A 56,105-nucleotide genomic window follows, 5' to 3' on the forward strand; every position below is an offset into this window, starting at 1 on the left:
CTCCAAGCAGATGAGCGGGGCCAAAAACAGAATCAGTAAAATCGTGCCTGGAAACATCCAGAAATGCTGCATGTTTTCTCTGTGCTTCCTGTAAACACTCACTATGAGTGGTAACTTGCTCAGCCCTCACTGGCAGGCATGCAATTTTGATTTACATCTCTCATTGGGGATCATTTCTAAGGTAACATGTGTGCAATGTTCTGTTCATCATTGCCAAAGGTTACGCCGGTGATTTAAAAAGGTAGGTACAATAAACTAAAAGCAGCACTGATGATATTTCATCATCTGATGATATTTCATCAGTGCTGCTTTTGGTTTTATTGTCAGTATACCTCAAATACATATTTTCTTTTTATCTGGCGGCCTGATTTCCATTTATGAGATAAGTCATTTAATTAATAGTTCAACATCTTGATAAAAATGCTTATTTGCTTTCTTGCCAAGAGTTAGATGAGAAGATCGTAACCGTTAATTTCTATAAATGCTTATAGCTCCTTTCCATGGGCATATTTCATTACTGAACTCCCTGTTGCGTTTGTACTTACCAGCCTACCATCCACTGGAAGGGATTTCTTCAAGGATGATCGAGCCAGAGAGGTCTTAAATTGGACAAAAGAAGAAGAGAAACAAGAGTCACTTTTTCTTTCTTTCTTTCTTTCTTTCTTTCTTTCTTTCTTTCTTTCTTTCTTTCTTTCTTTCTTTCTTTCTTTCTTTCTTTCTTTCATAACAAGCATCACATCTACTCTTATATGAATTTAAAGCCCTATCATGCAATAATTGGTATTTTTTGCGACTTGACGCCCCTACAGTTTTGGAGTGCAATTCACTTTTACAACACTGTTGTAAATACAAATCTTGCAGTCTTGCAGCCTTTTGTTTCGCAAAGCTCTCGCCAACAACTAAAAGCCAGTGCGAGATTTACTCTTGTCCGGGCTCGTGCTCTCTTTATCTTCTTAGCTTCCTCCGTCAACGTTCTCTTCTGTCTCTTCGCCTCTGCCATGATGTCTATACTGAGAATACCACGCTAACTTCTTCTTATAGCTAGCTGAAGATAGTTGGTGGTGTGTGACATAGTGCTATAAACCGTTTAGCGAGATAGTACCTGCTCAACCCAAGTTACATAGTGCAAAAACAGGCGTTCAGTGCGCAGAGTGGGAATGAAAGAGGCACCATTCTCCCTATTGCAAGTCAGTGTCCCATCAAAATGATTTTGAAGGTGTTATTTTAAGATAAAGTAGTTTCATAATGTTGTTTTAAGGATCCAACATGTAGTACCTTTAAGCTAGCTAGTCAGAATAATGAGTTCCAGGCTGTTAAATTCAAATGACTGAAAACAGAGTCAGTGAAGTATGAAAGTATTCAAAGACAGTTGTCACAGTTTGGGAGAAAAAAGAAGTTGTTCTGTCTCCTGTGCTCCAAAACGGGATTCTTTGTTACTCCACCTTTTGTGCAGTGTATGTCACCTGTAAAATTCATTTGAATAATAATGCTTTACAGCTTTTGTTACATGTCCCAGGAGTCCCTCAGAGGAGAAAAAAAATGATCATTACTGCTTTTTTGTTCATGTCAAAGTGGTGGTGGTCAAAAAGACCCTTCAGTGTGCAGTAAAAGCAAACAGTTTTTTTTAAATAACATCATTGTTCCAACAAGAGGACATTAGTTAGAGTGTCGCCACAAAGAATTTTGAAATGAGAAAATGAAAATGATTTTGTACCATAACATATTCATTTATTCACATTCATATTCATCGTTCCAATTCATTACTCACTTGAAACTTGAACATATACAGGATGCTTAATGAGAAAGCAAGAATTTAGATTGTTCTGCATTTCATCTTAAAGCAGCAGGAGGTAGAAACTATCACCAGTCAACAAATATATTCATTGTGTGGTCTTGTCTGGTCAGTTTGTGTATCTTTCTTACAGTTGTGATTTGTGTTCCTGTAATGATTCCAGTATTCATAAGGTTTTTCACAATAAAATAGCTTTCTATTACTGTAAAATCCTTTCAGCGATGTTGTATGATGAGCCAGAAGTGGAAAGGTTGTTCCAAACATCTAGTACAATATACTACAATTTATTCCAGTTACTTTCTCATCCACAACACGTGATCCCAGAGCAGCTACTTAACATCAGGAACTAATTTCCAGCATAAGCTTAACCTTTCTAGTTGCATTTTTACTTCCCTTTGACAAAATGTCTGCTTCATAGGTATATATATATATATATATATATATATATATATGTATATATATAGTATATACATCTTGTGGCCACAGATTTTAGTTATCTTGTATCTAACACATGCTGTACATGCACACTGTATGATGTAACAGTAATATAATGCTTTCTATGGAGATATTACCTCATTGTTTCTTTGATTTATTTCCCCTGATTTTTCAACAGCTCTTCTTCCCACACCAGGGAAATCACCCGAAAGCCAACAACAATTAAATGTATAAGATTTATAAGCAGCACACCTAGTCATATTGTTGTTTCCTGAGTAATAAAACATCACTATGATAAAGACATTGTGGCAGTGTCCGCAGAGGATCTACTTTAGAGGTAAAAAAGGAAAGTCATTCAGTTCTGTGAAAAGAAATTTCCTCTGTTTGGTAACCTCACACGCACACACACACACCATACACAAGACTCTCCTTTCAAAGACAGTCTTGTGATTTGAAAGCTGCCTATGTGATTGACAGACAAGCTGACTTGCCAAAACTGGAACAAAAAAAATAACAATAATGAATAAAATATGTGAAATATGTACACATCCTATCCAGATTCTTTCCATTGTCATATTTGTTATTTTAAATCAAGAGGAATTGAAATAAAATGCAATTTTGCAAGTTTGATCATTTGGAAGCAGGTTAGGTATTAAACTTGACTCTGGAACAATACATTCAAATTGCGGTAAAACAGGCAATACTCAGACCTCTGAATGTTTTGATTCCAACATACTGCATACCAGCAGAACCACAAACACTGCCATTATAAACGGCTGTAAAAAATTGCTCTTATTAAGTTTTTTCTGCGTGGGGACTCGTTTTGACAGAAGTCCCTCAGGCTCAATGCTGTGGGCTTCTCTGCTACTGCATGAATGATGGCAGCATTAGTGCAGCAGAGGCATACAGTGCCACGGTGCTCTGAAACATCCCAATAAAGATAAAAAGTACCAAACCCATCTTTATTACCACAGAGACTCCACGGTGAATGTTGTTAAAGGGCAGGGAAAACAAGTTACACAGGGATGAATGGGCGGTGGAACAAGTTGAACCTTATGGAAGCTGGGATTTCCCCTATAGGGCCCTGTCTGATTTCTGTGCAGCAGATTCTACGTCAGTTGTTTGTAAAGTGGCGTTAAGTAATCTGTGGTATCTATTGACCTCTATTGGCAACCAAAGAGCTGTGACAACATCAGCATCAGTCTGGCACAGCTGACACTGTGGCATAAATAATAAAACCACATTTTCAGCAGAGCTTGTTTGCTAATTAGAGCAAAGATCCATCAGCAGAAGTGGATGTATATCACATTTGACGGTAGTGTCATTATAATGCTGTTTTGTCATTTGACATTTTTTTGGCTTGTGAATCAAATCTCTTGATCGTATCTCCATTCTCCATGGCTGCATCAGCAATGTATTACTCATTTTTGCCAGTGGGACAGTAAAACTCTCACTTGTTGACAAATCATTTCAGTTGACAATCTTCTGTATTGATATGATTGAAGTCCTAGGTGTGACCGTCCAAAGTCTCCCAAGCATCATTCATCACAGCTATTGTTGTTACAGACCTGCCCCCTCACAGCTGATTTAAACTGCCAGTTCTTGTTGGCTTTCTGTGTAAGAGCAGAACATGCTTCGAATATTGATCTTTTTAAAAGCGACATATGAAGATGTGTCTGTTACTGAGAGTGCCTGCGATGGTTTGAGAACAGTGATTATTATCCAGCTTTTTTTTCTCTGTGTTTCAAAACAACAAGCCAGAGTGAGAAATGCTACTCGTACTGTATCCCATCTATAGGATACAATTACTTCTCCACAATTCAGTGCTGTATTAACATCCAGTTCAATAACACACTAATTAATTGAAGTAATAATTGCTCTGTATTTCCCCAGTCCAATCTATAACTCATGACATTTATGAATAAGGGTTTGACTATAAAATACCTTTGGCATTGTGCTTCTGAGAGAAAGAAGTGAGCTTCAAATCATCATGATTGTAGTGATTACTGTGGCTAGAAATAGTGAACTAATTCATCAGCGGCTAACTGATGAGAATTTCTTTTTGTTGACTTCAGTGTCCTGATTGCTCTCGAAATAATACCATTAATCACTGTTGGGTATCTATTGAATAATTCTATTTTGGTACAATTTGCATGATTTCCATTTTAATATTTTATGCAATATCTAAATGTTTCTTATTAAAACACATTGCTGTAATATTCATGCACTCTGTCCTTAATACAGTCATCTCTATAATGCTATGATAATTTGTGTAGTCATGTGCAAAGAGTGTTGTCATAGGAAATTGCTTTGCCTGGTTAGAATAGAGAGACTTTTTAACATTTTAAACAGATTTTATTTATTTATTTATTTTATTCCATGCATGGAAAAAAAACACATGCATACCAGGACAGCATGTTAGCTGGAATTACGAAGCAACAGTGGGTTTTTTATTTGGTCATTTGAAATGTGTGTGTCTGAAATTTCTGTGGCACTAACCTCTAAAGAACAACTATGGAGCTGATATTACAGTAACTTTTTAACATGCTATCGTCTGTACGTGACACCTATAATGTGCATTTGAATTGCAAAACCAGCATACAAATAAATAAAACATGCTCATGTATTAAATGCATATATTAGTAGCTGCACTGATCTGTATATTTATAGCAGTTATGAAGTTCCTGTCAGTCGTTTCTTATATAATCAAATCCTCTCTGCTAATTTGTGTGGTGAGTCATTAAAACACTCATTAAACATCTTGATGAGGATTGACCCATGCAACTGCCGGAGCATATATCACACGTATACACTCCGGATATTGAACTTTGCAACAGCAGTGTTTCAACTGCAACACATAACAAATGAGACCACATGTTCTTCTAAAAGCCTGGTCTATTTATCTTGACTCATGACCATATCCAAGACTACAAAAGCTTTTTTTTTTATCTGATGTGTCTGGCCAGGGAAAATATTAGCTTTGATGTGGATGTGAATCTACAGCCTTATGTAAATGACAAGAAATATATGGAGCAGTAAAACTCTTTGAATAGTAGATTGCCTAAAATATGCCTATAATATATATTTTTCTTGAATAACAACTAAGTGTAAATGTATAAATTCATGCACTGTTATGAAAAAGGTTGTTTTTCTCTTTGCTGTCTCTCATTAAGAGTTTTTTTGTGACTGTATGTTATCTTTAGACATGATTATTTATTTTGTTAATGGTATGAGGACTTTTGAGTACCCCCTAACATTTTGAGCAAGATTTTGCAAACTATGTTGCTTGTGTCACCCATTCTCAAAACCTGCACTATTTCTTCTAACTATTCATCTGAACAATGGAGAAAGACTGCACAGAATGGATGGTCCTGCCCACCTAATCTTTATTGAACTGTGTGTTATTCGGCATCTGTGTGTGGAGTATAGCAAGGGCTTCTCTGGATGGAGTTCACAGTTCAGCAAAATCACAAATGAAAGGCATCGAGTATTTCTGTCCAATTTCTTTCTCTTTATCCCACCAGACTTGTGTCAAAACTCTTTTTTCTTTCCAGTTCAAATGGGCAGCTCAATTCAGAGCGAGCAGTCCGCCCACACCATCCATTCATCCGGATAGATGGATTGGGTGTGTGTGAGAGAGAGAGAGAGATGTTTTAGACCTTCAGATTATTATGCGAGGTCATTCTGTGATGTCTTTTGGCCCGTCCTTGCTTCTTAACAGGCTAGTTTATGGTTTGCAGTTTGATTTAAAGTTAAAGTCAGGATTAGGCTGGGGTTCATAATAAATTAAAGCTGTTATAATCAATACTTTTATATTAACAATGGATCAAATGTAAAAGGTCACTCATAATGACAAACCCACAGAGGAATTGTCACCCGACTGAGCTTTACAGCAGCTTTACGGAGCGTTTTGCGGTCTTTCAGCTCAATGTTTGGATTATATGGCCCACAATTTTATTGTTTTGGTTCAGTCTCGCCACACTTATCAACCTGTATGATCCCGCATCAGGCTGCTTTTTTTCAGTGAAAAACAACAAGGAAGTGCTCCGACTGTTATTTAGTCTTTTAACTTCCTGTCTACACCGGAAGTGGGGTTTCATGTTGTGTTGACATCTGCCGCTTGTGATAACCTTGCGCCTACATTTTAGCAAGTATCTGACCAGTTTTATAATATAATGTACAGCGTGAAGGACTGACAGAGCTGGAAAAAAATGAAAGACTTTCTTTGACAGCAGCCTAACAAACACCGAGAGCTATTTACATAGCAGTGCTGATTAGATCAGTTCTTCCACACCAGAATCAACAAGTCATCTTAGTGTTATAATAGTCATGGTGACTGATATATGGGTATATGTGTTTATAACAATATGATATCATAACAGAAGTTGTCTGAGAGGCCGTTCAAAACATGTGTTCATAATATTTCTTCATTCAAAACACAGAGTGCACAGTGGAGACTCAGGTTTGGTACACAGCCCAGTTTTCCATGACATGGGCTTATTATTGTGTAACAAGTTAATTATTCCAAATTATATTATCAATAAAATACATATTATATTACATAGTTGAGTGAAAAGATGTGTTTTAATGTCATGCTGATAAATCCAATTCCAGACCAACAAAGTAAAAAGTCTTTTATACTTTGAAAAGCAAATAAGATACCTTCCCAAAATGTTGAACTATTCCTTTAATGGTTCGGTTACATTTTAGGTAAGAGCGAGGAAAAGCAGCAATTGCTGTGTGAGTGTCTTGTGTTTGCAACAGTGTCATGTTTCTATTACTGCCCAGCATTGACCATAACTGTCTGACAACAACAAAGTCAAGTTTACTGATTTGTAGCTGTGACAGACAACAAAGACAAACAGCATCAAAAGAATGCAAATTCTACTCCACAAACTATTGTTAGTGTTTTGATGAAAATTGCCGTTACTCTATGAATCATTATGTTGCTTTCATGCATGGCCAAGCAAGTATGCGAATCCATTCAACTGGACTTCAGTTCTGCAGAAATAATTTCCTTTCTAAATGAATGTGGTTTTTTTATTGACTACAAGAGACAATAAACAACCAGTCTTTTTCCATAACACAGTCGGTGAACCAGGCTGTTATACCAAGAATATTTCTCTTAATTTATATATTTTTTTAAAGAGAGAAGTCAGCATTAAATTACATCATTATATCATAATTCCCCAATGTGTGTGGGAAATATGAGCTATCTCAGAAGCAGAGAGGGGGAGAGAGATCTGAAGTTCTTTTTCAGAGAACACAGTTTCTATCCCAATCCTGCGAGCGAAGCTTAGGGGACCCTACTCTCCATGGACTCTCTCTGTGTGCCAGACTTCACTGGGTTTAGCACAAGAAGCACAACTTATTGGATTATGGGGTCCACCGTCTATGCTCATATTGCTGGAGGGCGTGTGTGTATGTGTGGGGGTATATGTGGGTGGGCAGCTTGTGAACCGAGGGAGGGATGGAGTAGTAAATACACGATAAATTCCCATTTACTTTCCTATTTTATATGCAGAATTTCTCATAGAGCCCTGCCTTTTCATGTTCAGAGGTTAGAAGTTTAAGCAGGCCCGAGGAGCTGCCTACTGTAAATGAAGCAGGACCATCAAGGCTTTTCTTGTTTCACGTGGATTTAACTGCACCTGTCTAATTTCAGCTCTCAGGAAGTGTCTGCACGGACAGGATAAGGTTTTTGGCACACATTCTTAGATGGACTCTCTGCTGATGATATAATGCTCCATAATTGTCCATGTGGAGATAGAGATTCAAAGTGGAAGTGATTTACTGGAACAAAAACGCTCTCTATTTGTGTCCATGGTGCCTATTCGATGTAGTAACCCTGCTCACCCTTCACAGATTTCAGCATAGTGTGGGATGTTGTATTTTCAGGCTGAAGTTAATCTGTCTCTCTCTTTTTCTCTTTTGCCCTCATCCACTTGTATGTCCTCTTTCACTGCTGTAGATGTAAAAATAAAATCATGATAATACTGTCTCTAGCTGCACTAGTTTCAATATTGTTAATACTAGAGAATGAAAGCATAGTAGGCAGCCAATGGGATTTGGCCCTGCTGTGTCCAGCATCATTCAAGCATGCTTTAATGGTAGATGTGCCCTTTCCTTAGTGAGTTACTCACTGAGATAAAGAATCACAGAGGCTGGGAGGAATCCTTGCATTTGCCTCTTTATTATTTATTCTGCAGCATGGAAGGCATGCAGGGCAGGAGCAGCTGAAAATGCACTGTGCTTGGTCAGAGGAAGCAATCAAACCAGTTTCACGGTATAACAAGACAACAGATAGAACTGGATGATGACCGACAACGCTTGTAACGATGCTACCTCTGAACTCATTATTGCATGGTGTAACTGACACCAGCCAGGCTGCAGAGTATATGTTTATGATGGGAAGGACATTGGTGAATAACAACTGATTGTTGTAAAGGGATGAAAAAAGATCAATTGCACTGTCAGAGTGGACATTTAATTGCAGAGATTCAGGGGGTCATGAATATAGTGTGTGGCCCAGAATCTGCTGGCTGTATTCCACTCACGTAGCTCTTTGAGGGGCTGAGTGACTGCCTCCCTCTGCCAGAAGCGCCATGCTTGTCCCAGTGGTGTTCCACCTTAAAAAGATGAATATATGTGCCCAACTGGCTCCCTGACATTGACACACCGTGACTCACGCTGCCGTGCTATTTCAGTATGGCTGCTGGCAAGCCCAGCCTTTCTTGCCTCTCCCCTCCCTGCTTTGGTCATTTGTTTGTCTCCCCTGCTAGGCTGTTTACTTGTAATTTGGACATCTGTCAAGGTGGTTTGTTTGCTACCCTGTGGTGTGGTTAGTCTACCTTTGCCAAATCTGGGAAGATAGATGGGGTTATAGCAAGTCTTGGCTTTAAAGACCAGGCCGGAGTTTGGCTACTTCTCATCTACCAAGTTTAGTATAATTAAGATAACATTGGGTGACAAAAAGGGTGCTGTGTCACAGCGGTCACAAACGTATTCATCATGCTTGTTCACACACTCTCTCTCCTGCAGTCTTAATGGTGGTCTTGTGCAGCGTCCCAGTACCGTCTGTTTGGTCCCGCCTTGTCCTGTCACGCAGTCTGTTCAGCCTCCTCCTACAACAGGGGGTGGAGGGAGTGGGACAATTAACCACCTGCTGGTAAAACAGCCATACTGCATAGCCTCACAAACACCCAGACATTTGGAGGCTCACTCAAAATGCCCCACCCCCACCCCTTCATCCAACTGCATTGAAAATGTCTTTCTTTTAATTTTTGGATCATCAGCCACAGTGAGATTTAGCATATTAACACAGATGATAAAGATCACAATGACCACTCATCTGGAGCTGTTGACCTCCAAATCAAAACTCTCCATTTTGGTAAATCATTTCGCTGATAAGACACTGTGACACTGTGGGCTGGTTCAAATAGCTGATTACTGTGATAAGCTTAATCATCTGTTAAAGGCTTTATTTACAGCCTGAGCACTGCAGATGTTGCACTGCAGTTTGCAGAGCTGTCACTATCTATCTTGGCACTGAGGTACAAATCAACATACTTCTTATTGTTCGCCGTCTGTCTGTTAGCAACAACAATGAGTGTGTTTTCATAGGTGTGTCAGGAAGGTGTGTCGGGGAAGGGCTGGGGGAAATGCAGCAAATATTTGTTGGCCCATTCAAATTTAAAGGAGTTACATTGCTGTTCAAATACCCTAAAGAAGAAGTCCGTTCAAAAAAATTCATTATTTTGAGAAATCTATTTAATTACATCCAAACTACATTACAGCATACAGAAACCCTACTATATCGGAAGTTATACAGGACCTTCTGATATGCATTATTATGGAATGGCAGATGGTAGATATGTTGACCAGCATAAAAAGCAGCGCAGCAACATAGTTGTTGAACTACTGAACATAGGCAGGTAATCATTAACCTCTGTCATCAGCTACTGTACATCAGCCTGTGATTAGAAAACAAATACTGACAGTATGACTAACACAACTCTTTTTCTGAATTATGATTCATATTATTTTATGTTAAACACATTAACACATTTACAACCTATAACAATGAGTTTCCAAGAATAAAACCTATTTGAAGGAGGCTTGAAATGTTCCCAACTCTAGGAGTGGTCAACAGATGTACTATGGACAGAGAGGGTGTGGCTATAGTTACTGCTGCTGAGTTTCACCTGAGAACAAGCTTCACCAGTACTGAAACACTGCCGGGCCTCAAAGGACATACTTTTACTTTGGATTATTCTTTCACTTTAAGGTATGTCAGAGCTATTTTATTTTTCTCCATTTGATTTTCTTGGTAGTGTGTACTTGAATGAAACTGTTTGTCTCGCCTTTGCTTGTCTTACATTGATATTCACAGTCATTCTAGACCTCACTTGCTCTAAAAAAAAGAGGGAAGATATTAAGAGCAGTACAAGGTGCATGTTAGATTTAAGATAAACACCTGTGTTAGAGAGGTGGATGACAACCATACGGTAGACATCTTTTCATTTCCATGAAATTAAATTAGAAACAAAATACAAGCATTCAAAGAATGAAATTACATTCTCTGAATAATTTCTTCCCTTCATGTTGCTCTCAGGGTTTTAATGGAGCCTGTATTCACAAGTGTGAGGATAAAAGTGGCTGTGCTGTTTCTGATAACATTTCAGCTGAGGACAGGTGAGTCTGATTTTTTTTTTCTTTTTCTCAGGAGTGTGTTTTAGGTTTCGCGGCCAAAGCAAATACAACATTTAATATGTCTTTAAATGCCCCTTTATGTCCGCTGATGGCCCTTTGTACAAGAAGGCTTAAATATTTAGATCATAGAGAGTAGAGAATATGATCATTAACAGAACAGTTGGGGTTTTTTGGGTTGTACCAGTCTGATCTGTTATTCACACAGTAGATTGGCCAGTCTGATGATCTGACAGTAATACACTGGGTAAATTGCATTGCAGAAAATCAATGAACCATGTAAATATAATGTGGGTGGCTGGCAGGTACCCTACATTCAACATTCATAGATCTTTTCTCATACATACTCCTGTTGCTAAGGGTCAAACTGGTGTGTGCATTTTTAAAGGGAGACCCTGAGAGACTTTATCATCCCCAGTGGAGGTCTTGGGCCTCCATCCAAGCTGTCTATTTTAGATGATGAACAACACAAAAAAGAAGTAAAATCAAATCAATGCATGCAGCAGAGTGAAAGTAAACAGTGTACATATAAAACACATGCACAAGTTTTATCACGTCACACAAAAACCTCCCAGCCTATTGTCTGGGCCAAAAAAGAGGTGCACAGGATTTGAATAGTTGCAGCTCTTTGTGTGATTGCGCTCACTGGCAAGTTAGCTTAGCTGCATTCTCCACATGGAAAACACATCATCCTTAGATCACAGTATTTCGCCCAAGGGGGCTTTTGCAGCTTAAACATTTGACTGACTAATTTGAGCTTTTTTCAGACTCCCTTCATCTGCCGTTTACACGCTTTCATAAATACCCCTGACATACTTTGTTTTGTTGCAGTGGCACTGACGTGCTTTCAGAGTGCTTTAGTGGATTTAATGATGAGTGGTGTCAAAAGAGAGGCTGATCTGATTCATCAGCGTGGTCCATTAAGCTATTTAGTGAAGGTTAAACATCTAAATGTGGAAATGGTGAAAAGAAGTTTGCTCCAGATGTCTGAGAAGTCGAAGGACAACATTACCAAGACAAATAACTTAGATCTGTTGAAATGTGTTGCCACGTAATAATAATCAGCGCTGGGTTCTTTCTATAAACGTCAAGCTATTGGCAATAATTAAAATCCATGGCCATAAACAGTGAGTCAGCTGGGTGTGTGTCAACCCAGAAACAGCTTTTAACTGGCACTTGTCAAGAACATTTTTCATGTTTGCTCATCTATTCAGTTTTCATCATCATTTTCTAATATATTTCTGACAACTAATGAACCTCGAGAGTTTTAAATTAACATGTAACTAATTTTGACAAAAACTACCTCTTTTACTTCTATTCCAGCTCCAAACTCTCAAATCCTCCTTAGTTTGACTTAAGAGGCCAATTAGTCTCAGATCAGTACCAATCCACTCTGAGAATTGTTTACGAGCACAGGCCCAGAGCTTGAATGCCATTAAGTGGAAAAAATATTAATGCATTTGAGAGAGAAATTTTTTTCTGTTTGTCTTTTGGCCTGGGTAGATGATTATGAAAACTGGAGAGGGGAAGAAGTGTATATTATGAATTAGACAAATCTGACTAGAATTTTTCTGACCCATCAGATGTGACAGAGGCGATGCAGGTGACATCCACGGGGCCACAGACCATTCAAAAGGCCCAAGGGGAGACAGTCAACCTGGGATGCACCTACACCCCCGGCCCCCAAGACACAGGAGACCTGGACATTGAGTGGTCCAACGTCAGCCCGGACATGACGCAGAAAGACCAACTGGTAGGTGTACGTTTGAGGACAGAGAGGGATGTCGTTAGGAAACCTGTCACGGACAAATGCAAGATTCGGGGTTAACTTTTATCTTTGGGCTCTGTCAGTGGAAGAACCTGCTTTGAAGAAGTGTCATCACTCAACGCAAGCTTTGCATCTCAGATCTTGTCATACACAGGGGGTCAAATGCACCAATACGGCGACCCCAGCCTCTCCAAAAGGCTCAACTTCATAGGGAACCCCAAGCAGGGAGACGCTACCATCTCTGTCTCTGATGTGAGGCCCTCAGACACAGCCACCTACCAGTGTAAAGTCAAGATGGCGCCGGGTGTCGACATGCGAAAAGTCACTCTGGTGGTTATGGGTGAGGAGGAATTCTGTTTTACCTGTTTTACCTGTTTATTTTATCAGCCGTCTCCTTCTTTTAAATGTTGCACTCACTCACAGGGAATGTAGAGGCTCTTTCCACTTTCTGTCCCTGTCTCACTCAGTCATCACACCTTTCACTTTAGCCACACCTCACATTGTTCTCCTCTTTCACACCTTTAACCCTCCCATGATAAACTAAAGCTTTGAAGCATTTCTCTAAAAACCATGTGTTGTGCCATGTGTTTTATTTATTTTCTTTCACTAGTTCCCCCATCGGTGCCAAAGTGTTGGGTTGAAGGCGGCGAGGAGAAAGGTAGCCCAGTCTCCCTCCGCTGCAAATCCTCTCAGGGATCCACTCCTCTCAGTTACGTGTGGAGCAGAGAGAGTGGGGGTGCAATACCATCCACTGCAAAACAAAGTGAGAGGGACCTTGACAGACAAAAAGACTTTTCTCTAACACATTCATGATGCTGTATTTGTATAATATACTTACTTATATACATATATATATACTTATATACATATATATATGTATATAGACTGTATATAGACTGAATGTTGTCTTCTTTCATTAAGACCCACAGACTGGGGAGCTTTTGATAATGAACCATACAGACAGCAACGTTGGAAGTTACGTGTGTGAGGCAAAAAACGCTGTCGGCAAAGCACAGTGTAGATATGCACTGAATGCATACAACCGTAAGTCTATGATAGCATCGTCTGATTTTACTCTTAACTTTACTTAACACTCTTACATCCTAAAGGAACCTTTTTCTATTTTTAAATATTTGCTGTAGTCGGAAATGCAAGTCGTAAAATCACATGTAAGCCTCTTGTTAAAGCTGAAATTTATGACTGCAAAGAAAGAGAGCTGCACTTGCTTGATCTTAAAGCACCACGTCTTCTCTTCCAGCTACCAACAAAGTGGGTGTCATAGTTGGGGCAGTGATAGGTGCCCTCTTGCTGCTGCTCCTCCTCCTGCTTCTCATCTGGCTCCTGATCTGCTGCTGCCATAAGCGCCGCTATGAGAAAGAGGTCGCAAATGAAATAAGGTGTTGTATGAGAGCTGGAAACAATTTCCAAACATCCATGAAATAATTTAAAATCTGAGGATCATCTGATTGAGACCTGTGTGTCTTTCTTTCTTCAGGGAGGACACCCAGGCCCCAGAGAGCAGACCCACCAGCAGAAACTCCAGTTTCCGCTCAGTGTTGGGGTACCGCACCCACCCCGGGGTGCAGTACAGCTCTGTGAGGAACCACCTGCCCACTGTCAGTGAATCAGGCCACAGTGCTGTCCACACAAGCGGGAGTAACGGCACATCACAGCCAACCACTGCAGGGGGAAATCCTCCTCCCCTCAGATACGATCATCGATATGGATATCCTGTGTAACTACAATCCAGAGTCCCAGTCTTTTTTATTTTTAGTATGAAACTAAGCCTTCTGAAGAAAATACTTTTTACGTTAAAACATCTTGTAAAGAATATGCTATGTAAAGTATGTATATGACAAATGGTGCAATACAATATATTTAATTGGAGAATGATGGGAGTGCTGGTATACGACTACTGGGGACTCGTAAAATCTTACATCAGCCCTGGGACAAACATAAATGTACAACTGGCAGTTTTTCATAATGCACTGTGGCACATTATTACTATTGTAAACAACACAAATAGGTTCTCATAATCCAAGTCATTATTACACTGATTTGCTAAATCTGTATTTAAAATGTATATATCAAAAAACTTTTATTTTTATTGGTTCTTTTTTTCTATGACGCATATGTAGCTCAATCAAGTGACTTTTTTTAAAACGTGTACAATAAAACACTTTTGAGCTGACAAATCAATGAGGAGAGAGTACTATCTAAATCCCAGCCACTGAGCATTCAGATTGTTCAGATCGTTGTGCCATGGCTCCATCTTTTATTGCCTGATGATGATCTGCACTGACGAAACAATAGAATCACATTAGAAACACATCTCCCACTCCCAGGATGCAACTACTGTTATGCTCTGAAAAAGATAAAACTTAATTGAATGAGTTGTATTTTGGCATCATAATGACATTGGACGTTTTGTTTTGACATGCAAAATTAGGTATGATTATATAAAACCAGTCAAATTATCTATATGGTGGCAGGTTCAAATACAAGTTAATTAGAGGTTCATTATGTTTAGGAGCTTGGAGAGTGCATTAACTAGGTGTTAAGTTCTGATCTTAGAGCATAGACATGGTCAGGCAAACAATCTGTCTGTTTTCATAGCCCGCTGATGTGAGTCTGGCTATTTAGAGGGCTGTATAATATCATATAAATTCAAACTTTGAGCTGCTTATGAGTCAGAATATTGGGAGACATTTAAGTCAATTTTGCCCCTGATCCTCTTATGTGCATTTGCCCCCAGGAAAAATGTTTCATTTGTAGAGCTGCAGAAGTGCTGCGAAATTGCCTTGTTTGTGTTGTGTGTTTCTCCATTTTTTGCAAAGCAGCCAGTAAACCAGTTATTAGTCTAACAGCTACTAGTTGAGGCTCTAACCTGCAGCTGCCACTCTGAGAGTCCAGAGTCAGCACTATGCCCACGGCCCCTGGCTCTCGTCTTTATTGGCCTGATCCCATCTTCAAAAGGTGTATGTTGAATTAATAAGGGCTGCAAGAAGTGGTGAGGGTCGGTGGGCCCTTGGTAATAAATTCTGCCAAGGGCCTCCTTAAGGACAGGTGCTGCCGTGCACTAATCTGTGAAGGCTGGGCTATAACAGTGTTACTGTTTCAAATCATCAGAAATAAAATGCATCAAAATTAGACTTTGAATTTCAGACGCACTTCCCTCACTTTTAAATGAGCTTTTCTTGAAAATGTCACCAGCAGCACTTTAGTTTGCATTTGCCCCGCACAGCAAACACACACGCACACACATGTACTCACAAAACATGTTAACTATTTACCTCTGCAGTGTTTGACTTACTTACTTGTTTGCTTCACATGAAGACACATTGAAAATGGTCAACTTTTGTGTGCACATGCCTGTCTGTATCTTTTTGTTTGCTTAATTCAAATTAGTAAAGAAATGCACATCCATCAGAAGGACCAGTTCTCTGTGTACGAAAGCCTTTTTGTGTGCAAACACGAGTCTGTCCTTTGATCCACGCATGAACTGGGGAAATAGATACAATAATTAATTACAAATAATTTTCTGGCAACCTCACTTGGAAACCACATAATCTCCTCTGTTAATAATACGTTTCTCAGAGGGTAGAACTTCTAACAGGATTGGCATAGTAATTATTTCAAAAGAAGCAAAGGCGCCCACTGCAGAGTGTTCTTTCACATCTAGATTCAAAGAGCTTTTGCCTGAAAAAGAGCTTTTTTTTATGCCACTGTGCAAATGCAGAATCTGTCCTTGAAATCTGGCTTTGGATTGTTTTGGATTGTTTGGTATAAAATTAACTATTCATTACAATAATAAATAAAAAAGTTAAGGTGCTATTCATGAAGAAAAATATGGGTGAGGCCATATTAATTACTTATGTAATTAGTTTCCTGTTTGTTAGTTATATGTAAAATAAGCAAACAAAAACTCTAAATAGAATATTAACTAAAATATAATTTAAGTCAACATCTTGTTAAAAGTCTGTCTACAAAGTTATAGTGTCCTCCACAGCACAAACTACAGTGATAAGGTGTTGCATTAGCAAGGCTCCTGAAGGTGATTCAAAGGTGATTTGCTTTTCTTATCAGGTAAATAGGTGTGTATCTTGTGTGTGTGTGTGTGTGTGTGTGTGTGCATGTGTGTGTGTGTGTGTGTGTGTGTGTGTGCGTATGTGGTTTGGTGTTTGTAAATATGTGGCCAAGCTGCAGGAATAACTATTTGCATGTGGAGTCCAGTTGAGTGTGGTCTACGGATTGGCTGAGCTGTCATGCTGCACTGAGCGACACACAGTAAAGTCACCTGGATATTCATAATGAGCACATATCCTGCACACCCTGTGTCAATGCAAATACACCGTCACCACTACCTGTGGTCATAACTGATGCAAATCATACCCAATGCTTATATATAAACCCAGTCAAGGCACACTTAAATCCAAGGACTTCACCTTGCTGTGTGCATCCTGCAGACAGCTTCGAGCTAGGATTAATGCTTGAATAAACAAAACAAAACAAAACAAAGGATTCTTCAACTGCAGCCAAAGGTATTGAGTCAGAAAACGTATTGTGTCGACAGCAGGCAAAGAGAATGTCAGCGGAAACCTTGAGTAGGATTCAGAGTGATGAAAACCCTCATCCAACCCATGGGAGCTTCGTTTGAGGTAAAACTGGAGGATGTGTCTCACCCTAATTGCTCTAACCTTCTTACCTCAGCTACACTTTACTTCCTTTTGCATATGACCACCTAAATTGTAGATTTCACATATATTTTTAACCAAAATAGAAGATGTTTAATTGAGCCCATTTGGATATGTTTTATGTATTTCAAAAGCTAAATGTGTGAATCTTTTCCCCAGGCCCCACTGACAAACTGTGACTGATTCCATTGTGTGGCAGAAATGAAGAATTGTCTGGTTTGGAGTGTGTGTGCATAATTTTTTGCCTTCTTCTTCATCTCTTTGAGCACAGCTAAAACAAAACACTTCAGAGCCCCACATAGACTGCCAAGTGCTACAGAGAGGTATAAAGATCAAGTTATTCTCATAAAGGTTTACTCTGCAGATGTGTTCGGGGTAAAGATCGTCATTATGTTTGGGACATATAAATTGGCCCTCTGGGTAATGACAGGTCTGTTGGCCGTCACGACTGTCTTCTTTAATGTCTACATCTTCTTGATGAGTCTGTGGAACCACAAGCAGAAAAAGCAGTTGTGTCCCAGTGAAACCATCATCATGGCTCTGTCGGTGGCCAACGTGGCTCACCAGCTGGTCTGTTACTTCTGGATGACAATGGATGAGGTGGATAGTAAGTGTTACATCGCCCCGATGTTCTACACTGTCATGCTACTGTTAATGTACAGCCTCAAGTTCACCATCATGTGGGACACCAGCTTTCTCACTTTTTACTACAGCACCAAGCTGGTGATAACACCAAATCACTGCTACACACAGATCCAGGCCGCCATCCTCAAGCACGTGACCTTAGCTGTTTTTCTCATCCCTCTGTGCAGCCTGGGCACCTGCATGCCGATGCTCGGGGTGTTTCACCCTGACAACTACACCACAGCGAACAAAGACTGTAGGGCTTTAATGCCCGACACGAGCTTTGGCCAGGTCTATGAAGCCATGTACCTGCTCTTCGCTGATGTAGTGCCAGGGGTGCTCATGGTGAAATGCTGCATCTCCATCTCCGTCCACCTGGCCATCCATCTCCGCCACATGAAAGCAAGCACCAACGGAGCCCACTGCCCAAAGCTGGGCTCTCAGATGAGAGTGATTCAGATGGCTTTGTCTCAAGTGGCCGTCTTCATCCTCTTCCTTGTGATTGACCTGTACGTCCACTACCAGATAGTGGTGAACCACGAGAACGTCATTGCGCTCATGTTCTTATCCATGTCCATCTACACAACAGTCACCGCCATGGTGGTGATCTATGGGAAAAAGACTTTTTGGAAAGCTCTGATACATGAATTTAACGTCTGCCTGGATGAATATCCGTGTTTGTCTTGTCTGAAGGTGCCTGAACAAAAGACTAAACCCAGCACTCCTGTAAAAGTTAAAAACTGAGAAGCCAATTTGCTTCGCACTGAAAGTCTTTGTGCTGAAATCAATTGGTCATTGTCTGAACTTATTAAAAACTGGTCATTGTCTGAACTTATTAAAAACTTTGTGGTAACTTATTTCTTTTATCTTTTCTGCTAGCAATTTCAGTAATGATTCTAACGGTTCTGCTGTAAGTAACAGTTCTGCTGTATCGCCATTAATTACAATTTCTTACCTCAATAAGGTATTTTAGCTGTTAGCCAGTTGGAGCAGGGAGGGTAGAGCTGTTCGAGTGACGCACAGATCACACAGCCAGGTAACCAGCTTTCCAACCGCATCACAAGCGCATCAGACTGTACCTATGAATATGAATATTTCAGTAGAACAAATAATAGTCAGGCCTGTAAAATAGATCCCCAAGCATGGTTGCCTGGACATGATGTAACTCCATACCCATCTAAAAATGTTAAAAAATACATGTGACTGTGGTGAGAGTACAGAGCATATGAATAAAACAAGAAAGTACGCACAACCTGAAATCTTTTTTGTCTTTTTCATCACAGAGGTTTTAAGGATTTTTCTTCAGTCAGGTTGCAGATAGTTTAAGCTGCACATGGGGACCAACATCAGCCTGTTTGTAACTGGAAGGTTGCCTGTCCAAACTCCTGCACCAGTTTGGGGAGAAGAAAAAAAACTGATCACCACCTTCTCTTGTGTATCTGCTCATTGGTCCTCAACAGAAGTGTGCACGCCTGTCCTCAATAGCTCCCAAGTGTGATTGTGTGTAACTGCAACTGTGTGTGTGTGGGTGGGAAGCTGGGCGTTCCTGAAAAATGCACTCATGCCCAACAAACCTACCCTGAGTAAATAGAGCTTTTTAAAAAATGCTGCAGACCTTTTTGCAATGCTCCATTACTTCACACCCTCTGGCACCACCAAGTGAGGTTCAAAGTAGAGACACAATAGTGCAGCTAATCCCACTCCACACAGAGGCTCCGGATCCCTCCCAGCTAAATGGACAAAGTAAGAAAGGGCATATCTTCCTTTGATGCAGGGGAGTTCCACCCCTCCTGTCTTTCTCTCTCTGTTGGAGGGAGTTGGGTTTGGCATGTCAGGGGCAGAAACAGCTCCATATGATCACATACTGGCCAATATGTATTCAAATCCCAGGGGTCGTGAGATGATTCTAGTAAGAAGAAGTAAAAACAAAGTTCTGCTACACACACATTGTTATTCTCTTTTGAGGGATTTTTAAAAATATTTGAAATTTTGTTTTTGGTGAAATATTGGATCATTTTACTTCTTCAGGCCTCAAACAGTTATTTAAATGAAACCATCTGAGAAGTTTAGAGAGTAAATGTCTCTTTGGTGGAACAGCTAACAACTCAAAGACATCTCAAATGTAACAAGGAGCCCCAACCAGACATTGCTTTAGTGTAAGAAGTCACAAGCCAAAAGGGTTTGGAACCACTGGTTTAATATTTAACAATGCATTGTATTTTATCGTGTTTTTTATGTAAAATTTAAATCTGAAAAGTCACTATAGCTGTTGCTATAGCTGATAAATATTGTGGAGTAAAAAGTACAATATTACCTTCTGACTTGTAGTGAAGTAGAAGTATAAAGTAACATAAAGTACAAATACCTCAAAACTGCATTTGAGTACAGAACTTGAGTAAATGTACTTCTGCTTAGGAAAACCTTCCAGCTGCTTTCCATCAAGTGTTGTCTCAAGGTAATGGAAACTTGTGTGTGTGTGTGTGTGTGTGTGTGTGTGTGTGTGTGTGTGACCTAAGATTCTATAACAACTCAAAGTTAGACACAGATGGCGTATTGGCGTATTGTCAGTTGAGAGGAGGCTGGAAAGACATCTTCGATGTAAATGAAAGGAATGACTGTTGTGACTGATGTCCTCAGATTCTATACAGCATGAAGCTCTAAACATGTCTGTAGTATGGAGATTGTTTCCATGGAGATTTTCCTGAGTATCCAGCTAAACCTGGCAGTTGCAGTGCTGCTCTCCTTGCATGGGTGAACATCACTTCAAATAGTTTTTGCTCCTGAGATTTGCAGGGAGACTGATAACTTGTACCTCACTATCTGACAGGAAGGAACAGGCCATTAGCAATCCAGATTAGCAAGACCAGCACCCATCCTATAAACATCTCACAAACTCCTCCCATGATAAATTATCTTTAGCTTGTGCATCAGCATGAGCTACAGGGGTATCATTTTCCTACACCTGCTCTAATTGTATTTGAAAAACATAAATCACCAGCTTCATGCCAGTTTGTTAGATGTTTTGAGTTTGAATGGGCAATTTTTCACGCTATCAGCAGCGTCCGAATGAATGTCTGTGTGAGCACTGAGTCTCTAGTGAGGGCACATAGAGTAATCTGTATTCACTGTGTTGACAGGACTGTAGTAAAGAGATGGAGAAGATGCCTTTCTACAATTATCAATATCACCAAAGTTTGCTGGTCTTTCAACAAATCTTTATTTTTGTTCAGTCAACAGCTTGTTCATAAAAAAGATCATTATATATCTCTTGAGGCATTGTTTGTATAAAATTTCTTTGATTCTTGTTAGGAAATGTGTACTGTACAAAAAAGTGAATCCCTTGTAAAACAATTTAAAAATAAAAATAAGACATCTTAATTAATACTGACATCTTAATTATCGATTAAATTTGATCATTTTCAAAACAGCTTACATGCATAGATCTAGCACTCTGGAGGCACATAAATTGTATTGCTTCTTTTAAAAAATTTAAACAGCCACAGCTAAGCAGTATATTGAAATTAGATTCAATTTATGCTGCAAAAAATAAACCATCTCTGTACACACCGGGTGTGCAAAACAGTGGAAATATTAAAATTCAATGAATTGCAATAATTTAAATTTCAATAATGAACTGATAAAAAAGAAAATCTACCAACACCTGAAATATAAAACTAAAGTGAACTTCAAAGGCATTTATGCACGTACCATCCAGCGTTTAGGGTTCTTTAAAAGGACCAGTTCGAAATTTTGGGAAGTGCTCTTATTTACTTTCTTGGCAAGAGTTGAAAAGCTCGATACCACTCTCATGTCTGTAGGCCTACTGTAAATATGTAGCTGGAGCCAGCAGCCAGTTAGTTTAGCTTAGCATAAAGACTGGGAACAAGGGAAAACAGCTAGCCTGGCTCTGTGTGAAAGTAACAAAATCCACCTACCAGCACCTCCTTGTTTACAGAAGGTGTAAAAATTACAATTTGTGGTTTTATGGGGGGGTTGTGTGCTGGACTATTTCTTGGCTGGGAGCAGTAATTTTCTTGAGTCTTTGCAGGTTGCCTGGCAACCACACATAACCCCACAAATGTGAATTTTTACACTTGAGGTTTTTTTCCGTATAAGACACACAAGACATAAAATGTTAAATAGTGAGCTTCAGTGCTAGTAGGCGGACTTTGTTACATTTGAACAGAGCCAAGATAGCTGTCTTTGTGCTAAGCTAAGCTAACCGGCTGCTGGCTCCAGCTACATGTTTACCATACATACTTGAGAGTGCTGTCAATCTTCTAATCTGATTCTCGGCAAGAGAGCGCATTTTCCAAAAATGTCAACCCATTCTTTTAAGGAAAAACTTCCACTGAACACCAACATGATGTAGTTTGGAAGCATCAGTTACAGTATTTAGTTCATCATAAACATCAAAACAAATGCATAATCTGCAACACATTCATTAATGCCATCCAGTGTATCTAAAACATTGTGGTTTAAGAAAATGGGTTTAATCATAATATTACTGAACACCAACACGGACACAAAATAACTAAATTTCAAACAAACAGTTACATTCTGTACATTGTATTCCCTGCTCTTGATCAAGTGTGACATGTATCTAATGCAGCTTTTTTCTGTATGGGAATGCTGGTATGGAATGCCGGTAAACAGCTAGGGGGAAAATAAGTCATCCAGTGTCACCAACACATAAAAGCAAAATATTGCATTGCAGCATTGGTCGCTCCTTTTCCCTGCGAGTAATAGTCTGTACAACATACTGACTTTTCTTGAAGAAAAAAAAAGCATCCAATCACTGTTTCATTACCTCTAAAAAAGCATACCGAATCCAAGGCCGTAGTGACCTTATGTACCGAAAATCATTTTGCTCAGCAGTACCCTCTTACGACAATAAACCCACACATATTCTTCCTTGCAGCTTAAACAACAGCTAAAACTTGAGAACGAAGGACTGCTCGGAATTATTAGTGATTTGCATCAGAAAGAATTCTTTTCCAGCTGAAAATCTGGCATGCATCCCCCTACTGTGGCATTTCCACAATGCCGCATATGAAACTGCTTTCATCACAGCCAAATCAGAGAATTAGTGAAACTTTAAGGCCAGTGTGTAGGTGTAGCCTTAGTAGGGGGGTGTGCTCTTATGAAGGGAACATCGACTTCCTCGTTTTTGGAGGCGGCGGAGGAGGTTTGCTCTCAATTTTCATTGGTAGTGGAGGAGTGAACTGTGGGGAAAAAAGAGAAGAGAGTTAATGTTAGGACTTCAAAAAAAAAATAAAAACAGAATATTCTAACGTTTACACGTCATTAAATATGCATTAGTGAGGGGGTGCTATTTTCTCAGAGCAGACTTACATCTGAAGAGTACCCGTGGTTGTCAATCTCGTGCGGGTGTTTCTTCGGAGGCATGGGTGGGGGGGTCCCTGGGGTGTCAATGGTATTGGCATCATTGTCACTGAGAAGCGATGAATAACCTACCACAGGAGAGAGAAAATAAAAGCTTTTCAGACCGCATGCATCTGTAAATATGCGTCTCTATGTGTGTGACCTGATTAGGCCTGTAGACCTGAATGTGCTTACACAAGGTTAGTAGGCATGATATTCCTTATTGTCTTATGCAAGGCATATTTTTAAGAGAAAATAAAATGATGACATGCAGTGCGGTGTTTGTCAGTGCAGTAGTTTTTTGCTACATACTGGAGCTGCGTGGTGTGCGTGGTGTGTGTGGAGAGGCAGGTAGCGGGCTGAGAGGGTTAGACAGGCTGAGCTGGGATGAAACACCCTGGAACAGGGAGAGGGTAAGCCGTCGGTCTCCTAATTGTAAACTCTTGGGTCTCTGCTGCTTCTCTGGAGGAGTCTGGAATAAAAACCGGAAATCAACGATATTGGCTTTCATGTAAAACAGTCAAGCATAATGGATCTACTCTCAATTCACAACTGAATAACAAACTTAATATTAGGATGATATGGTCTTGTAAACAGCATTTATAATCACCTGAGTGAAAATATGTTGTACATTGAAATGAAAATGGCAGAACATGCATATAAAAATAGCACCTGAACATAAGGCCTTACCTCATCTGCATCCGACTGCCTCTCCAGTAGGACCTGGGATTTGCTCACACTCCACTCCTTCCTGTTCTTTCTAGCAATCCTGTTGTCCTCCTCCGAGCGGGACAAAACAGAGGCCCTGCGATTGCTGGGACGGGACAACAAGGAACTGCTTGTGAATAATCGGGGGCAGAGAAAGAGATGCAGAGAGATGTACAATCATAAAGACAAACGATGCTTTTTGATTTTCAGCAAATACAAAATCAGTGTTTGAAGAAAGCAGTCTCTGAAGGCAACACAATGTCAGACAAAACCAGGCAGGGGAAAGGTAGACAAAGGAAACAGGGAGAGGATGCAGGGACTGACTCTTGGGAGGAAATGCAGGAGGGTCCATCTGAGGATGCAGAGCCGCTGGAGAGGCCTGAGGAGGCGTTGGAGAGGGTTGAGACAGTGGACATGCGACGCAGGGTGGAGGACAGGATATAGGGCATCACCATCGAGCCTACGCGACTCTTCTTCCTCTCAGTGAGAGAGCAGGGCTGGGACACACAAATGGGATTAAGCATCATCGGGGAATCTTGGCAGGGGAGGAGCACAATGACAGGCCAAAATCGGGTTGCAACGGACTGGCTAAAGGAAGATTTATGGTCCTGCGCTAATATAATGTACACTGCTTTGAATGAGAAGCATTTGATAGGAAGGCAAGAGGGCCAATAGCTTAAGTTGGCACCCTCTTACATTAAATTGAGTTTGTGGTTGGCAACGCACCAAGGTTATGACGCCATAATGCTTCTCCACTTTCTCCCGAAGGTCTTGGAAGCAAGTAACCAGACGGTTGTGTAAGGGCTTCAGCTGCTCCGTCGTCTTCTCCCCGTGGATGCGAATCCCATCTGCCAAGAGAGGGATCTAGAGGAGAAGATGGGCAATTAAGTATTACAAAACGGGGCCTGCTTTGAGGCCGATGTCAATGACAATGATGGTGGAAGGATTTACCTGCAGGGCGATGAGGTGTTTAAGGACCTCAATGCGCTCGTGGTCTTCTGGGTGCTCTTGGATGTAGGGGTCTGTAAAGAATGCCTACAGAGGATGAAAACAGGATGAAAATTGGGCAGCTTTTTCAACACACTTAAAATATAGCTGCGAGCAACAATGAACAGGTTTCCACAGCATGACAAAGAGGCCACAGCGGTTCCCTTATGAATAAAACTTTGCAGCTCATAACAGGCTTGAGGCCAGCCAGAACTCATGTTAATGAAAAAAGGATTTACAAATGTATATTAATGTTTGCAGTTGTATGATTGATCTGTTATTAGTGTAGTCTGGCAATGTTTGATAGCAGTATATTATTTTCCAAATCAGTTACTTTAGAGCCAACTGTGCACACAACCTGAACCTGATTTAGCAAACAGCCAAAATCTAAAAAACACAGTGCAGTCTGTAAGGAGTGGGACAGTGACGCATTTTTGTGGGGCTGTGTACAATTACACAGTGGATTTGAAGACTGGTTTCTGGTACGAGGTGCCATCTAAAAGTAATGTATTACAAGGCATTGCTCTATAGATGGCAATCTCGGTCTGTCAGTCAACCACTTTGGTCCAGACTGAAATAATTTAGCAACTATTTGATGGATTGCCATGAAATGTTGTGCAGACATTCCTGATTCCCGAAGGATGAATCCTAATGACTTTGGCAATCGTCTGACTTTTCCTCTAGGGCCACCAGCAACCATCAGCGTTAGCTGTACTTTGTGTTTAGTAATAATTAGCAAATGTTAGCACGCCAGCACATCAGCTAAGATGGTTAACATGGTAAACATTATACCGGTTAAACATCAGCATGTTAGCATTGTCATTGTGAACATTTAACTCTATAAGTGCAGCCTCACAGAGCTGCTAGCATGGCTGTAGACTCTTAGTCTTGTTAGGATTTATTTGATGAGATTATCTATGATGGTTGTGATTATTTTATGTCTCTTTATGTTGCCTATAAAAGTGGTACAGAGTTGTGCACTCTGCTAAAAATTGTCTCATTAAAAAAGAAAGTCAAACCTTCTCATAGTTGGAGAAGCCGCCCATGACAGCAGGGTCAACAATGCCACTGAGCATCATGGACAGTGGGTTGATGGACAGTGACTGATCGCAGGCTTGCTGCTGCACAAGGTTACTCAGCTTTTCATTGGCCATCTCCATGGTCTCTATGGCATTCTCCAAAGGACTGATCTCCTCCTGCCCATCAGAAGAATTACGTGAAGAATAATGTCAATTTAAGATATGTTTAAAGTGAAAGAAACTGAGAAAACAAGAAACGACAAACAACACAGTTTGAGCATCAAAGTTGTTTCTTACCACTGAGACAGATTTGACTTCAAACCATTTCAGAATCCCTGGGAAGCGATAGGCGGTAATGTAAGTTGTTCTCTCGATCCACATGGTCTGTAGGGCAGAATAAATATCAATAAAATATTAAGGAGTGACATTTTAATGTCTTTATTCATCTTCAGAGTGAGGTATGCGCAAAGAGAAAGTTGTTTATAAATTGTTTGGAAATTATGGGTGTGTGCCTACACATATGAGCTTAGTGCTTTAAAGTAAATTTAAAGTGCTCACTGCAAATTCATTGTCTGGGTCCTTTGCACCTTTCCTGAAGGGCCTGGAATACTGGAACTGGTCCACTTCATTGGTTCTGTAATAGCTGCAAAAGAACAGGGAAGGACAGCAGTGAGTTAGCAGTTTGACCAAAGAACTATAAATCCCAGGGTATTCACGAGAAAATAAATCAGCCTTTAAGTGTTCTGTTACACACTTTAATATCTGCTCTGGAACCCCCTTGTCTTTAAACTGGTGCGGCACGGTGAGAACAGGTTTGACTGTAAAGCACTGGATGTCTGTGAAGTTCAGCTCAGGAAAAGCCCAGGAATAGTGTGGAGGAGCAGACAAAGCGAAGTTGTATTGAATCAGATTTTGTTTTTACTCTGTAATTGTCAAACAAGACTATCTACAGCCATGCTAGCATCTCTGTGAGGCTGTATTTAGGCACAATGGTGCTTTGAGCTAAATGCTGATGTCAGCATGGTAACATGCTCACAATGACAATGCTAATATCATGACGTTAAAGGCAGAATGAGTAGGATTTGTCGGTTGCAGTTTGTAAACACATGATTCAAAGTTGGCCCCTCCTCCCCGGCTCAGAGCGAGACAGAAAAAACAAAGCAGTGAATCAGAGAAATAAAACGTTATTTTCTGATAGCGGTTACGTTCTAAAGCACAAATAAACACAGCCACACCTCCACACAACCCTGCAGGAAGGAGCCACATTGTCGGATTTTGTGTGAATGCAGGCGAAGCAACGGTTACACCTCTGCTCTGCCTGTGAATGTGGGTGCAGCCCCGCTCTCGGTCAAAAAGACACGCAAACCAAATAAAGAACAGCTCTTTACACATCTATAGTCTGCATAGCCCGACCTATCTCCACACTTGGTTTTAGCACTGTGACAGCACTGGAGATACATCTATGACACAGATAGAGCTCAGAGGAGAGACGGAGACAGCGATGTAATCTGCTCGCTACATTTTTATAGAGTCCCTACCTCACAGCTTGCGTACTGTTATTGGCTGGAGGCTACACACCACTGCCCCAAGATTGTTGCCCAGAAACGTCCCGAACAGAGCAAACTAATAAGAAACTAAGATACAGGCAGAAGGCAGGGTCTCTGCAGATACAGACACCGCCACACACTTCAAGTGGGTCATAAGTGATGATTGAGAGGGATTATATTTGTATGAGTCTATACATTGTTTTTTAGGAAAATCCTACTTATTCTTCCTTTAGGCAGGTATAATGTTTACCATGTTCACCATTTTAGTGTAGCTTATTAGCATGCTAACATTTGCTACTTAGCAATAAAAACAAAGCACAGCTGAGGCTGATGGGAATGTCATTAGTTTTGCACGATTTAGTCATAAATCAAAGTATCAGACAAATTCAAATATTGACCTGATGATGTCCCTAGATGAAAAGTTACAGAATTACAAATGTTTTTACAATTAATCCTGAAGGGGACATGAAGGTCTGTGCAAAACTTCAAGCCAATAGTTGAAATATTTCATTTAAAACCACAAACGTCACCTCATTGGCTTCCCTAGAGCCATGCCGCTAACATGGCTAAAAATCTTGATAAACAAATAGCTTTCGTATGGCTTATCATTTAAAGATACGCTGTGCAGGGGAGTTGTGAATGTTGTCTCCAGGGGGCGCCGTGCTGGTCATCCGTACTGCGTTGGGGAACTGAGAGAGCAGCTTTAAGCTGAAGTCTTCAAGCCACTCGTACTCCTTGCCTCGGTAGATGAACATCTTGTTCTGTAGCAGAAAATTTCAACAAATGAAACTCAATAAAAAGCTAGAATTATGATCAAGCTCATTTTCCATGATATATGAGAGGTGTGATTGTGCAACACCATGACAGGACTATTTTCATTCTGACATTCTCTTGTGTCATCAAAAAGCCAATAACCTTCATCGGCATTATTGCACATTGCCCTGAGAAATGTTTCAAAAAGCCATCTCATTGCATAAGCACGGGACATGATGGTTTCTCTATTTTATTGAAATAGGTAATAATTTCCTTACCCTGAGGAAAGAAGGGAATCCAAGTCCGTAATATCCTACAGCAAAGTACTCTGGCTGTGGCCGCATTGCATGCATTATATTTTCATAGAACTGGGCTTGTTTTTTCTGTGACGGAGGACAAAGAAGATGGTAAGGCTGCGGTACATTTACAGTATGTTGTTATTTGTCTGTTAGTGGTTACAAAATGAAATCATTCATAATAAATTAATTCCAATAACATCTTCAAAAAAAAAAAGAATGTGGTTAGTGTTATTTTCTTTTATGTAATTATGAGCAAAGATTGGAGCACAGTCATACCAAACTACTAACGCTGAGAGATTTTCTAAATAGATTCTTCAGAATACATTCAAACTCCACAGCATCCAGACACTATCTGGGTGGAAAAGAGTTGGGTAAGCAGGTAATCTCCCATCTCCTCAAGTTGTTTTTTTCAACCAACTGCACTTGGCCTTGTATAAGCCGGAACACAATTCTTACTATATTTCAAGTCTTAGTGAGGCATTAACAATAAAATCATCTACATTTAAGTTGTTTTCATATAAGCTTATAAAGCTGCATTTCTCAGAGGTTTTAGAAGTGATAGTATCTTGTTTGTAAGGCTGAATTACAATACACACGTTCTCTTACCAGCAGCTGACTCAGCTCCATGAAGTCAAACATGTGGCTCTCATGCATCTTGGCCAGCTGCTTGCCCAGCTCAATGGCCTTCTCCCACATCTGAGAAGACATGTGCATCGCTCAGTTAAAAGGGGACATAAAACCTGAACATAAACACACAGGAGAACAAACTACACTTTGCCATCTGGATCCCACGGCCATCCTTGGTAAAACCCCTGCCTCACGGCTTTGAGGGAAAACAGTTGATATGTAGCAGCCAGTGAGAGAACTGAATACTGACACAACAAAGAAACTGGCGGCTGGTGTGTGAGCTTAAGTAACTTCCCCACCAGTTTCACAATACTCAGCAGTTAATATTCACCTTGCCCTTGTCCAAGTAACATATGATCTCCTGGAAGAGCCTCTCTTTCAGCTCCTGTTGGGTCCATACATGCTCCCCATCTCTAGGGATCAGATGAGCTGCGCAAGGTTTGTCAGACCACTGGAGAAGCAAATTACCATAGATCAACATTCAGGTCAACATTCAGAAGCATGGTAATATTAGCAAAGGTTAAACAGCTCAAACATAAAAATTTTTTGATCTTGTTTAAGCCGGGAAATAAAAAGAAGACATTTTGATGTGTCAAATACCTCCAGTAATTCAGCATGTAGTAGCAGAGTGTAGGCCGCCTCTGTGTAGTTTTCACAGTCCAGGTGCAAATCTCGCAGCTTGTACAAGTACCTGGTAACAAGAGCACATCAGTCAAGACAGTTAGCCCTTTCCTTTGGTCCAAAAACCAGATGCTCTGTCTCTCTAGCTGACTCACCGGATGTAAATGTCCTCCCTCTTTTTTTCTTTGTAGAAATTCTGCAAGAGAAAAATCTTAATTGCATATTCTTGAAAACATTTTCTCTCCAGCAATTTGCAGAACAGATAATTGCTTCAAGTACATGCACGTATAGTGTTAACCCTTTGGTAAATATAGGCACGGGGCGTACCAGCACATTGACAGTGCAGCTCATGCGGTGCTCAGGACTTTCGTCATGTGTGATGGTGCGGTATGCCAGGAGATTCTGCAGCAGGCTGCTCAGCAGCAGAGCCAGCTCCTCTCCCGACTGTGACAGGTATCTGTGGCGTCTGCAGTGCTCCAGCAACCTGCACATACAAACAAACTTCACAGACTACTCTTTAGCTGTAAAGGGCTATTTCTAGTTTATCTGTTTGCCAAAGCTTGCCTTTCCTCCTGACAAGCATATTAAAATCTGTTTTTGCAATTGTTTGGGATCGTACATTCTGCCCCCGAGAGGTTTCTATTGATTAGAGACTGCTTACGATTCTAAGAGACTTGTCTTTCTGACTCCTTGAGGACTTTTTCAAAAGCGCAATCATAAAGGCCTTTGTTGTATTTTAGAAGCAATCCTATGTGAATTCCCTATCACACAGAATTGAAGGATTTTTGATTGGTGTGTTGTACTACTTAAACAACTTTCAGAATAAAAGAAATATTTTCTGTCTGATCTGCTCTTCTGCCTTACGTTTTCTCCAGCAGGACTTTGTACTGCTCATCCCCTCGGCCTCCTTCTACCTCTTGATCCAACTTAGTTATCAGTTCATTCTCAAACTGCAAAGATAAGAAGGGAATTAATAAACACACCATTATATGCATCACAAATGTCATGTTTAGCCAGGAGCTTCATCAGTTGAATCTAAACAAAAACCAAAGCGCTGAACTTCTAAGATAACTTTTTACCGTTTCAAACGTGCGTCCGGGGCTGAAGTTGTGCTCACACTGCATCATATCAAAGAAGATCGGGATGGTAGCTTTCCTCAGTTCAGGCTCGGGCACCAGTGTGACCTCCAGAATGGGCCCGACCATCGCTGGGATGAACTTCATTTTGTGTGGGCCTGAGGGACAACAAAACATTATCACGCAGAAATATCATAGTACAATTTGAGAAGGCAATAAGCTGCACCTTCATTTCTCAACAAACAGAGGACAAATCTAATAATGTGGTAAACAAAACAACACACTATGAAACTGGACAATAAAAAATATTGTCTTGTTATTCCCCTTGCATCACTGGCAGGCACTGAATAAACAATTCCACAAACTCTATGATAATAGCAGCATTATCAGATGGTGCAAAATACTCACCAAGATTGTACCACATATCTCTGATCTTAAATCCAATAGTCTTCCTCATGTCTCCATATCTGTGGCAAATTTAAATCAAAGAACTGTTAAAATTAAGTTCTCTATTTAAATAATCTTTTTAATCAATTGTAAATGATCTTACTTGTTCAGTATCTTATTTCGTTTCTCTTGAGAGAAGGATTCCAACTGCAGTGTCGTGTGGGTGAGGAACGCCACAGTCAAATGAAAGTAGTTATTCCACAGCTGCGAGGGGAGCAGGGTTTTCAAATATTAATACCATAATTACCTTCTCATAACACTAGCTTTTGATTTTGTGTTTAATAAAAAATATGACCACTACAGAGGCTGGGGAGGACGAGACAGACCTGTAATTCAAAATGCGCCTGGTCCAGAAAATACATGTTGAGGACGTTCGAGTACTGGTTGATGGCCCTCAGGAAGACCTGCATCTGCACCAGGTTCATGATCATCCAGTCAGCGGGGAAGACGTTTCCCATGAGGTCCTTAAACATGATGAATGTCTCCATGAGGAAGTCCTGAGGGCAGTAGAAGAATAAAATCTTTACTGCAAGTGTATGCACACTGTCGCTTTAAAAGAAATACAATACGTAATATCCAAAGGACCCACATTTAAAACCAAACTAAGCAAATCCAAAGCAGCGCTGCTACATGTCAGGCACGTATAATGCTCCCAGAGCTTAATGGGGACCCACTGACATCCTCATCATGTCAGTCCAATCCATTGCATAAAATGTCTATAATCAATATTCTCTTAAGGAGCAGTAAGTGGCCTGGGTGGTTTAATGCCTGTTATTGATGACATGTTTCAGGACAAGATGTAGCCAACAGGGGAGGAAACAGGACACTTACAATGATATCCTGTCTCGTCTTGAAGGTGCTGATGTAGTGGGCGTAATGCATGTCATCCATTTGCTTCAGGATGGCCGTCATGCAGGCGAGATAGTGGCCCTGCCGAAGAGGAGTGAACAATTACTCAAATGATTTCCCTGTGAAGTATTTGCCCCCCCCAAAAAACTGCATTTACAGCACATATTCCTTGTTGTGTTATTGTTGTATTTTGTTATGGCTCTTAAAAGATCGGTGTACTACTATATTTAGGTATTGTCAATGTCAGTATTATTAATATTGAAACGAATACTGGGGATGTAGTCGTCACAAGGACATATTTCAGCTGTAACATCACAGTGCGTCTTACAATGAGAGGGGAGGATCTGTCCATGCTGATGACAGTGCGATTAACCCTGCGAAGGAGCCGCTCCATTATCAGCTGAATGTGCCCTCTGGTTGGACCCTGCAAAGACAGAACAGCCTCAGGTACAATTACCAGCTGAAACACAGCGACACAGACATGCTACAGAGTGCTGTTAGTTTTAAAGGGTCAGTTCACCCAAATTACAAAAAATATATATTTTCTCAGTTATTTGGAGATCGTCTTGGTTTTATTAGCCCAGGTTTTAAAATATTTGTCTTTGACATTTCTCTCTCCACAAAAAAACATTTCAACAGCAGCGTGTCAATTAATCGCTTAGTCAATTGACAGAAAATTAAATCTGCAACTATTTTGATGATTTTGCAAACAAAAATGCCAAAGATTTCATGCGACCAGCCTCTAAATTGTGAGGATTTGCTGCTTTTCCTTGTCCTAAATTAAAGTTAACAAAATATCTTTGTGTTTCGGACTGCTGGTCAACCGAAAGAGGAATCTGAGGATGTCACCTCAGGGTTTAGGAAATTGTGATGGAAATCTGTCATTATTTTCTGATGTTTTAAAGAAAAAAAACTGTTGAAAACTGCTCTCAGAGAGTTCTATGGATTATCCAGAGTAATTGGGACATCCTTTGTGGAAAGAGATGTTGCTGCCATTTTTTCAATGTTGTGAGCATCACAGACGGAATTCCATTCACCTCCATTGTATTGGGGTGATGGCAGAAAGGCAAATAAAACCCAAACTATCTCTGTGACTAGATGTTCCAACTATCCATCCATCCATCCATTTTAAACTGCTTGTCTGGGTCTAGGTCACGGTGGCAGCAGGCTAAGCAGGGTAGCCCAGACGTTCCTCTCCTTAGCCACATCCGCCAGCTCTTCCAGTTGGACAACTAGATGCTACCAGGCCAGATGGGATCTGTAATCCCTCCAGCATGCTCTGGGTCTGCCCCTGGGCTTCCTTCCAGTTGGACATGCTCAGAAAACCTCTAAAGTGAGGCACAAATTACCTCACCTAACTCCATTCGATGCAAAACAGCAGCAGTTTTATTCCAAGGTCCCCACAGATGTCTGAGCTCTTTTCTCTAAGGGTGAGCCCAGCAGGTGGCCACTCTGTGGAGGAAACTCATTTCGGCTGCTCATCTGATTCTAGACGTTTTTCCCCTGTAATGTTTGTGTTTAGACCTTTTAAAAACTTATTTTCTCTGTGTGTCCAAAGGTGAATTCTAACTTACCACATCCTTGCGGCCCAGGTTGTCCAACACTGTGCTGAGCAGTTGGGCGCAGGCCTCATGGTCAGGTTTACTAGAGTGGTCATCCAGCTGCCCACTCAACTGGTCAGTAACAAGTGGCAGAAGCACATCTCGACAATCTGTGGCAACAGAGCAGAGAAAGACTGTGCTAATTGGATCACACAGCACATTACCTTTTAATGGCGCTGACCTGACAAACTTGTATGTTGGTGTAATGCTGAGTTCCTTCCCCCCCTCATCTTGCGTGAAAAATCATTATGTGGTTTTTGAGCCTCGAGGAGTCCTACCTGATTGCCTGAAAAGGTCACTCTCCACCATTTTACACATGCAGCCCAGCTTCTGACGCACAAGCTGCGAGTCAGGAATGCTCTCAATGAACTTCGCTAGGAGAACACTGAAAAGAGAATGAAAGAAAAGAGCCAAAAGAGCAGCTGTGACGATTTGAACGCTAGTCGCATTTCACATCTAGTCACAGATGACTAATGAGCAGCACACATGATGGGTTGATTTTACAGCGGCAAGAAATGAGAATAACGCCTTCTTTACTCAGAATTAAATTTGATAATTTGCACTGAGACAGGCAATTATCATTTCTTGCTGTGAAAACCCTCTGGAGAGTTACCTGAGCTCCACGGGATCAAACACAGTCTGGATGTCATTAATGATGCTGGGGAGGTATTTCAATATTGCTCCCTGAAAAGGCAAAGAATCAGTCTCATCAGGCTGAAGGATGGGGATGTTTTTTATTATTTAGTGAAACAAGCCTCTCAGCAGAGCTTTTCCTCACATTACTGAGACTGCCAACATGGAACACACACTTATTTTGGAGTTAAACTGGAAAAGTTTTCAATGACTTGTCCATAACAGTGTAACACACTTTCACAGCTGGACTACTGCAGCTAAAAAATACTAAAAATGAAAATTAAAGCAACATCTTCATAGAGTCTGACTGGCTGCGTTTTAGTTTTATTTTCAAGCTAGAAAAGTTTTAAATGTTTCCACAAGATTTTCATTTCAATAAACAAAAAACAGCTACCAGAACATCAACCATTTTTCTTCCACTTACCTTTATCTTCACTCCCTCATCAAGTGGTCTGTCCATGAGAGTGTTGAAAGACAGGAAAACGGTGCGAATGGAGTTGAGGAAAGCATCCCCATCCTCACTGTTCCCGTAGAATCTGAGAATTAAGGCCAAGCATTGCATTACAAGAAGTCATCCTTTGAATATGAGAGTGAAAAGTGGATTCTTGTGTGGTTGCGCCTGTGATACCTGAGATAGAGGACCCGGGACTGCACGATAAACCTGAACAGGTACTTGAGAGCTTTGAGTGCTGCATAGAGTCTCTCAGTCAGGGCAGGTTCCTCAACATGGCCCACGTAGTAGTTAAGCACCTTGGTTAGCTTCCTGAGAAAGTGAATGAGTCAGGCATCAAGGTCTGCTGGTAATTTGGGTGTGGGTGGAGAAGAAGAGCAAAAGAAGCACTAAAAATAAACAGGGTGAAGGGGCGTGAGCAATCAAAGGTGGGAAATACAGAGTTGAGACTCACATGTAAGCCAAAGTGGCACTGAAGTGCTTGTTGATGTAGGTTTCCAGGACAGGGTTGAAGTGCTGGAATTTGATGTCGCCAATCAGTGTGATTATAAATACCTGGTTTTAAACAAGAGAAGGAAACAAAATCAGAGCCTTGTCCAAGTTGAATGTGTATTTATATATTTATATATATATATTATGTATATTTATATATATTTATATAGATATATTTACTATATGTATATATGTTATCACCCATTGACTATGGCATGACAAAAAACTAACCAAGGCATTGAACACCAGAGTATCATAGGTATCCTTTTCTGAGGTCTCCATCATGATGTTGAACAGGGCATCAAGAGTGTCCTGGAGAAACTGTGCATAAAACAGAAACCTGTTACAAAAGTGCCATTAAAAAGGACATTATACAGCATCTATAAAATATAGCAGCATATTACATATTCAGTGCAGCATTTATGATGCAAAGAGAACTCACTTTGACAATCTCCCCTCCCTCGACCTCCATCAGCCTCTGCAGAATCTGGTCCAGATCTTCAGGGTTAGACCTCCAGTTCAACAGGCCAAGTAAATCCACTGAAAAAAAAAGAAAAAATAAACACACATCAGTATACATTCAGTGGGAGCAACACCTCCTCTGTTACAACGTCAGTTAAGATAATTGTGTTAAAAGCCTGAAATTTCAATATAAACTTAATTAGATCCACATCAATCAACATCAACACATCAGCAAAATATTAGCAACACAGATCGGCTTAATTAATTTCCAGGCAATCTGGGGGGAGGAAACGATGGTGGCACTGTGCCTTTATCTGCTGTAGAAGCTGTGTCATTTGTTAAGGATGACTTGTGACAGGACATCTTTTAATTATCACAGAGTGGGAGATTGGAAGATTGGGAAAAATAGAAATGGTGCCCTACAGTACCGTTCTGAGTGAGTTTAGTGGAGCAGGTGAGCGAGGCGATCTGGAAGCTGTCTTTAGTCACAGGAATCACTCCTGAATGGTGGAACTGCTTCCCTGTTTGCTTCTCCTTTTCCTCCACTTCAGCCCAGGTTGCTGGCAAGGTGAGATAAACCTTTGCATCCTCTGCTTTTTTCACGTCAACCTAAGAAATTCATAAAATAGGGAATGAATCATGAAGCATATTGATCGATGGAGATCTAATTTCATATTTATTGATTGAGGAGATACTCATGCATAATCCATCTACCCACTGTCATCTCTTCAAGACACCGATTTTTGTGTAATTAGATAAAAACAATCTCCTTATTTTAAAAGATAAGTGCAGTGAATTAAATTTCATACAAAATAAAAATACAAAACCACAATCCTGGAACAGTACCTTATAGACGATAAGTTCATGCCTGCCATCTTTTAACGTGGTCCCATCTCCTTTCATGAGCCGGACGAAGGCCATACCAAAGGGCTTCTCCGATTTGTCCCTTGCTGAAGGATACACAGAAGCATAATCTGTATTTAACATGGTGGCAGGATTACATGTGGGTGTTTGCCATACAAATAAGGCATAGTCACTCACAGTCCTGGGAGGATCTGTGTCGAAACATCACCCTCAGGTGACAGCGGCACACGTCTTCAATGGGAATTGTCACCTTGCAGGAAGGACAGAAAAGTCAGGGGAATTAAGGAGACTAGGAATACAAGATTATACATATGGAAGAAATGCTATCTGGTGGGAGATTTGTATGAGTAGCACATTCTGTGCTAATATCTTCCCTAGAATATTATTTCATTATATTTAGCTACAGTAAATCCATTTGAAAAACTAATGAGAGAACATCAGCTATTGTGTTTGAAGCGCCGAGCTGCACACGTGGGTCCTTGACATGAGTTTACCTTCACTGTTTCATTCCAACAAGGCTGCTTCACCTGGTAGTAAATGACAGACTTGTACTCTGAAATGCCATCATAACCGGCCCCAGGAAATATCGCTTTCTATAGAAATTGAAGGGAAGAGATTATTTTACATGATAGTAACAAAACTCTGACAAAAAAGTACCATAGTTACAGCAATACAAGACAATGCTAGCATAGACAGTCACATAAACCTGTTAGGAAATAAAGAAACAAGACTAAGAGTCTACAGCCAAGCTACCAGCCCTTTCAGGCTGTACTGAGCTAAATGCTAATGTTAGCATGCTAACATGCTTACAATGGCTATGCTTACATGTTGATGTTTACTAGACATAATGTATACCATGTGCCATCTTAGTGTATCATGTTAGCATGCTAATATCTGCTAATTAGCATCCTACAGTTGTTGAGACTTCAGAGATTTCACTTAAAACCACAAATGTCAATCTCATGGAAGAGCTAGAGGAAAAGTCAGGGAATCACCAAAGTCAGGAGGATTCATAATTTGAGGACAACAAATGTTGTAGAAAATTTAATGGGACCAACCACCCGACAATGTCATCGAAAGAGCCATTCTGCTGCATGGCTAAAATGTACAATATTTTACAGCAAAATTACAAGAATTATTGTAAGAAGATGTTAGCATAGTTAATCACATAAAACTTAATTAGAAAAAAAACATATGAAGATAATTTGTTGCATTCACTGGCCTATTTTACCTCCATGGGATTGCCTTCATCATCGTGCACACTCAGTATGACCTCTACATTTTTTGGGGTCTTCTTTTTACCACGGTCAAACTCTCCCTGCAGCAAGGTTATGTAAATATCATTCCTCACGTTTCCTGGAGAAAGAACAACAGATGATCAGGTGGATGTGCCAAGAATTTCTGAACCCTTCTCACAGCTTTGTAAGCAATTAAAATGAACATGACCATGGCATATGTAGAGCAATGCCCAGCAAGAAAGACTTCAATTCACCTGGGAGGATGATTTCTGGAAAGCCCATTTTCCTGACGATAGCCGTGCTGCGGTCCACAACGTGGGGGTAGTCCTTCCTGACATGGGTAAGATCCCCTGGGAGGAGCTTCAGGGTCACAAACAGCCCTGCAAGCAAACATGTAAAGAAATTCAATGAGGCAGACACCAAAAGTACACACCCTGTAGACCCCTCACACATCATTTATTTCCCTCAAAACAAAAAGGTCAATTTAGAGTGATCCTCTGAAATCACAGGGGAACACACTGTCTGTGTGTGAGCACTTCATATTACCCTGGCCTTTGTGATTGACCTCCCGTGTGGCAATGACTTTGTTGAAGACAGCAGTGAGCGGTTCATTCTCTCCTATGACTCGAGATGGGATGAGCGGAGACATGATGAGCTGCCTCTGACGGATGTAGGTTTCCATAGCTATCCTGGGAGAGAAGCATCGGGTTGAGTATAAGAAATCAGCTGCCAGCATCTCTGACAGGTGACAAACAAATGGACAGAGGAGCTGCAAAAGCAATGTCAGGCTTTCTGGATCTCTTGACAAGTCAAGAGGCACCATTATCCCTCCCTACACCCCACTTACCTCAAGTGACAAACATAAAGCAAAGTAACAGAGTGCTAATACTATACCAAGCGTGTACTTTTTTTAGGACTCATATGTGTGCCCCTTAAAATATACAATTTAATTAGTAGCAGTTAAAACAGATCAAAGACTCATATTTTTACAGTCTTCTCGTTCAAATGCACTGTATAAGTACACATAGCCAGCGGGGCATCAATAAGTCTTGGGGACCAAATTGAGTTACAAGCCTTTTCTAATGAACTGCGTAACCGTCAGACATGTTCATCAACATGCTCATCGTGTAAATTCCCACATGCAAAATATTTCGGCCAACTGTTCTTCAATCTTTCAAACGAAATGTTTCATTAATCTCAGCAATTTGGTACTGTCATAACAAGAAGAGTCTACAGCCATGCTAACACCACTATGAGGCTGTACTTTAAGCTAAATGCTAACATCAGTATGCTAACATGCTGATGCTACAAAGGTATAATGTTTACCATGTTCACCATCTTAATTTAGCATGTTAGCATGCTAACATATGCTAATAAGCACTAACACAAAGTACAGCTGAAGTTGAATTCTGTCATCCCTAGAAATGACCAAATAAAGAATTGATAACAGATTAATCTTTAAATTCAATTACAGTCCAGTAGACAACATGCCCATTCTGAATTTTTTGTGCAACTTATCACATTTTCTAATTTAGTTTACAGGTGCAACTCAGTGTTATTTACTCAATGTTGTTATCAAAAATAATACTTGTTTCATTGTTCATTGGACAATTCATTTAGAATTACCTTTTTATTAATTTGTAATTATCCAGTTCATGATTAACAATGGCAAATAAGTCACTCAGTGTTAATAAAATATAAATTCATTTGTCAAGGCTGGAAAGCTTAACAAAAGTTCTGTAGTACAATTTTGTGAGGAACACACTTGGAGAACTAGCATTTACTGAAGAGCAGAAAATTACATGTCCAGGAATCGTTTAGTCTTGTTTACTTAGGAAACATTACATATGTGCAAACAGAAACTATGCTTGAAAAATGTAATAAAAATCCACATTTAATATTTTAAATAATCATCCAAACATTTGATGAGTCCTGATAACTGCTCTATCCTACAAAAACATGTTTTTTTTGTCTGTACCTCCTCAAGAAGACACAGTGAACTGTGACACAGTGAGAAGAGACAACTAGAGGTGCAACCTTAGAAAATTTTGGTTTAGATGTCAAAAATCATTCAAGATATTTTTGGGGCTCCTCCATCTAGGATCCCTGTGAATGTATTACCGTCCTCATCCCCCCATTGTGCAGGTGCTGTGAAAACGTGGCCTTGAAGCCCGTCTCTGAGAAGAGCTAACACTCAGGGTTGCAAAAAGTTTTTATATTTGTCCTTGAAATGCAACATAGGAAAAGTTGAATTGCATCCTTGAAAAATATGTGATTGAACACAGTAAGCAAATATAATTTGAGTCCTATTCCAATTCCTTTCCATTATTTGTGCTCAATAGTGTAACGTTACAAAACAAGGTTGAGCCTGTTAACAGTATAAGAAGTGTGACAGCATCTAAAGACTCACTGCTGAAAAGGGATGAAATGCTGTTTGTCCTCATCGTCTGCTTTGCCATGGGCGATATCTGTAATGTCCATCACTGCAATGAAACAGGGCTGTTGTCAAGGATAAGCTCATTCATCAGATGGAATGCAATTTTTTTGTTATTGTAAAAACAACAGAAAAATAGGAATTTCCTAGTTTTTATACTTCTATAAGTTAATTTACTCACCATAACTCTGCAAACTGTAATTTCTACTTTTAAAACAGAAGCTGAGCCAGGTGTTGGATCTCACTCACCTGTTGCCTGGCACGGCAGACAGCCAGCACAGTAAAACAGATTGAGGGTTCTTGATCTCCAGGTTGCAAATGCCTCTGAATTGTTCATTCCACCCAGCTCTTTTCCTAAGTTGTTTTTTTTTTCCTGGCTAAGAATAATGTGACTTCTGAGTTAAACGTTCTTTCTGACTCTGGTTTCAGTCCATTTGCTGGAACAGCAGAGGAAACCATTTCTCATCAAATCCACTAATCATCTGGCCAAAAACACGGGTGCTAAACCAATTTCCACCGACTCCTTTGCCAAGGCAGAGCGGAGGCATTTTCTAGGTCAGGAAGCAGGTGTTCCCATTTCATTCACTACATGGGTCTTTCATTTCTACACCTCAGCAGAACTATTCATTCAACTATAGCACCGAAGAGGAGTGGCATATTTTGTTGAATTGACTTTTGTATTGCTTAAACAAATATTAGGACATTTGAAAAGTAGCTCACCAGCCACACCAAATGGTCTCCTCAGTCCTCCAGTGTGTTTCTTGCCCTCTTTGAGCTCCATGCTGCCCACTCTGATGATCTGACACACCAGGAAGAGTCGCTGCCTCATCAAGTCACTGCTGCTCAGGTCCTGGACGCAAAGGACAACCACAAAGATGATTTATTATGGCATACTGAGTGATAAGGTGCATTGCATACAAAAGGCAGTGGACTGTGTGTATCACCAGCCTGTTACTATGTGCATTCATATGGCCAGAGCTGCAGACCAGATGGCAAATATTACAGGATTGAAGCATGCAGTAAAACCCTCAAACATATCACATTTCCAGCATCTTTATGTGTTTATTTTTCTGGATGGGTTTTAAGTCAAAGCAGTCTTGACTTGTGTGCTTTGAGGAAGTAAATATAACAATAAAATTTCAGCTCTTTGCCTTGATGAATGTGGTTTTATCACATCCTGAACCACTAATTCCTGGTGGCACACATGCCAATTAACACAATAACATGTTTGCGGGGAACTGCTGACAGTGTCATAAACAGAAACAGCAGCATAATAATGGAGGCAAATGTATTCAAATTTTCAAAGATGTGCCATGAATGTGAGCCATTCAGTGAAACTTGCGGTAAATTAGGAGTGATCCAAGAGCAAATTGTCTTCTTTGTCACAGATTTCAGGCAGCATTTGGAGTGTTTAAATCCGAAGCAGAGGGAATGCAGTCAGTGGGTTGGGATTCAGTTACCGTGAATAGCGCTGGCAGGTTGTTGAGTTTTTCAATTTCTTTAGGCATCCCCATACTGTCCCAGCGCACCAGGAAGTTCTCGCTGCATGAATTTAAATAAGAATCACAGTTAGATATCACATTGTCTAAGGCATCAGGAGAAATAGAAAAACGTAAGAGTAACTAATGTAAAAACTCTTAGGCATTATTTTATCTATCTGATAAAAGTGTCAAGAAAATTCTAAGATGCTTGCACATTTGGAATAACAATAATGTGAGAGTCTATTGATCCCTATAGACCTTTCTCATAGCGGACATTTTGACTTGCCAAACACTCAAACAATATTTTCTGCTTGCTGGATTCAAAAATTAAATTCTGTGCCCTGTGACTCTTCAAAGAGTTTGATATTTTTTGGACCAACAGACCAATGCAAAAAAACCTACAATAACAATGACTTAAATGACTTGCTGGTTGCAACTGAAATCATCGGAGAAAAAGGTAATGAACCAAAATTGACGAATAACCTCAGCTTGATAATTCATTGTGGAATTAAGAGAAACGTGAGGAGCAAACCTGATGAATTCAGACTGGTCAGGGTCATACAGAGACATGAGCAGCTCAGCATCTTCTCCAATGTTGCATACAAAGTTCTTCAGGTTCATGAGTAGACTGTAGGTGTGCACCGTACTGAACAGGGTCTGACGCCTCATTTCCAGGTTTTGTAGCCGCGTCTGCAGAAAAGCAAGGACATGCATGGACACAGATATTATTTGAAATTTGACAGCTACTATGGAAAAAAAAAAGTCACTGACAGTATGAAAAAATCAAAATCATGCCTTCTCTTCTTGTATCCTGTCATCAACAATGCGGGAAGCGGTATCGTGTGCCCGGAACAGACTGACCGTACTGGTCCAGTCAGGATCCAGTGTGTTTCCTGCTTCATCTCGTACCACCAGGTCCAAGCCCAGAATCCTGAGGAGCACAGAGAATCAAACAGCATCAGTTGAGTTTACAGAGACATGACTCAAGCAAATAAAATTTTACAATGGTGTTTATGTCACAAGGCATTTCATTGCAGTACAAGGCAGCAGGATTCATACCGGTTTCCATAATCAATCTTTGCCGTAACTTTCTTTCTGAGCTCCACAAGGTCATCCTTAGGCAGCGTTCCCGACACTATCTGAGATCGATATTCGATGAGGCTGTAGGCCATCTGCTGAACAACCCTGAACAGGTTTGTCTTGTTCGCCTGTCAGACAAACATGTATACACTTATAAGAATACATCCTTCAGAGGAATGAAACAAAACAAAAATGAGTCAAAGTTGTGTGAATCAGAGAGGTGTACAAGACTGTGTGTACCAGAAACAGAAGGGCTGATAAGAGAGAGGCAATCTACACATACCACGTAGAGCTTGTGCCATATCTGTGTCCATTCCCTCAGAGTAGCCCCGAGCTCCAGCACCAGGGGTAAATCTGCAGGAATAATTACTTCCTGCTGGCTACCCGCCACAAGAAGAGAATAATATGATATTGGAAAAGTGGCTCATCACTCACAGATCATGTCATATAATTTGGACAGACTCAAGTGCATTTCTATACATGATAAATAGTTGGATGGTTTCCCCTACACAGCCAAGAAAAGCATTACTGAATCCTCACTTATGATAATTACAAGTGTACTGCTATGTTATTGGAAAATGATATGGCAAGGCGGCAAACCAAAAGCAAAGTAGATTATCATCTTGGTGATAAGTTTACTGATATGTGATCTCACCCTATTCCCTCGACCGTAGCCTCCTTTAAGTTGATGTAGGAAGCTGGGAATATGCCCTGAGAAACAATGAGGAAATATCAGTATATATACACATTACAGCATAGGTTAAAGGATAATAGAGTACTAATGATGCCATTACCTTCTGTGATTTCTTGCGTAGCGTGTAGCCCCTATACCAGCCTGAGGAAATATCAATTAATAGAGAAACACATTACAGTGAGGGAGAGGCAGTGGACGAGACAGGAGTGATGACAGGCCACCCTGTCAGGAGGACAATGTGGTAGACTAATTTACATTATTATGCATAGCATATTGAGCGCCGGTTAGTTCAACATTTCATTTAAGTTCCTGTGCCAACTTGCTTTAGAGAGGGAAATGAGGGATGTGTCAGGGCCTGTTGTGCGTTCAGGCTCACTCACCTTCCAGTTTCTCAAGTATGTGCACCGTGTCCCCCACCTGTAGACACAGCTCCTGCTCTCCACTGGGATCATAATTGTAGATTGCTGAAAGACGAAGCAGGACTGTCTCATTATGAGAAACACACACAACATTCAATAAAAACTGTTAACAAAGAAAAGATTTCGCCTGACAGTTTGACTGACGAGTTTTGTTCCTCCTCAAGGTCCAGTGGATTAAGAAAACCCCCAAATCCCTTTTCAATCACTCATTGCACAGAGGAGCAAGTCTGTTTTTAAAAACGTTCTAGATCAGAGGTTTACAGTTTCTCCCAGGAAAAAGAAACCAATTCAACCTCCTTGTCGCAGAACTTGGACTCGCGAGCATAGAGGATCTTGATCTTTGATTTATTCCTCATCTTACTGCTCTTTCTAACAGCAGGCTGAGTGTTTGTGCAGCAGAACTGTGTGACTCAAACCTTTAAAGCATTTTGACGATTCTTAATTGAAACAGATGCCCTGAGGCTGTGTTTAACGTTCCAGTAAATGGGACTGTGCTGCAGCAGGTAGCTTCAGTGTCAAAAGTGAGGAGCAGAGCTATAAAGGCAATGGCATCACATCCTCCATATATTTCTGATACCGTCATACCAACATGACCTTTGGTCAATAGTCAGGTTGTGTTTCTGCCAGCTGGCTCACCTGCGAGCCCTGCCCTTTCCTACACTCAGTTTATTAATCTAACAGCTTTCCTGGAGGCGACTCCTGTCTTTCCTTTGTAACTCTCAAACTAGGACAAGTATCGGAGGGATCGCACAAGAATACGTCTGCGAGCACATATGTACACACACACACACACACACACACACACACACACAAAACCAGACAGAGGCTGCAAAAGAGAAACCTTGGCAAACAACACTGTAGCAAAGGTCTTTGTCATGACTTGAGGGAGCTGAAATAGCGCACAGCCACTTATTCTCATAGCGAGATAGAGGAACTATGAGCAGAGCTCTGCCCTGACTTGCATGGTGATAATGCTTGTTGCTGGAGGCTAGATTTCACAGCACGCTTCAACTGGCTCAGCTTATCACACCTCAGTCTGAATACCAAAACTTGACTTGACTGAATGTGACTACCCTTTTCTTTCCATGACTTCCTCCTAACTGATAGATTTTTCTAGCTTTCCATAAACACACTTTCCAAGACAGACATCTCCACAGAGAATCGTTTTTTAGTCTGAGTTTGGGTTTAGGTCAGACCCATGCCGGCTATGTTGTTATGTTGCACAGGTTCACGTGAATGACGCCTTACTGTGATATCCTCATCCAGTCATCAAATGGAAAAACAAATACTGAAACCTAGATGGGTTCAGAAACACTGCGATACCAATGACACTTTTCTTTGCTCTCACCAGGAAATTATTTGTGCAACCAGAAAAATATCGACTGAAACATGCACCGAAGAAATGACATCTGCCTCTGGTCATGCCGAGAGTGACAATGGTCCATTCACCAACTTGACACAGTGTCCGGGCCTGGCAACAGCATGGCAATATGCCAATGGCAGGAACCCAGTTGAGCATGTTGTGATGCCACACCGTCTAAACTAAAGGCAACAGTCTGGGCCTTGGGCCTTCGCAGCTCATCAGTACAACTTTGAGACACAATGTCTTCCTCTTAAACTTAAAATACTGAGCCTGTAGCTGCTGTTGTAAATTCCAATAAAACCTCTATCTGTGTAGGTTGAAGTTAATGCGCATACTAATTTTAAATCAAAGTCAGCCTGATTCACCCTAAAAGATTTATCATAGAAGTGGATTAGCCAACAATTAAAGAACACTACAGCTGAACAGTTTGAGCAGCTGCTGGCAGCTCATCAAACTTAACACAATTCAATGAGAATATATTGTTCTCATCACTGACTGGGTGTGAAAGTGAAACAACTATTTCAAGTTACAGAAAAATAGGTCCACTGAATGCATTCTGATTCTCAGCAGGAAAACCCTCATCTAATACATAAAATAACAAAAGGCAGTAATGGGGCAGACATAAGCCAATGCTGCAGAAACAGACTGATTTAACAAAAATGACAATCACAGTTTTCACTTTTAAAATAACATTTAAAATATTAAACTATTCAAAACATAAATAATCACAATAAAATAGCGATTAATGTTATGAAATGCCATTCAGTATCATATATCTCTTATAAGACTCATATTCAAGAAAACTAATTTCAAGTGCTACCAATGTATGGAGAGGTACAGTATCTCTACAAAAATCCATTAGGTAAAAGCAAGTCTATTAAAGTTTGTTTTTGAGCCAATTCTCCTCAGGCAGGATGTTTCAAAACATAAAGGCCTCGGTAGAAAAGACTTTTGCCTCCCGTCTACTGTCTAGACGGCCAGAAGCAATCTGTAGCTCTTAAAAATTTGCTCCAGCTAATAAGTCCTTATAGGTTATCCATAAATCTTAAAGTTAATTCTCATGTTCAAAGCTAATAGTGCAAAAAAGGATCAAATTAAATCATCAGTGTGGGCTCATCTTTTAATTCTGGTTAAAAAACCCTGCTGCAACATTAAAAAGAAAGAAAATTACAATTGCCTTATCTGAAGAAGAAAAAAGCACCAACATCTTTCTCCAGGTTTGTAAAGAATTACTCTGAAATTATGTCTGAGTTTTAAAAGTCATGAGTGACCAACCATCTGGTCAGTTCATCAAAACTGAGAACAAGGTCAACACTTATCTCACCAGCAGCAATCAGGTTTGACATTGCAAGATGGGAAAATAGGGATGCACTGACTTGTGATCTATGGAGGCTGCAAATCTCAACAGCTTTAGATTTGTTTAGCAAATAAGACGCCCACGAAGCATGTAACACCTGCAGAGCAACAACTTTAAGCTGTTCATCTTTTTAAGGAAAAATGTTTGTTATTTATTGCATAATATTACAGAGCGGAAGTTGTGGCCGAGTACTTGAAACCCTTTTCACACAACCACAGTGAGTACAAGCAAGTCAGGCTTTATGACAGTGAATGGCAGTTCCTTAAAGAAAACTCAAGGTGCTTGCAGGAGGCTGTAGTGTTGCTTGTAAGCAAGTATAAGGCATTATAATCATTATGAGTACATTATTATACACACACACACACACACACACACACACATACATTTATCTGATGAAAGGGGAAAGTTTCTCTGTGCTCACCTTAGATCTGAGGTTACAAAGTTTATTTATGAGCATGAGTTGTAACATCACAACTTTGGAGGCCAATCATGGCCCAATATGCAACTTACTCAAGTGTGATGTGGACACCTCAAGCCTCCAGTACACTGAGAGTGTACTTGACAGTGAAGTAGGAGACATCTTGGAACCAGCTGTTTAACTTTATAAATGAAACATATTTGAATATTCAGAGATATGGACTTTTCAATGAAGGAATAGAAGCAGACCTGCTTTTAAGACTAGTTTATTGATTTTTTTGTGGAAAAACCCTATCAGACACAAACTATTATATATTCAGTACACAGTATTTTTATATATCTTCAAACATTTGTGGAGGGGTTCTTTAAAGAGTAATTCACCACTTCACCATTGCACTCCTATAACATTGTCGGACTTGTGATGTACAATTTAAAAAAAAAAAAAGAGGATCAAAATCAATGCAGCAGAACCAGAGGTATCGTGCTTTTTATTCCACATATTCTTCCTTGTCAAATCCTGGGACCTACATTACCCACAATGCAACTCAACTCCCACCAGTTCAGATGGAGATTTGGGTGTGTTATTCTAGTAGCAGCTAATGTAGACTCAAGCCGCTAGCCTCAAGCAGAGCTCAAGCTTTAATGACAAGAGGGCTACAGAGGTCTGGGAAACTCCACACCAATATTGTTTTCATTTTCAATCTTGTAGTCTTCAGCACCAACTGACTGACTCAAGTGACATCACTTGAGGCAATTTATCAGCTTTCACGCAGCTCTGTCTGGATACATAAAAGGCTAAGTAGGCAAATACAACTTTGTTCACATGTGCAGTAGAACTCCCAAAGACCTGTAAACAGACTTTAAGTTAGACTTGGAGTTCCCCTTTAACTTCTTGGATTAAGGTTATTCAGTGAGGGCATCAGTTGGCCACAAATGTGTAATGTTGTTCATGTAATCTGACAATAAAAAAGGCCAGCTCTATCTGGGGCTTTGTTAAAATTCATGTAAGCATTTACATGACTGCTCATTAAGGAGACCTTGCCCTGAAACCTAAAAAAGCCTGGGGATGTCATCATGGATGCAAATAATGTTTTTTTTTTTTTTTTAAAACAGAGATGCCATAAATTAACCTAACCAGGGAGTGCACATGTTCGTCACCTGCTGATTTCAATGCTGCATTTAAATCTCTAGTGCAGTGCTTCTCTTCAGGATGTAAAAATTAGGAAGCTATCCTATTATGATGGTGTCACAAATTCACCATTAAAGATTGTGATATCTTAAGCCCCATATTATCCACATTTCCCTGTTAGCTAGCATGATACTTCTGATATTATCAGAAACCTTGCGATCTCTTCTTTCATCCCAAAATGTAGTTGCCTGTATTTGGGCACAGCCTGTGTTGACTAATCGGATTAAAAATGTAAGACCTTGTACAGGGTCCGATGGCATTTTAAGGATTAAGTACAGTGTTAGTGACTCCTGCCATGTTTCTGAGGCGAATGGCAGGAGAATGGCACAGTCTACACAATCACGCAGTTTTGAACGCCATACTGGGATCTAAAAGGATTAACACAAATATATATACACGTACATATATAAGCAAGAGAGGAGTGTTTGTGCTGCAGAGCATTACATACCCACCTGAATTTTTGGGTTAAAAAGGCCTCTAGTCACAACAGCAACAGGGCACAGAAGGTGAGGATCCAGGTGAGAGCAGATAGCCAGGGTATTTTCACTCCTGGGCTCTGATTCACACATACTCCAGAAAGACTATACACTAGGTGTATTCACTATCCCCACATGCAGGGTTTTCCTCATGTGTTACACATCTGCTGCACACCAGGATACACTGTCTGTAAAGGTGCCTGTAGCTTTAAGCACAGATTTAGTGGTGAGTCAGTCCGTAACCAATGACCAGCCAACCTGTGCTGGCAATAAAGCCATTACAGTAAAACTGAAAGGAATTTCTAATAGAGCATACCTCTATTTCTAATAGAGGCTGATTTGCCTTGAAGGCGTGGAGGACTACCTGATAGCAGGAACATGCATACACTGTAGTTTACAAGCCCACAAACACACACACATATACATGTGACAGGGGCCACACCTTATTGCAAACCATTGCAGTCCAAAAAATTTTTAAAAAAATGGCCAGACTATAAAGTTGTAAGAAACACAAAAAGTGCTTGATAGCCTCAAAAGACAGACACAGTTAAACCCTATGTAAGTGTAGCCAAGCGACACTGACAAACTATGCAAATTATATTCTCTTATCTGACATGCATACAGTACAGTCACAGAAGTGGCTCCCATGTGGGGCCCTGCAGGAGTCCTTGAGGGGGGCTTCAAGGGACCTTCCAGCAAAACGAGAATTCATTTAAATTCACTGTAACTTCAACAAGTCGGCTCAGTGAGATTAAGCACAAGAATGACTGGTATGCTCATTGAACTCTTGGTTCTTTTCCATTTTTCCTCACCACCTATTATGGACAGTTATACAAGTAATTTCTTACTACAACTAAATATCTAGAGTCTCTTGGAAATCAAGGAGGGTAAATATCGAGTTCCCTGGAATAAAAATCAAAGTTTGTGAAACCCAACTACAGTGTTTATACCCGTCATGTACCAACAAGAACAAAGTCGCCAGTAACTTGTGTTTCCCAAGTTCAGAGTCCCCTTTGCCTAGAAGTTAGTTTAGTTGCTGGGAGTTCACTCGGCGAGCTTTCCGCTAGCAAAACACGCGTAGCTACATTTAGGCACTTACCGACTCCGTACTTCTCTTTTTTGGTAGGAATCCAACGGGTCATTGCGGGGGAAGATGTAGAAGTTTGCTGAATAAATAAATAACTATGTACAATTACTAAACGAGGACGGGCGGTGCACTCCTGCTCGTCCCGAAGTCTACAGTTCCGCCATCATGACTTGTAAACGGGGAGGGCAGAGGAGGGCACACACGGCTGGGAGAAGAGAGAAGAGGATAGGCGTGAACCGTGAGCCTCCCGAACTACCCCCACAACAACAACCCAAATCCACAGACACTCATTTCATCAAGGGTTTGTCTCCAGGAATCTAGTCCGAGAAGCTATTATGCCCCAGACATCAGTCAGTCGATAACTGTAACAATTCCTCATAACTCCTCAAATGAACTAAAATTGAATTCAGGGAAATTATAATGAGAACTATCCCTCGTTTTGCTTCAAGGACTCCTAATGGTGTCGGCACTTAAGTTTTAGAACTACTGGCACACAATTTGACAATCTAGAGGAGAATAATTAATTGAAACCAGAGTTATAAATTACTGATGTGCCATAAATAAATAATCACCAGGTTACTGTTTTTAATTTAAAATGAGAACTCCATGCTGCTGCTCACACTGACTGATTTAAAGGAGGCCTAGTGTATTCTGAGTGAGCATGAATGTACTAGACTTATAGGACATGATCATATATATATATACACTCACATAAGGCTGTATTTGAATTAACTGTGCGGACTAGTTCATACAAGCAGCACAATGAATTGTTTAGAAAAGCGTATGGAAGTGTTGCCAAAATAATTTTGTTGAAGTTCTCCATTTCAACATGACCAGAAGGCTGTGTCACAAATAACGCTCACCACTCTCCTTCCCTGCCCAGTGAAGTCATTTACAGCTGCTGGCTGAGATCTGGTAGCCCACTTAGCCTTTTGTTTGCCCATCATGTGTGTGTGTGTGTGTGTGTGTGTGTGTGTGTGTGTGTGTTTCCTGCTGCCACCGGTCAGCCAAATGGTGCTGTCAATAATGTTCAGCCATCCAATGCTTTTGTTGTTCCCTTTGACAGGGTGATGTCCATTCCCCCCCATCTATTGTGATGTGGCTGCTTTAAAACACAGCTTGTGGTGAATTAGTACCAACACAACACAGTCTGATTGAAATCTATTATTGAATCTTATTATTTTTCAAAGGACAAAGCTACTGAACATATGGTAACTGAAAATAGCATTGTGAGAGGCTTTTTACTGGCCAAAACTATAATCAAGAAAACATACATTTCAAAAAATAGATAATAACATTTGCCTTTTTTTTCACCACATAATACTAAGGCGAAGTTACACAGAAGCATACATCTGTGATGTATGATCAGGCCCAGAAGCATTTTCTTTCTGCTGTATGTTTAACAAATCTGAGCTCATCCTGAAAATCTATATATATATATATATATATATATATATATATATATATATACGTAGAATTTCAAGGTTATGACTTGAGCTGTTGCACATGATTATTGTGACCTATTTCTGGCTGAGCTGGAGGTGCTCGCTGAATATTTGAATTTATTGTAAGGGTTTAAATCTGCTCATGCCCTTTTCACCTCTGATTCTCCTTATTCCTTTGAAAAAATCTCTCACACTTCTTATCAAATGTGAAGAGTTGCTTTTGGGCTATCAAAAGTTAAAAACAATCAAATCTGCAAAAGGAATACAATGTTGCCATCCCCTGACTGCTTTGTGCTATTGCATACAGTAGGCTGTTAGTCCATAACAAAACCTCAAGATTGTGTAACATTTTGTTGTGGCATGGTATTTTAAATATCTGCTTCTATGTAACTATTACTTAACTCCCCCAAAGAAACTTTAAAGAGAAATCATTAAATTCAGATTGTGGTGTGCTGATTTGGGGATTTTCCTGCGTACATGTCTTGCATTAGTGTGTGTGACAGCTTGACAAGCAGAGTTGAACTCTAGAGTTCATCTGGAGTTGAATGCTCCATACACAATAGGAGTAGACAGGCTGAGTCTTCACAGGACATCCCCTCATCTTCTAAGTTAGATCTGATTGGGTAATGTCTCTCAGACATCTTTCTATTAAAACTCCCTGACTATAGGTGCAGCATTTTAGTAATAAAGGTAGAAAAAAAACAAGCAAATAGAAAAACGAGTCTATCATCCAACCATGTGCAGATGTGTGAGGTAAATGGAAACAGGTGCACATGTGGATACAGAGCCAGAACAGCTGAACATAAAGACAGACTGCTCTCACTTTGTGCATGAAAGTGAAGAAGTGTTCTGGTGAGAGTGGGCTGTACTTATTGAAGATAAAAAAAATCTACTGTTATTGTCCTGAAACAAGAATATCCTGTATGTTTAATTTGCCTAAGGGCTTCTCAGTGTGTCGCCAAACAGGCACACTATGAAGGAACATTTAGCATGACAGAGAGCAGAAACAATACCACATATGCTCCCTATCTAACATCCACCTTCCTACACTCTAGAGCATATGATTAGTGTTTGTGTGCATACATGCTTGAGTGCATGTGCCTGTGTGTGTGTGTTACATGTTCTTATATCCCGGTGGCAACTCTAACCGGAATGCACACGAACCCATGGAGACTTGTCACCCTGGGGACAAAAATTGAGGTCCCCATGGGGGACATGAGACTACTTTTTGAGGGTTAATACTTGGTTTTAAGGTTCAGGTTACAATTGGATTAAGGTTAGGGTAAGGGTTAAGCTTAGGCATTTAGTTGTGATGGTTAAGGTTAGGGTAAGGGGCTAGGGAAAGCATTATGTCAATGACTGTCCCCCACGGGGATAGCGAAACAAACGTTGTGTGTGTGTGTGTGTGTCTTGTTTTTATGGGATGCACAAGGATGAACCACATTGAGCATCCATATGTATGAAATGTACCTTTTAAATAAAGCTTGACCTGACTTGACTCCACTGTTATTCAGTGGCTGACATTACTAAACTCAGTGAACTGTGATTTCTATGATGTGAGCAATTACAATGCTTCAGAGACTTCTGAGTGGTAGGGCTCTAAACACTGGTCGTAGCCCCCACGACCACGAGGTGTTCAATTCCTGAGACAAAAACAGACAAAAGGCCTAATGGATTTATGGGTCCGCTGCCAGGACTGCATGACGCCAGAGGCAAATTGGGCCTCAGCATCCACCTGGCTGTCTGGCAGCAGAATCAGGCAATAGGCCGGTCCTGCAATGCTGTAGCAGATAGGTCAATGCACTATATGTGCACAAGGGCTCAACATCCTGGGACAGAAGTTGATTTGCAGTTGACTTTTGGTGCAGGTATATCCAAACAGATATGTTTCTTTAGCACTTGCTGCATGACATCAGTTCCTGTGTGTGCGTCACCATGGTCACTGTGTAATGATGCAAGCTGTCAATATTTTTCTTTACTAATATTGACACCTTCATGAATTTCTGCACATTTACTCTGCTTGTGATAGAGCTTTCGATGTTAGAAAGGTACAGGCTGGCCAGATAAACTGTGTTATTTTGCACAGAAAGGTTTCACCTGCAGTAAAGCCTGAAAAAATATAGACATGACTGCAGGAAATATATAGTGTTAATGCATGTGATCACAGAATCAGTCTCCTGCAGGTAAGTTAGAGTTAGCACATTTATATCCGCAAGTCTCATTTCCAGGTTGCGATGCATGAGAAAGGATGTGCCCTGAGGCTTCCCCATTTGTCTCCATCTGACTCAGTGAAGCATCCTTTGTACCCCTGTAGTGGGTACATAAGGCCATCTGAAAATTGCAGCTATGTGTACACCAGGAGAAACACGTATCTATTTTTAGAGTGAGAGTGCCACATCTTTAAATGAAATAGTCTCTGTCTGCTGTCTTCTAGGCCAATGTGAAGGCTCCTTTCGACAGAGCCTTTTAATTAGGTGATTCTCCGAGATCAGCAGAGGGAGCCACAACTCTTATCTAAGACTTCCTTTTCTTTATGGAGACAAAGCGTGGCTGTGTGACAACCAAAAAGGCAGACTGCAGTGTGACCACCCTCACTGTCTGGACCGGGGCCTGAGCCGTCTGAGAGGAGTGCGCACACCCACTTACAATTTAACAACCAGTGTTGCTGGTACTCTGATTTGCAGATTAGATTTCTGACATTGACTCCAAAGCAGTGTATTACTGTATTCTGTATCCTCCTGAAATGTAATATGCATTTGTTGTAATAGAAAGCTGATGTTCTTTTCCTTATGTAGACAACGTTTCATGACTCTGGGACCAAGCCAGGCTTTAGACAATGAGATATTAAATTCTGGGAATAGATTAATTATTGGTAAGTCAGTTTTTTTATCTGACAATAATGTTAAAAAAAGATGTGACATAATTGTCATATTTAGGTGATGATTTATATGTGTGAAGCCATGAAGTATCGTCCTGAATGTAGGAGTCAAACACACGTTAATGTTGAAAACAATCATATCTATTTTGGGGTAACTGTATAACACTGATACTTCTTTGTTTTACCTTTTTACAGGAAACTAGCTGCTGCCGATGTCTCCTGCTGCACCTCCAGCTCTTTGTTTTTCATCAAAGAATCGTACGTCTGGGAGGTCTCAGTGGGGCTTGGCGATAGGCCTCCCTCCCTCTGACACAGTGTATGCCCACGAGGGAGCGGAGTTATAAGATTTATATACCAGTCCGTTCACAGCCCAAATGTGACAGATGAAATGGGATGAAACTCAATTTCAGAAAGATCAAATGTAATAAAAATAATACAGCTTTGCTTTGATAAGCTACGTTTACAGGGGATCTGTGTCCCACCATGCCCTGTGACGCATCAAGACACACACACACACACACACAGAGCCTTGCAAGTCTCCCCTAGCTGTATGAGGGAGTATCTATACATCCTGCTGGTGGTTTACTGTAACTCTTGTGATGAGATCTATCACTACTTCAGCATTCTGTCTGCTGGGTGGTTTGTGTGTTAAAATCCAGCCAGTAGTATATCATTAGTGTACCTTTAGTGAATAAGAAAACATTCACAGTATTGCCATCTCCTTGAGTGGTAAAAGGTGTGTGTAAGCTAAAGCCAAATTCACCGCCAATTCATTGCAAAGGAGAATTTCTAATGATTAAATTGAGCGCGTCTTTGGACTGGCTCTAGTCCAACTGTAACTGAGAGCAACAGAAGGAGGAGAATAATGTAGTTTAGCTCAGGGCGGGGTAAACTGAGGACAAGGAGGATGGAGAGGGAGACGAGAAGGAGATTGCATACAGTTTCGGGCATTACGTCGGGCATGCAAAATCGGCTAGAACATGTACCACATGTACAAAAAGTGAAGTTATGTGCATATGTTGCAATTATAAGATGATGCAACATTTCAAAGTGTGCTTCAGATACATCAAACAGAAGCTCCCACTCCACATCAACTCCTGTGTGTCCAAATGTGTGTGAGAAGAGAAGATGGAGCGAGTGTGTGTGTGTGCGCGCGTGTGTTTGGGGTTCATTTGTGTGATCGGGATTGCATCTCTGCAGATGCCTAAAGGAATCCCCTGGTCTCTCAACCTCTTTGCTGGATAAAAAAAACTGTCCTCTGTCAAGGTTTAGTGCAGTGAGATATTTCTCTGCTTCTCCTCTCCCTCTCTCTCCCCGATGAAATAATGAAATTGCTCTCTCTCTTCCCCTCTCTCTTGCTGTCCTGTGTGAGTTGACACTTGGCCAGATTCTTTGGTGCAGCAGGCTTGCTGAGTCATAAAGGTTTCAGTGTGCCCTGATTTATGGACAGTGATGTAGATGAAGGTGAGGCAGCAGGAAAAACACCGGTGTCAGCTCACTGATCACACAGAGACCGTAGGTACATCAGGACAGAGACGACCTGCTGACTTAAGATCAAGACAAAAATGCCACTGTAACTCATTTCTTTATATACTAGACTTTGGTTTAGCCAAGTCAAGAGAATTCTAATGAGGCTTTATTGGCAGATCATGTTGAAAATGTGAAGCTTAATACTGTCTGATATACTGTGATGTTTTTGTTCAA

General features: G+C 40.5%; 3 protein-coding genes and 1 long non-coding RNA gene across 5 annotated transcripts; 2 read left to right on the plus strand and 2 right to left on the minus strand.

Annotated features, from left to right (window-relative positions):
- Window positions 1-8,401: 8,401 nt before the first annotated feature.
- Window positions 8,402-19,494, minus strand: LOC122876553. Its single transcript, XR_006378085.1, has 3 exons — window positions 19,276-19,494; window positions 18,978-19,101; window positions 8,402-9,351 (listed from the first exon to the last, which is right to left on the minus strand). It is a non-coding gene; the product is annotated as an uncharacterized LOC122876553 (long non-coding RNA).
- Window positions 10,362-16,145, plus strand: vsig8b (V-set and immunoglobulin domain containing 8b). The gene is made up of 8 exons (XM_044197039.1): window positions 10,362-10,514; window positions 10,842-10,921; window positions 12,520-12,689; window positions 12,843-13,044; window positions 13,315-13,467; window positions 13,626-13,748; window positions 13,963-14,101; window positions 14,200-16,145. The coding sequence occupies exons 1-8, from the start codon at window positions 10,387-10,389 to the stop codon at window positions 14,441-14,443; spliced, it is 1,239 nt and encodes a 412-aa protein (XP_044052974.1). The 5' UTR covers window positions 10,362-10,386; the 3' UTR covers window positions 14,444-16,145.
- On the plus strand, window positions 17,746-18,835 carry LOC122876550. The gene has a single exon (XM_044197049.1). It carries the CDS (start codon window positions 17,789-17,791, stop codon window positions 18,764-18,766), a length of 978 nt encoding a protein of 325 aa, XP_044052984.1. The 5' UTR covers window positions 17,746-17,788; the 3' UTR covers window positions 18,767-18,835.
- A 1,721-nt stretch (window positions 19,495-21,215) lies between the features above and the next one.
- Window positions 21,216-50,386, minus strand: dock5 (dedicator of cytokinesis 5). Of its 2 annotated transcripts, none has more exons than XM_044197023.1 (51): window positions 50,091-50,386; window positions 44,151-44,234; window positions 43,871-43,911; window positions 43,732-43,787; window positions 43,360-43,456; window positions 43,056-43,204; window positions 42,792-42,927; window positions 42,529-42,686; window positions 41,976-42,057; window positions 41,236-41,365; window positions 40,492-40,564; window positions 38,628-38,770; window positions 38,336-38,461; window positions 38,075-38,199; window positions 37,338-37,436; window positions 37,021-37,093; window positions 36,826-36,929; window positions 36,408-36,588; window positions 35,960-36,057; window positions 35,749-35,838; window positions 35,480-35,580; window positions 35,203-35,337; window positions 34,999-35,110; window positions 34,555-34,625; window positions 34,220-34,326; window positions 33,915-34,051; window positions 32,669-32,764; window positions 32,323-32,421; window positions 31,818-31,988; window positions 31,595-31,695; window positions 31,453-31,511; window positions 31,048-31,202; window positions 30,833-30,918; window positions 30,296-30,452; window positions 30,124-30,164; window positions 29,948-30,038; window positions 29,679-29,798; window positions 29,327-29,416; window positions 28,700-28,804; window positions 28,288-28,429; window positions 26,876-26,957; window positions 26,680-26,764; window positions 26,419-26,505; window positions 26,122-26,298; window positions 25,067-25,150; window positions 24,842-24,979; window positions 24,440-24,612; window positions 24,098-24,221; window positions 23,720-23,879; window positions 23,378-23,496; window positions 21,216-23,247 (listed from the first exon to the last, which is right to left on the minus strand). In XM_044197023.1, the coding sequence occupies exons 1-51, from the start codon at window positions 50,131-50,133 to the stop codon at window positions 23,164-23,166; spliced, it is 5,577 nt and encodes a 1,858-aa protein (XP_044052958.1). In that variant the 5' UTR covers window positions 50,134-50,386; the 3' UTR covers window positions 21,216-23,163. The 2 variants fall into 2 exon arrangements, with proteins under 2 accessions (XP_044052958.1, XP_044052957.1); XM_044197022.1 differs by having other exon boundaries at window positions 24,098-24,242.
- Window positions 50,387-56,105: the final 5,719 nt, after the last annotated feature.

Source organism: Siniperca chuatsi, linkage group LG5, assembly GCF_020085105.1.
Source record: "Siniperca chuatsi isolate FFG_IHB_CAS linkage group LG5, ASM2008510v1, whole genome shotgun sequence".
Lineage (NCBI taxonomy): Eukaryota > Metazoa > Chordata > Actinopteri > Centrarchiformes > Sinipercidae > Siniperca > Siniperca chuatsi.

Coding starts and splice junctions, on each gene's coding strand:
- vsig8b (XM_044197039.1), top strand. CDS start 10,387: ATGGACAGAGAGGGTGTGGCTATAGTTACTGCTGCTGAGTTTCACCTG. Junction 10,922..12,519: donor AACATTTCAGCTGAGGACAG/GTGAGTCTGATT, acceptor CTGACCCATCAG/ATGTGACAGAGGCGATGCAG. Junction 13,468..13,625: donor ACCATCCACTGCAAAACAAA/GTGAGAGGGACC, acceptor TCTTTCATTAAG/ACCCACAGACTGGGGAGCTT.
- LOC122876550 (XM_044197049.1), top strand. CDS start 17,789: ATGTTTGGGACATATAAATTGGCCCTCTGGGTAATGACAGGTCTGTTG.
- dock5 (XM_044197022.1), bottom strand. CDS start 50,133: ATGACCCGTTGGATTCCTACCAAAAAAGAGAAGTACGGAGTCG. Junction 43,788..43,870: donor TACGCAAGAAATCACAGAAG/GTAATGGCATCA, acceptor ATTGTTTCTCAG/GGCATATTCCCAGCTTCCTA. Junction 37,094..37,337: donor GTTGGAATGAAACAGTGAAG/GTAAACTCATGT, acceptor CCTTCCTGCAAG/GTGACAATTCCCATTGAAGA.